At 45.7% G+C, this 52,989-nt stretch overlaps 1 protein-coding gene across 13 annotated transcripts; it reads right to left on the bottom strand.

The window, feature by feature from the left end:
- Positions 1-738: 738 nt before the first annotated feature.
- On the bottom strand, positions 739-50,283 carry LOC124043169 (SH3 domain-binding protein 5-like). 13 transcript variants are annotated; one of them, XM_046361434.1, is made up of 11 exons: positions 49,871-50,283; positions 41,894-41,956; positions 23,697-23,825; positions 9,511-9,675; positions 9,185-9,315; positions 8,467-8,509; positions 8,171-8,387; positions 4,914-5,210; positions 2,799-4,103; positions 2,286-2,536; positions 739-2,251 (listed from the first exon to the last, which is right to left on the bottom strand). In XM_046361434.1, the coding sequence occupies exons 1-9, from the start codon at positions 49,949-49,951 to the stop codon at positions 3,949-3,951; spliced, it is 1,281 nt and encodes a 426-aa protein (XP_046217390.1). In that variant the 5' UTR covers positions 49,952-50,283; the 3' UTR covers positions 739-2,251; positions 2,286-2,536; positions 2,799-3,948. The 13 variants fall into 13 exon arrangements, with proteins under 13 accessions (XP_046217390.1, XP_046217391.1, XP_046217396.1 ...); XM_046361435.1 differs by having other exon boundaries at positions 739-2,353; positions 2,401-2,502; XM_046361440.1 differs by having other exon boundaries at positions 2,401-2,502.
- Positions 50,284-52,989: the final 2,706 nt, after the last annotated feature.

Genomic DNA, 52,989 nt, shown 5'->3' with positions numbered 1-52,989 from the left:
CCTGACCTCAACCCCATTTGAGATGCTGTGGCATGACCTCAAGAGAGCAGTTCACACCAGACACCCCAAGAATATTGCTGAACTGAAATAGTTTTGTAAAGAGGAAAGGCCCAAAATTGCTACTGAAAACATTTGGTTGAGGTTATTGCTGCCAAAGGAGGGTCAACAAGTTATTAAATCCAAGGGTTCACATTTTTTTCCCACCCTGCACTGTGAATGTTTACACGGTGTGTTCAATAAAGACATGAAAGCGTATGATTGTTTGTGTGTTATTAGTTTAAGCAGATTGTTTGTCTATTGTGGTGACCTAGATGAAGATCAGATCACATTTTATGACCAATTTATGCAGAAATCCAGGTATTTCCAAAGGGTTCACATACTTTTCTCCCCACTGTATATACAGTACCAGCCAAAAGTTTGGACACACCTACTCATTCAAGGGTTTTCTTTATTTTAACTATTTTCTACATAGTATAAAAATAGTGATGACATCAAAACTACGAAATAACACATATGGAATCATGTAGGAACCTAAATAGTGTTAAACAAATCAAAATATATTTTATATTTGAGATTCTTTAAAGTAGCCACCATTTGCCTTGATGACAGCTTTGCAAACTCTTGGCATTTTCTCAACCAGCTTCACCTGGAATGATTTTACAACAGTCTTGAAGGAGTTCACACATATGCTGAGCACTTGTTGGCTGCTTTTCCTTCACTCTGCGGTCCAACTCATCCCAAAGTTTTTATGTCTTCACTATTATTCTACAATGTAGAAAATAGTACAAATAAAGAAAAACCCTTGAATGAGTAGGTGTGTCCAAACTTCTGACCGGTTCTGTATATATATATAACAACATTTACAGAACATTAACCATGTGTGTTCTCTTGTTTTGTTCTGCTCTGTAGTTTCGACCCAATGATTGTCTGACAAACAAAGAACGTTGCGTGCTGAAGGCCCAGGCATGGATCGAAGCTGGCGAGGCATTCAATAACGTCATCTCCACGGAATAATCAACCGTGGCCCTTGAGCAATTTCCTCAAAATTGCTACAGAACAAAAGGAAGAAGATCAAGCAAGCCGAGTCCCAAGCATCCCCTCAAACTCCATTTGTGGGGGGAGGCAATTTCTCGACAGGGACCAGGCCCATATTTACATTTACATTTACATTTAAGTAATTTAGCAGACGCTCTTATCCAGAGCGACTTACAAATTGGTGCATTCACCTTATGACATCCAGTGGAACAGTCACTTTACAATAGTGCATCTAAATCTTAAAGGGGGGGGGGTGAGAGGGATTACTTATCCTATCCTATTTGATTTTTGATGGTAGGTTTAGCTATTTACAAAGCAAATAGTTACATCAAATATTGTAGCCTACACCTCACAAACTGCAATGTGTTCCACAATAATTCACTGTTGCCTCCTCATCGTGGCTCGAGAGTTCTTTGAGGAAGAAATCATCAAGAGATGTACTGGACCCAATATCAGAGACAGTGGTGTAAAAGTAAGTAAGTAAAAATACTTTAACGTTCTAAGTCGTTTTATTGTACTTTCACAATTTATATTTTTGCCAACTTTTACTTCTACTTCACTACATTCCTAAAGAAAATAATGTACTTTTTACTACCTGATACCCAAAAGTACAGGAAAATGGTCCAATTCACACTTATCAAGAGAACGTCCCTTAAAATTTGCTCATTGATCCCTCCCTTCCTCTCCCCTGTAACTATTCCTCAGGTCGTTGCTGTAAATGAGAACGTGTTCTCAGTCAACTTACCTGGTAAAATAAGGGTTAATAAAAAAATAGCTCAGGACTTGGGAAACCTTTTTCCCTCCCGATCCTCACTGGACTCTCTTTCATTCAGTTTCTTCTTCTTCACATCAGCAAAGAAGGACTCTGTGTTTCAGAAACTCTATATAGAGGGGCTGTCCGCCTTTCACACCGTGGTAAATGAAGCCAGTTTGTCATTTAGAATTATTTCTATCTGTTTTTAGAGGGAGAGAAATCAAAATCAGCGCTCTAACTCCCCCTTGTGATAGTGTGGTGCAATGACAGAATGATGCAATTTACCACAATCTGCCACCGTCGACCACAAACGGTTCCGGCATAAACTTGAAACTTTTAATTGAGGAACCACACGTGCTGTGGGATCAGGGATCATAAGTCTAGGGTTCAGTGGTGTGATGTCACAGTGTGTCTGTCCTTCTGTTGTTCCCTCTGGGAAATCCTCTCTGAGACCACATTAACCTCTGTCTCACATCCCCACTGAGACCACATTAACCTCTGTCTCACATCCCCACTGAGACCACATTAACCTCTGTCTCACATCCCCTCTGAGACCACATTAACCTCTGTCTCACATCCCCTCTGGGGAATCCCTCTGAGACCACATTAACCTCTGTCTCACATCCTCACTGAGACCACATTAACCTCTGTCTCACATCCCCTCTGAGACCACATTAACCTCTGTCTCACATCCCCACTGAGACCACATTAACCTCTGCCTCACATCCTCTCTGAGACCACATTAACCTCTGCCTCACATCCTCTCTGAGACCACATTAACCTCTGCCTCACATCCTCTCTGAGACCACATTAACTTCTGCCTCACATCCCCTCTGGGGAATCCTCACTGAGACCACATTAACTTCTGTCTCATATCCCCTCTGGGGAATCCTCACTGAGACCACAACTAACCTCTGGCTCACATCCCCTCTGGGGAATCCTCACTGAGACCACATTAACTTCTGTCTCATATCCCCTCTGGGGAATCCTCACTGAGACCACAACTAACCTCTGCCTCACATCCCCTCTGGGGAATCCCCTCTGAGACCACATTAACCTCTGTCTCACATCCCCTCTGAGACCACATTAACCTCTGCCTCACATCCCCTCTGAGACCACATTAACCTCTGTCTCACATCCTCTCTGAGACCACATTAACTTCTGTCTCATATCCCCTCTGGGGAATCCTCACTGAGACCACATTAACCTCTGTCTCACATCCCCTCTGGGGAACCCTCACTGAGACCACATTAACCTCTGTCTCACATCCCCTCTGGGGAATCCCCTCTGAGACCACATTAACCTCTGTCTCACATCCCCACTGAGACCACATTAACCTCTGTCTCACATCCTCTCTGAGACCACATTAACTTCTGTCTCATATCCCCTCTGGGGAATCCTCACTGAGACCACATTAACCTCTGTCTCACATCCCCTCTGGGGAATCCTCACTGAGACCACATTAACCTCTGTCTCACATCCCCTCTGGGGAATCCCCTCTGAGACCACATTAACCTCTTTCTCACATCCCCACTGAGACCACAAGTCAACAGTCAACATCTCTCTCCAGGGTTATTCCAACAATTACCAATAGTGGAAACTCCCTTCCATTGTTTTGAAGTCCATGACAGGATGTGTGGAAGTGCACCATTTGTGACAGGATGCAGCCATAGCAATGCCTCTTTCACACCCTTCCTTCGAATCTTTTAAGGAGTTGACCATCGACTGGGCTGGCTATGCTCCCCCACAATCCCCAGGTATCCATCATGTTGACTTCCCCTTCCAGATTCCTCCCCATCAGTTCTGGACAAGATCCAAAATGGCACCCTGTTTCCACCAGTGGAGGCTGATGGGAGGAGCTATAGGAGGACGGGCTCATTGTAATGGAACGGTATCAAACATGAAAACCACATGTTTGACTCTGTTCCATTCATTCCATTCCAGCCATTACAATGAGCCCGTCCTCCTATAGCTCCTCCCATCAGCCTCCACTGATTTCCACTATTCTTTATTTCCTATGTATGGAATAGGGGCTGATTTCAGATTTCCCTCTGGGGTGAACATAAACACTTAAGTCCATAGAAAGCCTCATAGTTCAGAGTTCAGGTTTAAAGGTCATGAGTCAATGATACGATGTGAGAGGTGAAGTCTTCTGTCCGTTATTCACTGTTGGCCAGGAGGATGATGGGAGCGGGGCTAGAGGTCGTCTTAGGGTCACCTTTGGGGTCATCCTTCCCGGGATGCAGTGGGTGTGTTATGGTCAGGGTCAGCTTACCCAGACCCGACTTCTGCTCTGCTCCCTCTGCTCTGTCCCCTGCGCACGCACACACACACACACACACACACACACACACACACACACACACACACACACACACACACACACACACACACACACACACACACACACACACACACACACACACACACACACACACACACACACACACACACACACACACACACACACACACACGAAGCAGGGTAAAGGGTGAATAAGCTTGTTTTCTAAAATGCAATCCTTTAACTACACTGAACAAAAATATAAACGCAACATGTAAAGTGTTGGTCCCATGTTTCATAACCTGAAATAAAATATCCTATACATTTTCCATAAGCACAAAAAGCTTATTTCTCTCCAAGTTTTGTGATTAAATGTGTTTACATCCCTGTTAGTGAGCATTTCTCCTTTGCCAAGATAATCTATCCACCTGACAGGTGTGGCATATTAAGAAGCTGATTAAACAGAATTATCATTACACAGGTGCACCTTGTGCTGGGGACAATAAAACGGCACTCTAAAATGTGCAGTTTTGTCACACAACACAATGCCACAGATGCCTCAAGTTTTGAGGGAGCGTGCAATTGGCATGCTGAGTACAGGAATGTCCACCAGGGCTGTTGTCAGATAATTTAATGTTAATCTATCTACCATAAGTATATTGAGCATGTTTGGGATGCTCTGTGTCGAATTGTACGACAGCGTGTTCCAGTTCCTACCAATATAGTAAAATCTTTGAAATTGTTGCATTTTGTGTTTATATTTTTGTTCAGTAAAGTAACCCAACAATCCAAACAATAATCACATTTGTAGACAGTCACTGGAACACAGACACACACAGACCTCTCTCTTGGTCGCAGTCTGGGTCTGGGGAGGAGGCCCCACTGCACTGGGAACGGGGGCCGAGGTGAGTACAGTCATGCCCTGAACCACACCTCGACTCTGGGCTTAGCCAGCCGCCAGGACTGGGTCCCTCCATGGTACTGGGACAGGACGAGGAGAGGAGAGAGAGGGCAGAGGGGGTGAAGAAGGAGGAGGAGGGATGATGGGAGGAGGAGGTCATGTCGAGGGGAGCGGAAGTGGAGTGTGATTCTGTCTCTTCCTCTGATCCTCCTTCTTCATCAAACGTCACAGACACCACTGGAAAACACACACAGATACACACATTAAAACACACACAGATACTCACATTAAAACACACACAGATATACACATTAAAACACACACAGATACACACATTAAAACACACACAGATATACACATTAAAACACACACAGATACACACATTAAAACACAAACAGATACACACATTAAAACACACACAGATACACACATTAAAACACACACAGATACACACATTAAAACACACACAGATATACACATTAAAACACACACAGATATACACATTAAAACACACACACATTAAAACACACGCAGATATACACATTAAAACACACACACATTAAAACACACACAGATATACACATTAAAACACACACACATTAAAACACACACAGATATACACATTAAAACACACACACATTAAAACACACACAGATATACACATTAAAACACACACAGATATACACATTAAAACACACACAGATACACACATTAAAACACACACAGATACACACATTAAAACACACACAGATACACACATTAAAACACACACAGATACACACATTAAAACACACACAGATATACACATTAAAACACACACAGATACACACATTAAAACACACACAGATACACACATTAAAACACACACAGACACACACATTAAAACACACACAGATATACACATTAAAACACACACAGATACACACATTAAAACACACACAGATACACACATTAAAACACACACAGATATACACATTAAAACACACACAGATATACACATAGATACACACATTAAAACACACACAGATACACACATTAAAACACACACATTAAAACACACACAGATACACACATTAAAACACACACAGATACACACATTAAAACACACACATTAAAACACACACAGATACACACATTAAAACACACACAGATACACACATTAAAACACACACATTAAAACACACACAGATATACACATTAAAACACACACACACATTAAAACACACACATACACACATTAAAACACACACATACACACACATTAAAACACACACAGATACACACATTAAAACACACACAGATACACACATTAAAACACACACAGATACACATATTAAAACACACACATTAAAACACACACAGATACACACATTAAAACACACACAGATACACACATTAAAACACACACATTAATACACACACAGATATACACATTAAAACACACACACACATTAAAACACACACATACACACATTAAAACACACACATACACACACATTAAAACACACACAGATACACACATTAAAACACACACAGATACACACATTAAAACACACACATTAAAACACACACAGATATACACATTAAAACACACACACATTAAAACACACACATACACACATTAAAACACACACATACACACACATTAAAACACACACAGATATACACATTAAAACACACACAGATATACACATTAAAACACACAAAGATACACACATTAAAACACACACAGATATACACATTAAAACACACACAGATATACACATTAAAACACACACAGATATACACATTAAAACACACACAGATACACACATTAAAACACACACAGATACACACATTAAAACACACACAGATACACACATTAAAACACACACATTAAAACACACACAGATACACACATTAAAACACACACAGATACACACATTAAAACACACACATTAAAACACACACAGATATACACATTAAAACACACACATACACACATTAAAACACACACATACACACATTAAAACACACACATACACACATTAAAACACACACATACACACACATTAAAACACACACAGATATACACATTAAAACACACACAGATATACACATTAAAACACACATAGATATACACATTAAAACACACTAAGATACACACATTAAAACACACACAGATATACACATTAAAACACACACAGATATACACATTAAAACACACACAGATATACACATTAAAACACACACAGATACACACATTAAAACACACACAGATATACACATTAAAACACACACAGATATACACATTAAAACACACAAAGATACACACATTAAAACACACACAGATATACACATTAAAACACACACAGATATACACATTAAAACACACACAGATATACACATTAAAACACACACAGATACACACATTAAAACACACACAGATACACACATTAAAACACACACATTAAAACACACACAGATACACACATTAAAACACACACAGATACACACATTAAAACACACACATTAAAACACACACAGATATACACATTAAAACACACACATACACACATTAAAACACACACATACACACATTAAAACACACACATACACACACATTAAAACACACACAGATATACACATTAAAACACACACAGATATACACATTAAAACACACAGATATACACATTAAAACACACACAGATACACACATTAAAACACACACAGATATACACATTAAAACACACACAGATATACACATTAAAACACACAGATATACACATTAAAAACACACAAAGATACACACATTAAAACACACACAGATATACACATTAAAACACACAAAGATACACACATTAAAACACACACAGATATACACATTAAAACACACACAGATACACACATTAAAACACACACAGATATACACATTAAAACACACACAGATATACACATTAAAACACACACAGATATACACATTAAAACACACACAGATATACACATTAAAACACACACAGATATACACATTAAAACACACACAGATATACACATTAAAACACACACAGATATACACATTAAAACACACACAGATATACACATTAAAACACACACAGATATACACATTAAAACACACACAGATATACACATTAAAACACCACAGATATACACATTAAAACGTGTGTTTGTGTGTGTACATATGTGTGTGTGTCACTCACTGGACAGTCCGTCTGACTCCATCTTGAAGTTGGTAATGTCCTCATGGCCTCCCTCGCCCTCGGCCCCCACGCCCCTCCCTCTGGTTCCCATGGTGATGGAGCGTCGCCGGGCGTGGATCTCCTCTGAGATGGTCTCTAGGTTGCGCAGCGCTGTGCGGTATTCTGCCTTGGCGACGGTCAGTTTCGCCTGATGCTCGTCTACGCAACGTTTTAGTTGCTGAGAGAGAGAAGAAAGTAGGGGTGTTACACGCACAAACAAGCTACTGTCTATTCGGAACAATGAGCACTGTACATACCTCCAGTTTTAGGTAGTATTTCGCCTTCAGTTCAAAATATGGCCTGTAGGTGGAGAGAGAGCGAGAGAGAGAGAGAGAGAGAGAGAGAGAGAGAGAGAGAGAGAGAGAGAGAGAGAGAGAGAGAGAGAGATTTGAGTCGGTAGTTCTGACATGGTGCTGTAGAGTTGTCATAGCAACCATGAACCACTGCACTTCCAAGAGCTGCTACATTCACACACACACACACACACACACACACACACACACACACACACACACACACACACACACACACACACACACACACACACACACACACACACACACACACACACACACACACACAGCGCCCAAACTCATATATATATATATATACTCACTCACTCACTCACTCACTCACTCACTCACACACTCACTCACTCACACACTCACTCACTACGCCCAAACTTACACACCACAGCACAGGCATACTCGGCTAACATCTGCAAGACATCACACACATCGAGCAACGAGAGGCCCGAGAGGGGTGGCTGAGCCAGGGTATCCATTCCTCTCTCTTCTCAGCAATCAGTTACAGGAAACAGGACCAAAACTCACACACAGCCTCACACACACACACACACACACACACACACACACACACACACACACACACACACACACACACACACACACACACACACACACACACACACACACACACACACACACACACACACACAGACACACACACACACACCTGGACTTGTTGATGGTGCGTTTGAGTTTCTTCTCGAGCTGTCTCATATGACTGATGCAGGCGTTGTAGTGGTTCGCCGTCTTTCTGTGCTCTAATTCGCTACGAGTCCTCGTCATCTCCGCCTCCATCACCTGCAACAGCCAATAAGGTGACAGAGTCAGTCTGTAGTGTATGTGCTTTGATCTAGTCCAACAAAATCAAGCTAATACTACTAATGATGTCTAATCAGCATCAGCACACACTGTGGCTTTCCAGGACCAAGATTTACCCAGCCTTGTAGTAAAGATAATGTTTTCACTTAGTCCTAAGTATAATTCCATCAGTACCCTGTTGGTGGCGTGGTTAAGCATCTCCTGCCAGGCTGAGTCAAACTGTCTGCTGTCCTCCTCCAGGAGTCTCTCCTCTGCTAGGGCGATGGTCTCTTTAGCCGCCCCCAGGATCTCCACCGCACGCTGGAACTCACCTGTCGCCTTCTGGGCCTCCAGCTGGGCCTGGGAAGAGAATGATTCACTGTCCTTTAATGAATACTTTCATGATTCAAGGGAAATTTGCTAACCAGCATCCCATTGACTGACCAGCATCCCATTGACTGACCAGCATCCCCAACTAGCCAAAATCTAAAACTGACCCTTACCTAACCTTAAAAGTGCACTATGCAGAAATCCCTCCACAATTTCCTGGTTTGCTCAAATTAGAATAGCTCGCCTAATTTCAGTTTATGTGACAAAATAAGCAATCATTGTGTAGAGAATTATTGTACCATCTAAACCGCTGTGAAATATTTTATCCATAACCACAACTTAATTAAGAACGAGAAACATAGAAATAGCACACATAGAACAGATCTACCACCTCTTAGACTGGCTTTCAACGCGAATGACATATCTATAACACACATTTCTATGTGAATTTGGTCGGGTCGCCCCAAAAAGTGACATATTGCAGCTTTTACCAAACCCTTGACCCTAACATTAATGTTAGCCACGTACCCTTCCTTTTTCTTGGGAGGAGGGGGTAAAGGAGAGATGGAGACAGGGAATTGGATGGAGGAGAGGTGGAAGATGAGGAAGGGGGATGAGGTGGGTGATGAGGAGGAGGGGGATGAGGTGGGTGAAAATGGGGGAGGAAGGGGGGAGGGGGAGGAAGGGGGAATGGGGGAGAAGGGGGAGGAAGGGGGAGGAGGTGGAGGAGGAGGAAAGGGGAGGAGGTGAAAATGGGGGAGGAAGGGGAGGAGGAGGAAGTGGGAGAAAAGAGAAGACAGTTCAAAGCGAGCAGCTTCACTATGCAGCTTCACTATGCGGCTGCTGAAATATGAATAGCTATATAGGCTTATACACACACACACATGCATACACACAAACACACTGAGCTGAGAAGCTTCTCGTGGTTGTTTAAATCCCTTTATCTCTCCCTGAATGCAAGACAGGATAGAGAGAGAGAGAGAGAGAGAGAGAGAGAGAGAGAGAGAGAGAGAGAGAGAGAGAGAGAGAGAGAGAGAGAGAGAGAGAGAGAGAGAGAGAGAGAGAGAGAGAGAGAGAGAGAGAGAGAGAAAGAGAGAGAAAGAGGAGAGAGAGAAAATGATGGATGGAGATAGAGAGAGAGAGAGAGAGAGAGAGAGAGAGAGAGAGAGAGAGAGAGAGAGAGAGAGAGAAAGAGAGAGAGAGAGAGAGAGAGAGAGAGAGAGAGAGAGAGAGAGAAAATGATGGATAGAGAGTGTGAGTAATTAAACTGATTATTCAACAAACAAATAGGATGCTCAAACTCAAAAACAAACTAATTTCCATCACAAAGACCTGTTTTCACCCCCCTTCATTTCTTTCTGTAATTTATTCCTCCCACTGTATTCTTCCATCAATCTCTTTGTGTCTGTATGTGTGTACATACTGTATACACTGAGTGGACAAAACATTAAGAACACCTTTCTAATATTGAGTTGCCCTCAGAACAGCCTCAGTTCGTCGGGGTCGTGGACTCTACAAGGTGTTGAAAGCGTTCCACAGGATGCTGGCCCATGTTGACTCCAATGCTTCCCACAGTTGTGTCAAGTTGGATGTCCTTCGAGTGGTGGACCATTCTTGACAGGGGAAACTCTCTCGAGAGTGAAAAACCCAGCAGCGTTGCAGTTCTTGACACATTCAAACCGGCGCGCTTACATCTTTTATCTTGCCCATTCACCCTCTGAATGACACACAATCCATGTCTCTATTGTCTCAAGGCTTAAACATCCTTCTTTAACCTGTCTCCTCCCCTTCATCTACACTGATGGAAGTGGATTTAACAAGTGACATCAATAAGGGGTCATCGACTGACCAGGTGAATCCCGGTGAAAGCTACGACATGGAAAGAGCAGGTGTTCCTAATATTGTGTACACTCAGTGTATGTGTGTTTCTGTCTGACAGCTGATGTGTTAAATAGCAGCACTGACTGCCCACCAGCCAGCTCCCTTTGTCCAGTACATAACAACAGCAAGCTTTCATAGTCCAGGGTGTAGGCAGGAGATATGAAGTGAGGGAATGAGATAGGCATTTTACCATGACTGTAACCAAGCCACCTACAACAAACACTGCCTCTATCAAACAGACAAGCAGTCTTTGTTGGTGTAGGCTGCAAATCCATTCTTAGTGGTGTCTCAATTGTCTTTGGGTGCTGACCGTCTCATATTCACTGTGTCATTCACATTCAATTGTCTGTTTCAGAGGCCCTGTTTATACCTGGTTCTAACATGTGTCCTTTGTACTGATCGTGCCCATATTTGTAGACAGGTGTAGATGATTAAAAGACACCCCACCTGACCGCCTCCGGAGGTAGTCAGGAACACATTGTGTCTGGATATTTTTTGTATTTTTGTATTTTTTTAACCTTTATTTAACCAGGCAAGTCAGTTAAGAACAAATTCTTATTTTCAATGACGGCCTGGGAACAGTGGGTTTAACTGCCTGTTCAGGGGCAGAACGACAGATTTGTACCTTGTCAGCTCAGGGGTTTGAACTCACAACCTTCCGGTTACTAGTCCAACGCTCTAACCACTAGGCTAGGTGTAGACGGATCTGGACGGTGAAACCATTTTATACATCCTGATTCAGTCCTCCAAAATCACTACTGACATTTAGCATCAACATGTGTCTTAATATAAATAAATAAATAAATATTATTTTTGAAAGAATATCTGTCAAATCATTTGCATACAGGGAGAGACCAGGAAATCTAGTCACAATTTGGACACGGTGAACTGATAAAAGACACATTTGAAAACTATCAAATCTGGGCACCAATCAGAATGTGGACAAGATCAGGACAAATGTTAGTGGCAGGTATAAACGAGGCCTTGAGCCACACGGTTTCAGACACCCATATAGGTTAGATCTAGACCCACTTCAATAGTCTGGTTCATACATCAACCCCCAGCAGGCTGAGGGCCCTAATGAAGTGTTCATACATCAACCCCCTGCAGGCTGAGGGCCCTAATGAAGTGTTCATACATCAACCCCCAGCAGGCTCAGGGCCCTAATGAAGTGTTCATACATCAACCCCCAGCAGGCTGAGGGCCCTAATGAATTGTTCATACATCAACCCCCTGCAGGCTGAGGGCCCTAATGAAATGTTCATACATCAACCCCCAGCAGGCTGAGGGCCCTAATGAAGTGTTCATACATACAGTATATACTATATGAGTGAGTGTTTAAGCAGTTCTATAGTGTGATAGCAGTTCTACAGTGTGTGAGTGCTAGGGTCTTTATCATAAATAGAGCTTTCAAAGGTCAGAGGTTATCCAAACAGATAGCTGAGGAGAGCCGTGAGAACACTTACTGCCTAAGGGGGAACCTCTAGTTCTCATCTCCAGCACTACCCAAACCCAGCCTCTCATCCCCATCCTCTATAGCCCAAACTCAGCCTCTCTCCCCATCCTCTATAGCCCAAACCCAGCCTCTCATCCCCATCCTCTGTAGCCCAAACCCAGCCTCTCATCCCCATCCTCTATAGCCCAAACCCAGCCTCTCATCCCCATCCTCTATAGCCCAAACCCAGCCTCTCATCCCCATCCTCTATAGCCCAAACCCAGCCTCTCATCCCCATCCTCTATAGCCCAAACTCAGCCTCTCATCCCCATCCTCTATAGCCCAAACCCAGCCTCTCATCCCCATCCTCTATAGCCCAAACTCAGCCTCTCATCCCCATCCTCTATAGCCCAAACCCAGCCTCTCATCCCCATTCTCTATAGCCCAAACCCAGCCTCTCATCCCCATCCTCTATAGCCCAAACCCAGCCTCTCATCCCCATTCTCTATAGCCCAAACCCAGCCTCTCATCCCCATCCTCTATAGCCCAAACCCAGCCTCTCATCCCCATCCTCTATAGCCCAAACCCAGTCTCTCATCCCCATCCTCTACAGCCCAAACCCAGTCTCTCATCCCCATCCTCTATAGCCCAAACCCATCCTCTCTCTCCCTGTCCTCTATAGCCCAAACCCAGCCTCTCTCTCCCTGTCCTCTACAGCCCAAACCCAGCCTCTCTCTCCCCGTCCTCTATAGCCCAAACCCAGACTCTCCCCCCCCGTCCTCTATAGCCCAAACCCAGACTCTCTCTCCCCGTCCTCTATAGCCCAAACCCAGACTCTCTCTCCCCGTCCTCTATAGCCCAAACCCAGACTCTCTCTCCCCGTCCTCTATAGCCCAAACCCAGACTCTCTCTCCCCGTCCTCTATAGCCCAAAGTGGAGGGAGGGAGTTATGGAAGTGGAGGAATGGAGGTTGGAGGGAGAGGGAAGTGGAGGGAGTGAGATGTGGAAGTGGAGGGATTGGAGGGTGGAGGGAGGAAGCTGTTTTTCTCCTCTCGTCCGTTGTAATCTCTTTGACAGACAAACAGAAGTTGACTCCTCTCGCTCTCTCTCTACCTTTCTCCATATCCTTCTTTTTCTCTCTCCCTGACACCTCCCTCTTCTCTCTCCTCTCTTCCTGACACCTCCCTCTTCTCTATCCTTCTCTCTCCCCGATTCCTCCTCTCTCTCATTCTCTCTCGCGGATTCCTCATCTTCTCTCTCTCTCCTCTCTCCCTGATTCCTCCCTCTTCTCTCTCCATGATTGCTCCTCTTCTCTCTCTCTCCTCTCTCCCAGATTCCTCATCTTCTCTCTCTCTCCTCTCTCCCTGATTCCTCCCTCTTCTCTCTCCTCTCTCCCTGATTCCTCATCTCTCGCTCTTCCCAATTCCTCCCTCTTCTCTCCCCTCTCTCCCTGATTCCTCCCTCTTCTCTCTCCTCTCTCCCTGATTCCTCATCTCTCGCTCTTCCCAATTCCTCCCTCTTCTCTCCCCTCTCTCCCTGACACCTCCCTCTTCTCTCTCCTCTCTTCCTGACACCTCCCTCTTCTCTATCCTTCTCTCTCCCCGATTCCTCCTCTCTCTCATTCTCTCTCGCGGATTCCTCATCTTCTCTCTCTCTCCTCTCTCCCTGATTCCTCCCTCTTCTCTCTCCATGATTGCTCCTCATCTCTCTCCTCTCTCCCAGATTCCTCATCTTCTCTCTCTCTCCTCTCTCCCTGATTCCTCCCTCTTCTCTCTCCTCTCTCCCTGATTCCTCATCTCTCGCTCTTCCCAATTCCTCCCTCTTCTCTCTCCTCTCTCCCTGATTCCTCATCTCTCGCTCTTCCCAATTCCTCCCTCTTCTCTCTCCTCTCTCCCTGATTCCTCATCTCTCGCTCTTCCCAATTCCTCCCTCTTCTCTCTCCTCTCTCCCTGATTCCTCATCTCTCGCTCTTCCCAATTCCTCCCTCTTCTCTCTCCTCTCTCCCTGATTCCTCCCTCTTCTCTCTCCTCTCTCCCTGATTCTTCCTCTCTCGCTCTTCCTGATTCCTCCTCCTCTCTCTCTCCCTGATTCCTCCCTCTTCTCTCTCCTCTCTCCCTGATTCCACCTCTCTCTCTCTTCCCAATTCCTCCCTCTTCTCTCCCCTCTCTTCCTGATTCCTCCTCTCTCACTCTTCCTGATTCCTCCCTCTTCTCTCCCCTCTCTTCCTGATTCCTCCTCCTCTCTCTCTCCCTGATTCCTCCCTCTTCTCTCCCCTCTCTCCCTGATTCCTCCCTCTTCTCTCTCTCCTCTCTCCCTGATTCTTCCTCTCTCGCTCTTCCTGATTCCTCCTCCTCTCTCTCTCCCTGATTCCTCCCTGATTCCTCCCTCTTCTCTCTCCTCTCTCCCTGATTCTTCCTCTCTCGCTCTTCCTGATTCCTCCTCCTCTCTCTCTCCCTGATTCCTCCCTCTTCTCTCCCCTCTCTCCCTGATTCCTCCCTCTTCTCTCTCCTCTCTCCCTGATTCCTCCTCTCTCGCTCTTCCTGATTCCTCCTCCTCTCTCTCTCCCTGATTCCTCCCTCTTCTCTCCCCTCTCTTCCTGATTCCTCATCTCTCACTCTCCCTGATTCCTCCCTCTTCTCTCTCCTCTCTTCCTGATTCCTCCTCCTCTCTCTCTCCCTGATTCCTCCTCCTCTCTCTCTCCCTGATTCCTCCTCCTCTCGCTCTTCCTGATTCCTCCTCCTCTCTCTCTCCCTGATTCCTCCCTCTTCTCTCCCCTCTCTCCCTGATTCCTCCCTCTTCTCTCTCCTCTCTCCCTGATTCCTCCTCTCTCGCTCTTCCTGATTCCTCCTCCTCTCTCTCTCCCTGATTCCTCCCTCTTCTCTCCCCTCTCTTCCTGATTCCTCATCTCTCACTCTCCCTGATTCCTCCCTCTTCTCTCTCCTCTCTTCCTGATTCCTCCTCCTCTCTCTCTCCCTGATTCCTCCTCCTCTCTCTCTTCCTGATTCCTCCTCCTCTCTCTCTCCCTGATTCCTTCTTCTCTCCCCTCTCTTCCTGATTCCTCATCTCTCTTCCCTGATTCCTCCCTCTTCTCTCCCCTCTCTTCCTGATTCCTCATCTCTCACTCTCCCTGATTCCTCCTCCTCTCTCTCTCCCTGATTCCTCCCTGATTCCTCCCTCTTCTCTCTCCTCTCTCCCTGATTCTTCCTCTCTCGCTCTTCCTGATTCCTCCTCCTCTCTCTCTCCCTGATTCCTCCCTCTTCTCTCCCCTCTCTCCCTGATTCCACCTCTCTCTCTTCCCCTCTCTCATGTGTGTGTGTGTAGTACAGCAAAAGGAAAACATTATTTCTCTGAACCACTGAAACCACTGACCAAATTTGACATCCATCTAAAATGGACACACACACACACACATATCTCCCAGCACAGGCACAGAAAGGCGTCAGGAATAACCGTCTCTCTTGCTCATACCGCAGGAAGTGTTTTGTGTGTGTGTGTGTGTGTGTGTGTGTGTGTGTGTGTGTGTGTGTGTGTGTGTGTGTGTGTGTGTGTGTGTGTGTGTGTGTGTGTGTGTGTGTGTGTGTGTGTGTGTGTGTGTGTGTGTGTGTGTGTGTGTGTGTGTGTGTGTTCGTACACTACCCCCGTACTATGTAAAATAGTGTAGAGTAGAGTAGGGTAGAGTAGAGTAGGGTAGAGTAGAGTAGGGTAAAGTAGAGTAGGGTAGAGTAGGGTAAAATAGGGTAGAGTAGGGTAGAGTAGGGTAAAATAGGGTAGAGTAGAGTTGGGTAGGGTAGAGTAGGGTAGGGTAGAGTGGGGTAGAGTAGAGTAGAGTAGAGTACGGTAGAGTAGAGTAGAGTAGGGTAGAGAAGAGTAGAGTGGAGTAGGGTAGAGTAGGGTAGAGTAGGGTAAAGTAGGGTAGAGTAGAGTAGAGTAGAGTAGAGTATGGTAGAGTAGAGTAGAGTAGGGTAGGAAGGGTAGAGTAGAGTAGGGTAGGGTAGAGAAGAGTAGAGTGGAGTAGGGTAGAGTAGGGTAGAGTAGAGTACGGTAGAGTAGAGTAGGGTGAGAAGGGTAGAGTAGAGTAGGGTAGAGTATGGTAGAGTAGAGTAGGGTAGAGTAGGGTAGAGTAGGGTAGAGTAGAGTAGAGTAGAGTAGAGTAGGGTAGGGTAGAGTAGAGTAGAGTAGAGTAGAGTAGAGTAGAGTAGAGTAGAGTAGAGTAGAGTAGAGTAGAGTAGAGTAGAGTAGGGTAGGGTAGAGTAGAGTAGGGTAGAGTAGGGTAGAGTAGGGTGGGGTAGGGTAGGTTAGGGTAGGGTAGGGTAGAGTAGGGTAGGGTAGGGTAGGGTAGAGTAGGGTAGGGTAGAGTAGGGTGGGGTAGGGTAGAGTAGGGTAGGGTAGAGTAGGGTAGAGTAGGGTAGGGTAGGGTAGGGTAGGGTAGAGTAGAGTAGAGTAGAGTAGAGTAGAGTAGAGTAGAGTAGGGTAGGGTAGAGTAGAGTAGGGTAGGGTAGGGTAGAGTAGGGTAGAGTAGGGTAGGGTAGGGTAGGGTAGAGTAGGGTAGGGTAGAGTATGTTTACTGTTCATTTTATTGTTTATTTCACTTTTGTTAATTATCTATTTCACTTGCTATGGCAAAGTTAACAAATGTTACCCATTTCAATAAAGCCCTTAAATGTAATTTAAATGTAATTGAGAAGGAGAGACAGATAGACAGCTTCCTGAGAAGAGCTATGGTCCTAAACCTCCCTCTCCTCTCCTCTTAGTCTCTGCATTGGAATGTCAGTGGAGAGACAGAGGGGGAGAGAGCGAGGGAGAGAGGGTCAGAGGGAGAGAAGGAGGGAGAGAGGGAGGGACAGAAAGCAGGCGGGACGGAGAGAGGGAGGGAGGGAGAGAAGGAGAGAGGGAGAGAGGGAGGGAGGGAGAGAGGGAGAGAAGGAGAGAGGGAGAGAGGGAGGGACAGAAAGCAGGCGGGACGGAGAGAGGGAGAGAGGGAGAGAAGGAGAGAAGGAGGGAGGGAGAGAGGGAGGGACAGAAAGCAGGCGGGACGGAGAGAGGGAGAGAGGGAGAGAAGGAGAGAAGGAGGGAGGGAGAGAGGGAGGGACAGAAAGCAGGCGGGACGGAGAGAGGGAGGGAGGGAGAGAGGGAGGGAGGGAGGGAGGGAGGGAGGGACAGAAAGCAGGCGGGAGAGAGAGAGGGGGGAGAGAGGATAAGTAGTAGATAAATAGCTTTTGGATCAGGCTCTAGAAATGAGGTCACATATGAAAAATGTAAAAATCAGACATGAATCATAAGTAAACAATAGAAGGGTTAGCTAGATAGGACTGCTAGCTAGATAGGACTGCTAGATAGATAGGACTGCTAGATAGATAGGGACTGCTAGCTAGATAGGGACTGCTAGCTAGATAGGGGCTGTTAGCTAGATAGGACTGCTAGCTAGATAGAACTGCTAGCTAGATAGGAGCTGTTAGCTAGATAGGACTGCTAGCTAGCTAGATATGAGCTGCTAGCTAGATAGGACTGCTAGATAGATAGGGACTGCTAGCTAGATAGGGACTGCTAGCTAGATATGAGCTGCTAGCTAGATAGGGACTGCTAGCTAGATATGAGCTGCTAGCTAGATATGAGCTGCTAGCTAGATAGGACTGCTAGCTAGATAGGGACTGCTAGCTAGATATGAGCTGCTAGCTAGATAGGGACTGTTAGCTAGATAGGGACTGCTAGCTAGATAGGGGCTGTTAGCTAGATAGGGGCTGTTAGGTAGATAGGACTGCTAGCTAGATAGAACTGCTAGCTAGATAGGAGCTGTTAGCTAGATAGGAGCTGTTAGCTAGATTTTTATATTTTTTTATATTTTTTATTTATTTCACCTTTATTTAACCAGGTAGGCTAGTTGAGAACAAGTTCTCATTTGCAACTGCGACCTGGCCAAGATAAAGCATAGCAGTGTGAACAGACAACACAGAGTTACACATGGAATAAACAATAAACAAGTCAATAACACAGTAGAAAAAAATGGGCAGTCTATATACAATGTGTGCAAAAGGCATGAGGAGGTAGGCGAATAATACAGTTTTGCAGATTAACACTGGAGTGATAAATGATCAGATGGTCATGTACAGGTAGAGATATTGGTGTGCAAAAGAGCAGAAAAATAAATAAATAAAAACAGTATAAAAAACAGTATGGGAATGAGGTAGGTGAAAATGGGTGGGCTATTTTCCTATAGACTATGTACAGCTGCAGCGATCGGTTAGCTGCTCAGATAGCTGATGTTTGAAGTTGGTGAGGGAGATAAAAGTCTCCAACTTCAGCGATTTTTGCAATTCGTTCCAGTCACAGGCAGCAGAGTACTCGAACGAAAGGCGGCCAAATGATGTGTTGGCTTTAGGGATGATCAGTGAGATACACCTGCTGGAGCGCGTGCTACGGATGAACTGAGATAAGGCGGAGCTTTACCTAGCATGGACTTGTAGATGACCTGGAGCCAGTGGGTCTGGCGACGAATATGTAGTGAGGGCCAGCCGACTAGAGCATACAAGTCGCAGTGGTGGGTGGTATAAGGTGCTTTAGTGACAAAACGGATGGCACTGTGATAGACTGCATCCAGTTTGCTGAGTAGAGTGTTGGAAGCCATTTTGTAGATGACATCGCCGAAGTCGAGGATCGGTAGGATAGTCAGTTTTACTAGGGTAAGCTTGGCAGCGTGAGTGAAGGAGGCTTTGTTGCGGAATAGAAAGCTGACTCTTGATTTGATTTTCGATTGGAGATGTTTGATGTGGGTCTGGAAGGAGAGTTTGCAGTCTAGCCAGACACCTAGGTACTTATAGATGTCCACATATTCAAGGTCGGAACCATCCAGGGTGGTGATGCTAGTCGGGCATGCGGGTGCAGGCAGCGATCGGTTGAAAAGCATGCATTTGGTTTTACTCGCGTTTAAGAGCAGTTGGAGGCCACGGAAGGAGTGCTGTATGGCATTGAAGCTCGTTTGGAGGTTAGATAGCACAGTGTCCAATGACGGGCCGAAAGTATATAGAATGGTGTCGTCTGTGTAGAGGTGGATCAGGGAATCGCCCGCAGCAAGAGCAACATCATTGATATACACAGAGAAAAGAGTCGGCCCGAGAATTGAACCCTGTGGCACCCCCATAGAGACTGCCAGAGGACCGGACAGCATGCCCTCCGATTTGACACACTGAACTCTGTCTGCAAAGTAATTGGTGAACCAGGCAAGGCAGTCATCCGAAAAACCGAGGCTGTTGAGTCTGCCGATAAGAATATGGTGATTGACAGAGTCGAAAGCCTTGGCGAGGTCGATGAAGACGGCTGCACAGTACTGTCTTTTATCAATGGCGGTTATGATATCGTTTAGTACCTTGAGTGTGGCTGAGGTGCACCCGTGACCGGCTCGGAAACCAGATTGCACAGCGGAGAAGGTACGGTGGGATTCGAGATGGTCAGTGACCTGTTTGTTGACTTGGCTTTCGAAGACCTTAGATAGGCAGGGCATGATGGATATAGGTCTGTAGCAGTTTGGGTCCAGGGTGTCTCCCCCTTTGAAGAGGGGGATGACTGCGGCAGCTTTCCAATCCTTGGGGATCTCAGACGATATGAAAGAGAGGTTGAACAGGCTGGTAATAGGGGTTGCGACAATGGCGGCAGATAGTTTCAGAAATAGCGGGTCCAGATTGTCAAGCCCAGCTGATTTGTACGGGTCCAGGTTTTGCAGCTCTTTCAGAACATCTGCTATCTGGATTTGGGTAAAGGAGAACCTGGAGAGGCTTGGGTGAGGAGCTACGGGGGGGCGGAGCTGTTGGCCGAGGTTGGAGTAGCCAGGCGGAAGGCATGGCCAGCCGTTGAGAAGTGCTTATTGAAGTTTTCGATAATCATGGATTTATCGGTGGAGACCGTGTTTCCTAGCCTCAGTGCAGTGGGCAGCTGGGAGGAGGTGCTCTTGTTCTCCATGGACTTCACAGTGTCCCAGAACTTTTTGGAGTTGGAGCTACAGGATGCAAACTTCTGCCTGAAGAAGCTGGCCTTAGCTTTCCTGACTGACTGCGTGTATTGGTTCCTGACTTCCTTGAACAGTTGCATATCACGGGGGCTATTCGATGCTATTGCAGTCCGCCACAGGATGTTTTTGTGCTGGTCGAGGGCAGTCAGGTCTGGAGTGAACCAAGGGCTGTATCTGTTCTTGGTTCTGCATTTTTGAACGGAGCATGCTTATCTAGAATGGTGAGGAAGTTACTTTTAAAGAATGACCATGCATCCTCAACTGACGGGATGAGGTCAATGTCCTTCCAGGATACCCGGGCCAGGTCGATTAGAAAGGCCTGCTCACAGAAGTGTTTTAGGGAGCGTTTGACAGTGATGAGGGGTGGTCGTTTGACTGCGGCTCCGTGGCGGATACAGGCGATGAGGCAGTGATCGCTGAGATCCTGGTTGAAGACAGCAGAGGTATATTTGGAGGGCCAGTTGGTCAGGATGACGTCTATGAGGGTGCCCTTGTTTACAGAGTTAGGGTTGTACCTGGTGGGTTCCTTGATGATTTGAGTGAGATTGAGGGCATCTAGCTTAGATTGTAGGACTGCCGGGGTGTTAAGCATATCCCAGTTTAGGTCACCTAACAGAACGAACTCTGAAGCTAGATGGGGGGCGATCAATTCACAAATGGTGTCCAGGGCACAGCTGGGAGCTGAGGGGGGTCGGTAGCAGGCGGCAACAGTGAGAGACTTGTTTCTGGAGAGAGTAATTTTCAAAATTAGTAGTTCAAACTGTTTGGGTATGGACCTGGAAAGTATGACATTACTTTGCAGGCTATCTCTGCAGTAGACTGCGACTCCGCCCCCTTTGGCAGTTCTATCTTGACGGAAGATGTTAGGACTGATAGGACTGCTAGCTAGCTAGATATGAGCTGCTAGATAGATAGAACTGCTAGCTAGGACTGCTAGCTAGATAGGACTGCTACTTAGATAGGACTGCTAGCTAGATAGGAGCTGCTAGCTAGATAGGACTGCTAGCTAGATAGGACTGCTAGCTAGATAGGAGCTGCTAGATAGATAGGACTGCTAGCTAGATAGGACTGCTAGCTAGGACTGCTACCTAGATATGAGCTGCTAGCTAGCTAGGACTGCTAGCTAGATATGAGCTGCTAGCTAGATAGGACTGCTAGCTAGATAGGACTGCTACCTAGATAGGACTGCTAACTAGATAGGAGCTGCTAGCTAGATAGGACAGGGCTCACTGCCCCTATATACTGTAGACTGGCCAGCTATGTAGACACAGTGGACCTAGGACACTCAGTCTCTGTCCGCTTGTACCCTTTCCCATCAAAGCGTAGACAGGTCAGCTCATATTATTTTGTTGGCAGACACACACGCTAGTCATTTGTTGAATGACTGAAATGATGCTCTCTCATAGGCTGTTGCCAGGGTTGATGGACCAAGCCCCCTTGGGTGTCTGTGAATAGCTGCTAGGAGCCAATCAGAGCAGCTGTAGGAGGTGGGCAGGGGCAGGGGGCGGCAGAGGACACATGCCAGATTAGAGAGGTTAAATAAAGGAGGGATTAAACACCTGAGACTCATCTCTTTATCTACCCTACTCACAAGCAGCTGACAGGAAGGGACCGAGGGACTGTGTGTGTGTGTGTGTGTGTGTGTGTGTGTGTGTGTGTGTGTGTGTGTGTGTGTGTGTGTGTGTGTGTGTGTGTGTGTGTGTGTGTGTGTGTGTGTGTGTGTGTGTGTGTGTGTGTGTGTGTGTGTGTGTGTGTGTGTGTGTGTGTGTGTGTGATTTAGAGAGTGGGAGTGTGACAGAGTTATAAATAGATGCATGATGAAATACACATCTTAGAATCAACTGTTAATATTCTCCAATGACATTTAATGAACTACAGGACACAATACAAACCCTCCAACCCAAAAAGGCCTGTGGGGTTGATGGTATCCCACATGAAATGATAAAATATACAGACCACAAATTCCAATTGGCTGTACTAAAACTCCTTAACATCATCCTCAGCTCTGATATCTTCCCCGAGCAGGGATTAAACACCTGACACACTCATCTCTCTATCTACCCTACTCACAACTAGCTGACAGAGAAACTGTGTGTGTGTGTTTGTGTGTGTGTGTGTGTGTGTGTGTGTGTGTGTGTGTGTGTGTGTGTGTGTGTGTGTGTGTGTGTGTGTGTGTGTGTGTGTGTGTGTGTGTGTGTGTGTGTGTGTGTGTGTGTGTGTGTGTGTGTGTGTGTGTGTGTGTGTGTGTGTGTGTGTAGCAGTGTGTGATCAGTCTGATTTAGAGGTGGTGTGACAGAGTTATAAATAGAATCAATGTGACTTCTCCTCTGGCTTTAAAGTCCTTGAGTGTGTGTGTTCTCTTTAAAATGTTCCTCTCATGTAGCCTGTATAACCCCGGCCTGCCCAAAAGGGTTCTTTGGCCGTCCCCACAGGAGACCCCTTTTTGGTTCCAGGTAGAACTCTCTGCGAAAAGGGTTCTACATGGAACTCAAAAGGGTTCTACCTGTGTGTGTGTGTGTGTGTGTGTGTGTGTGTGTGTGTGTGTGTGTGTGTGTGTGTGTGTGTGTGTGTGTGTGTGTGTGTGTGTGTGTGTGTGTGTGTGTGTGTGTGTGTGTGTGTGTGTGTGTGTGTGTGTGTGTGTGTGTGTGTGTGTGTGTGTGTGTGTGTGTGTGTGTGTGTGTGTGTGTGTGTGTGTGTATGTGTGTGTGTGTGTGTAGTGTGTGTGTGTGTGTGTACCTGTCTGGCCACTCTCCTGGCCTCCCAGTAAGGTTTGGAGTCTTCTACAGCTCTGCCGATCCTCTTCACCTGCTCATCCAGCTTCACCGTGGCTTCCACCAGCACCGCGCGGAACCTCTGACGACAGTCCTACAGCCAGCCAGACAGCCAGCCAGCCAGCCAGCCAGCCAGCCAGCCAGCCAGCCAGCCAGCCAGACAGACAGACAGACAGACAGACAGACAGACAGACAGACAGACAGACAGACAGACAGACAGACAGACAGACAGACAGACAGACAGACACACACACACACACACACACACAAGTTAGTAAAACACCAACAAATCTCCAGGAACCTTATATGTGTCACATTCTATCCTGTTCTATTGTCACCATGACAACAGACAGAGTGTTCATCTATACACAGTGTCATGTTATATTGTCACCGTGACAACAGACAGGGTGTTATTCAGAGAGTATTGACACTGTATGAGTGTCCATGTAGCCATGTCTGTGCTGTTTTGTTTAGGAAGGTGTTTTCTCCTCTACATCCTGAGAACTGAGATAGTCAGGCTTTTTCCTCAAAAGAGCTGTGTCAATCTCAATACAACACTAACTCACTTAACCTAGCATGGTAACTTTACATGAATCTGATTCACATAGTTGGCACACAAGCATAAACACCACCAGTCTGCAGACAGGAACATTACCCCTCTATGCTGTTACATATTCGTGGAAATATTCCAGGGAGAATCCCTTCTCTCGGTCCCTGCGTCACAATGTCTAAAATTAGGGGCTGAGAAATGTCTCTCTCCCTGTCAAAGAGGAGTGTGTGTGTGTGTGTGGTGCCAACTATGTGAATCAGATTCATGTAAAGTTACCATGCTTACCACATGTCCCTGATTGTGATGGACAGTCCCACATTCCTGTAGGCTACTAATCTGTTCCTCGAAATAATCCCGTTGTTCCGCATTTGGGTATCTTAAATGTGGTCACCCTAGATTTAAGGGCTGTAACACCTGCATTTTGTCCCCAGAAAGGGAGGGGGTAGGAAGAGAGGAGGAAAAATGGAGGGGAAAAGAGAGGGGGAGAGATGGAGGGGGAAAGAGAGGGGGAGAGGTGGAGGGGAAAAGAGAGGGGGAGAGATGGAGGGAAAAGAGAGGGGGAGAGGTGGAGGGGAAAAGAGATTGGGAGAGGTGGAGGGGAAAAGAGAGGGGAGAGATGGAGGGGAAAAGAGAGGGGGAGACATGGATGGAGGGGAAAAGAGATGGAGGGGGAAATGGAGGGGGGGAGAGATGGAGGGGGAAAGAAAGATGGAGGGGGGAGAGATGGAGGGGGGAAAGATGGAGGGGGAAAGAGATGGAGGGGGAAAATGGAGGGAAAGGGGGAGAGATGGAGGGGGACATGGAGGGGGAAAGAGGGGAGGGGGAGACATGGAGGGGGAAAGGAGGGGGAGACATGGAGGGGGAAAGAGATGGAGGGGGAAAGATGGAGGGGAAAGAGGGGGAGAGATGGGAAAGAGATGGAGGGGGAAAGATGGAGGGAAAGGAGGGGGAGACATGGAGGGGAAAAAGATGGAGGGGGAAAGATGGAGGGGGAAAATGGAGAGAGAGGGGGGAGAGATGGAGGGGAAAGAGAGGGGGAGACATGAGATGGAGGGGGGAGATGGAGATGGAGATGGGGGAGAGATGGAGACATGGGGAAAGGGGAGACATGGAGGGAAAAGAGATGGAGGGGAGAGATGGAGGGGAAAGAGAGGGGGAGAGATGGAGGGGAAGGGGAGACATGGAGGGGAGACATGATGGGGGAAAGGGGAGGGGGAGACATGGAGGGGGAAGAGGGGGAGATGGAGGGGAAAGAGAGGGGGAAAGAGATGGGGAGAGATGGAGGGGAAAGAGAGGGGGAGACATGGAGGGAAGAGAGGGGGAGATGGAGGGGGGAAGAGATGGAGGGGAAAGATGGAGGGGGGGAGAGATGGAGGGGAAAAGAGGGGGAGACATGGAGGGAGAGAGAGGGGGAGAGATGGATGGGGGAAAGAGAGGGGGAGAGATGGAGGGGAAAGAGAGGGGGAGACATGGAGGGAGAGAGAAGAGAGGGGGAGAGAAGGAGGGCAAAAGAGAGGGCGAGAGAAGAGAGGAGAGAGAAGGGAGCATTGAGGGGAAACTAGCTTCCTGTGACATCATCACACTTCCTCAATAGTTTCTGCGGTTTCATGTTTCAATCAGGTTTCAAGTTTTTTTTAATGTCACATGCACAAGTACAGTGAAATGCCTTTCTTGCAAACTCTAACCCCAACAATACAATAATGAATAACAATGTAACACAAAAATAATAACACACAGGGGCAGGGTAGCCTAGTGGTTAGAGCGTTGGACTAGTAACTGGAAGGTTGCAAGTTCAAACCCCCGAGCTGACAAGGTACAAATCTGTCGTTCTGCCCCTGAACAGGCAGTTAACCCACTGTTCCTAGGCCGTCATTGAAAATAAGAATTTGTTCTTAACTGACTTGCCTGGGTAAATAAAGGTTAAATAAAGGTTAAATAAAGGTTAAATAAAGGTTAAATAAAAAACAACAAGAGGACCATGATAAAGTCATCATACTCTATACAGGGTCAATCAGGTCCAGTGTCATATTGACAATGCACAGGGATACTGGAGTGATGGTGGTAGATATGTAGAGGGGTAAGAGGACAGGGATACTGGAGTGATGGTGGTAGATATGTAGAGGGGTAAGAGGACAGGGATACTGGAGTGATGGAGGTAGATATGTAGAGGGGTAAGGGGACAGGGATACTGGAGTGATGGAGGTAGATATGTAGAGGTGACAGGGATACTGGAGTGATGGAGGTAGATATGTATAGGGGACAGGGATACTGGAGTGATGGAGGTAGATATGTAGAGGGGGGACAGGGATACTGGAGTGATGGAGGTAGATATGTAGAGGTGTAAGGTGACAGGGATACTGGAGTGATGGAGGTAGATATGTAGAGGTGACAGGGATACTGGAGTGATGGAGCTAGATATGTAGAGGGGTAAGGTGACAGGGATACTGGAGTGATGGATGTAGATATGTAGAGGGGTAAGGGGACAGGGATACTGAAGTGATGGAGGTAGATATGTAGAGGGGACAGGGATACTGGAGTGATACTGGAGTGATGGAGGTAGATATGTAGAGGGGTAAGAGGACAGGGATACTGGAGTGATGGAGGTAGATATGTAGAGGGGACAGGGATACTGGAGTGAGGGAGGTAGATATGTAGAGGGGACAGGGATACTGGAGTGATGGAGGTAGATATGTAGAGGGGACAGGGATACTGGAGTGATGGAGGTAGATATGTAGAGGGGTAAGGTGACAGGGATACTGGAGTGAGGGAGGTAGATATGTAGAGGGGTAAGGTGACAGGGATACTGGAGTGAGGGAGGTAGATATGTATAGGGGACAGGGATACTGGAGTGAGGGAGGTAGATATGTATAGGGGTAAGGTGACAGGGATACTGGAGTGAGGGAGGTAGATATGTAGAGGGGACAGGGATACTGGAGTGAGGGAGGTAGATATGTAGAGGGGTAAGGGGACAGGGATACTGGAGTGATGGAGGTAGATATGTAGAGGGGTAAGGGGACAGGGATACTGGAGTGAGGGAGGTAGATATGTAGAGGGGTAAGGGGACAGGGATACTGGAGTGATGGAGGTAGATATGTAGAGGGATAAGGGGACAGGGATACTGGAGTGAGGGAGGTAGATATGTATAGGGGACAGGGATACTGGAGTGAGGGAGGTAGATATGTATAGGTGACAGGGATACTGGAGTGAGGGAGGTAGATATGTATAGGTGACAGGGATACTGGAGTGATGGAGGTAGATATGTAGAGGGGTAAGGTGACAGGGATACTGGAGTGATGGAGGTAGATATGTAGAGGGGTAAGGTGACAGGGATACTGGAGTGATGGAGGTAGATATGTATAGTGGGAGTGATAGAGGTAGAGGGGTAAGGGGACAGGGATACTGGAGTGATAGAGGTAGAGGGGTAAGGGGACAGGGATACTGGAGTGATAGAGGTAGAGGGGTAAGGTGACAGGGATACTGGAGTGATGGAGGTAGAGGGGTAAGGGGACAGGGATACTGGAGTGATGGAGGTAGATATGTAGAGGGGTAAGGGGACAGGGATACTGGAGTGATGGAGGTAGATATGTAGAGGGGTAAGAGGACAGGGATACTGGAGTGATGGAGGTAGATATGTAGAGGGGTAAGGGGACAGGGATACTGGAGTGATGGAGGTAGATATGTAGAGGGGTAAGGGGACAGGGATACTGGAGTGATGGAGGTAGATATGTAGAGGGGTAAGAGGACAGGGATACTGGAGTGAGGGAGGTAGATATGTATAGGTGACAGGGATACTGGAGTGATGGAGGTAGATATGTAGAGGGGTAAGGTGACAGGGATACTGGAGTGATGGTGGTAGATATGTAGAGGGGTAAGGGGACAGGGATACTGGAGTGATGGAGGTAGATATGTAGAGGGGTAAGAGGACAGGGATACTGGAGTGAGGGAGGTAGATATGTATAGGTGACAGGGATACTGGAGTGATGGAGGTAGATATGTATAGGGGTAAGGGGACAGGGATACTGGAGTGAGGGAGGTAGATATGTAGAGGGGTAAGAGGACAGGGATACTGGAGTGATGGAGGTAGATATGTAGAGGGGTAAGAGGACAGGGATACTGGAGTGATGGAGGTAGATATGTATAGGTGACAGGGATACTGGAGTGATGGAGGTAGATATGTATAGGGGTAAGGTGACAGGGATACTGGAGTGATGGAGGTAGATATGTATAGGGGTAAGGTGACAGGGATACTGGAGTGATGGAGGTAGATATGTAGAGGGGTAAGAGGACAGGGATACTGGAGTGATGGAGGTAGATATGTATAGTGGGAGTGATGGAGGTAGATATGTATAGTGGGAGTGATGGAGGTAGATATGTAAGGTGACTAGGCATCAGGATATATGATAAACAGAGTAGCAGTATATGATGATTTTATGTGAGTGGGTGTGTGTGTGCAGTGTCAATGTGTGTGTGTTGAGCGAATGATGGAGTGAGTGTTTGTATGTGTGTTGGAGTATCAGTGTGCAGAGTGTGTAGGGCCCTGTGAGTGTGAAGGGCCCTGTGAGTGTGTAGGGCCCTGTGAGTGTGTAGGGCCCTGTGAGTGTGTAGGACCCTGTGAGTGTGTAGGACCCTGTGAGTGTGAATAGAGACGGTGCAAAAATACAAAGGTCAACCCCAGATAGCCCATGTAGCCATTTTGTTAGCTATTTAGTTCTATTTTTTTAAGCTATTTTGTTCTATTTTGTTAGCTATTTAGTTCTATTTAGTTAGCTATTTTGTTAGCTATTTAGTTAGCTATTTTGTTAGCTATTTAGTTCTATTTAGTTAGCTATTTTGTTAGCTATTTAGTTCTATTTAGTTAGCTATTTTGTTAGCTATTTAGTTCTATTTAGTTAGCTATTTTGTTAGCTATTTAGTTCTATTTAGTTAGCTATTTTGTTGGCTATTTAGTTAGCTATTTAGTTAGATATTTTGTTAGCTATTTTGTTAGCTATTTAGTTCTATTTAGTTAGCTATTTTGTTAGCTATTTAGTTAGCTATTTTGTTAGCTATTTAGTTCTATTTTTTTAAGCTATTTTGTTCTATTTTGTTAGCTATTTAGTTCTATTTAGTTAGCTATTTAGTTAGCTATTTTGTTAGCTATTTAGTTAGCTATTTAGTTAGCTATTTTGTTAGATATTTTGTTAGCTATTTTGTTAGCTATTTAGTTCTATTTAGTTAGCTATTTTGTTAGCTATTTAGTTAGCTATTTAGTTCTATTTTTTTAAGCTATTTTGTTCTATTTTGTTAGCTATTTAGTTCTATTTAGTTAGCTATTTAGTTAGCTATTTTGTTAGCTATTTAGTTAGCTATTTAGTTAGCTATTTTGTTAGATATTTTGTTAGCTATTTTGTTAGCTATTTAGTTAGCTATTTAGCAGTCTCATGACATGGGGATAGAAGCTGTTCAGGAGCCTGTTTTGGTGTCAGACTTGATGCACCGTCACCGCTTGCCGTGCGGAAGCAGAGAAAACAATCTATGCGTTGGTTGGTTGGAGTCTTTAATGATTTTCTTGGTCTTCCTTTCACACCTCCTGATATAGAGAGGTCCTAGATGGCAAGGAACTCTTCCCCGGGGAAGTACTGGGCTGTCCGCACCACACTCTGTAGCGCCATGCTATCGAGAGCGGTGCTATTCCCATGCCATACTGACTGTGTTGCAGCCAGTCAAGATGCTCTCAGTCGTACAGCTGTAGAACGTTTTTGAAGATTTGAAGGGCCCATGCCAAACCTTTTCAACCTCCTGAGGGGGAAAATGTGCTGTTGGGCCTTCTTCACAACTACGCTCGTTTGTGTAGACCATTTTAAGTTCTTAGTGATTTGGACACAGAGGAACTCTCGACCCGCTCCACCGCAGCCCCGTCGATGAGGATGGGGACGTGCTCGGACCTCTGTTTCCTGTAGTCCACAATCAGCTCCTTGGTCTTACTGACGTTGAGGGAGAGGTTGTTGTCCTGGCACCACACTGTCAGGTCATTAACCTCCTCCCTATAGGCTGTCTCATCGTTGTCAATGATCAGGCCTTACCACCGTAGTGTCGTCAGCAAACTTAATGATGGCGTTGGAATCGAGGCCTGGCCACGCAGTCTTGGGTGATGTCGTGGAAGATTCAGAATTTGTTGGTAACATATTTAAGATGTTTTATATTCATCAAATGTGTGTAAGTTACTTCTCATCAGAATGGTATTTTTGTATAATACTGTGGCGGGGTTGCAGTTATCTGTTCTATGTCAAGACTAAGTTGCATGGGCCACAGAGAGGGGAGAGGTCAAAGTGTCATCATGTGTAAACATATATTTTACTCCCTACCTTTCCCAGTGGGGAAAGGAGGGTTGCAGTGTCTGGAATCATTCTATGCTCCCTCTAATGTTGTTTCTATCTTAACCTATAGCCTCATTCTCCTCTCTGTGAGCTTGTCCAGGATTGTTTGTATTTAGGGTTGGTTGTATCTAAATGACAATTTGATATATGCCTGTTGATATGGAGGATTGGTTTATGGTTCTGGGGTTTGAGAAAGGAGACAAAGCTGAACGATGTATTATGTATATGCTGTCTGACTATGTGTGTTCTTTGCTATTAAAGGATCTCAGTTGCATTGTAAGGGGGCTCTCAGAGAATTCATGGAGAGACACTGAATTGATCTGAGAATCACAGGGTTGTGATAGAGCTCATATAATTAAAGATGGACTTTTATAACTAACTCTGACTTGTGTGTGTGGTTTGCTCCCATGATTTGGTAAATAGAGGAAATTTCCACGACAGTGAACAGGGAGTACAGGAGGGGACTAAACGCGCACCCCTGTGGGACCCCCGTGTTGAGGGTCAGCGTGGCAAGGTGATGTTGCCTACCCTCACCACCTGGGGTCGGCTCATCAGGAAGTGCAGGATCCAGTTTCAGAGGGAGGGGTTCAGTCCCATGATCCTAAGCTTGGTGACGAGCTTGGAGGGGACAACGGTGTTGAACTCTGAGCTGTAGTCAATGAACAGCATTCTCACATAGGTGTTCCTCATATCTAGGTGGGTGAGGGCAGTGTGGAGAACAATTGAGATCGCATCGTCTATGGATCTCTTGGGGGCGGTATGCAAGTTGGAGTGGGTCTGGGATGATGAAGTTGATGTGTGCCATAACCAGCCTCTCAGAACACTTCATGGATGACGGAGATATGAGGTATCTGTGACATTCACTGAGGAGCAATGTTTACAATAAACATGCTGATAGTTTGTCTCTCTGGAAAAGAACACCTGTTAAATCAGTGATCTGAAACATGTTTAACCCAATACTGACCGATGAACTCCTGATGTTGAAACGTAGCTTCCTGAAGTTGTTCTTGTGTTCCACCAAGCCAATGTCTCGAACCACAGTCCCTGACCCCTGGTCCCTGGTCCCTGGCCCCTGACCCCTGGTCCCTGTCCCCTGTCCCCTGTCCCCTGACCCCTGGCCCCTGGCCCCTGGCCCCTGACCCAGTCTTAAAACAGGACCCAACAATACTGTGCTTCCTAACAGTAATCCAAATGTCTTTCTAATAGCTGCTGCTCAGAGAGCGAGAGTAGACCTAGGGTTTAAAGGTCAGACAGCAAGACAGAGAGAGAGAGTAGACCTAGGGTTTAATGGTCAGACAACAAGACAGAGAGAGAGAGTAGACCTAGGGTTTAATGGTCAGACGGCAAGACAGAGAGAGAGAGTAGACCTAGGGTTTAATGGTTTAGGGTTTAATGGTCAGACAACAAGACAGAGAGAGAGAGTAGACCTAGGGTTTAATGGTCAGACAACAAGACAGAGAGAGAGAGTAGACCTAGGGTTTAATGGTCAGACAACAAGACAGAGAGAGAGAGTAGACCTAGGGTTTAATGGTCAGACAACAAGACAGAGAGAGAGAGTAGACCTAGGGTTTAATGGTCAGACAACAAGACAGAGAGAGAGAGTAGACCTAGGGTTTAATGGTCAGACAACAAGACAGAGAGAGAGAGTAGACCTAGGGTTTAATGGTCAGACAACAAGACAGAGAGAGAGAGTAGACCAAGACAGAGAGAGAGAGTAGACCTAGGGTTTAATGGTCAGACAACAAGACAGAGAGAGAGAGTAGACCTAGGGTTTAATGGTCAGACGGCAAGACAGAGAGAGAGAGTAGACCTAGGGTTTAATGGTCAGACAACAAGACAGAGAGAGAGAGAGAGAGTAGACCTAGGGTTTAATGGTCAGACAACAAGACAGAGAGAGAGAGAGAGAGTAGACCTAGGGTTTAAAGGTCAGACGGCAAGACAGAGAGAGTGAGAGAGAGTAGACCTAGGGTTTAATGGTCAGACGGCAAGACAGAGAGAGAGAGAGAGAGTAGACCTAGGGTTTAATGGTCAGACAACAAGACAGAGAGAGAGAGTAGACCTAGGGTTTAATGGTCAGACAACAAGACAGAGAGAGAGAGTAGACCTAGGGTTTAATGGTCAGACGGCAAGACAGAGAGAGAGAGTAGACCTAGGGTTTAATGGTCAGACAACAAGACAGAGAGAGAGAGAGAGAGTAGACCTAGGGTTTAAAGGTCAGACGGCAAGACAGAGAGAGAGAGAGAGAGTAGACCTAGGGTTTAATGGTCAGACAACAAGACAGAGAGAGAGAGTAGACCTAGGGTTTAATGGTCAGACAACAAGACAGAGAGAGAGAGTAGACCTAGGGTTTAATGGTCAGACAACAAGACAGAGAGAGAGAGTAGACCTAGGGTTTAATGGTCAGACGGCAAGACAGAGAGAGAGAGTAGACCTAGGGTTTAAAGGTCAGACAACAAGACAGAGAGTGAGAGTAGACCTAGGGTTTAATGGTCAGACGGCAAGACAGAGAGAGAGAGTAGACCTAGGGTTTAATGGTCAGACAACAAGACAGAGAGAGAGAGTAGACCTAGGGTTTAATGGTCAGACGGCAAGACAGAGAGAGAGAGTAGACCTAGGGTTTAATGGTCAGACAACAAGACAGAGAGAGAGAGAGAGAGAGAGTAGACCTAGGGTTTAATGGTCAGACAACAAGACAGAGAGAGAGAGAGAGAGTAGACCTAGGGTTTAAAGGTCAGACGGCAAGACAGAGAGAGAGAGAGAGAGTAGACCTAGGGTTTAATGGTCAGACGGCAAGACAGAGAGAGAGAGAGAGTAGACCTAGGGTTTAATGGTCAGACGGCAAGACAGAGAGAGAGAGTAGACCTAGGGTTTAATGGTCAGACAACAAGACAGAGAGTGAGAGTAGACCTAGGGTTTAATGGTCAGACAACAAGACAGAGAGAGAGAGTAGACCTAGGGTTTAATGGTCAGACAACAAGACAGAGAGAGAGAGTAGACCTAGGGTTTAATGGTCAGACGGCAAGACAGAGAGAGAGAGTAGACCTAGGGTTTAATGGTCAGACAACAAGACAGAGAGAGAGAGAGAGAGTAGACCTAGGGTTTAAAGGTCAGACGGCAAGACAGAGAGAGAGAGAGAGAGAGAGAGAGTAGACCTAGGGTTTAATGGTCAGACAACAAGACAGAGAGAGAGAGTAGACCTAGGGTTTAATGGTCAGACAACAAGACAGAGAGAGAGAGTAGACCTAGGGTTTAATGGTCAGACAACAAGACAGAGAGAGAGAGTAGACCTAGGGTTTAATGGTCAGACGGCAAGACAGAGAGAGAGAGTAGACCTAGGGTTTAATGGTCAGACAACAAGAGAGAGAGAGAGAGTAGACCTAGGGTTTAATGGTCAGACAACAAGACAGAGAGAGAGAGAGAGAGAGTAGACCTAGGGTTTAATGGTCAGACAACAAGACAGAGAGAGAGAGTAGACCTAGGGTTTAATGGTCAGACAACAAGACAGAGAGAGATAGAGAGTAGACCTAGGGTTTAATGGTCAGACAACAAGACAGAGAGAGAGAGTAGACCTAGGGTTTAATGGTCAGACAACAAGACAGAGAGAGAGAGAGAGAGTAGACCTAGGGTTTAAAGGTCAGACAACAAGACAGAGAGAGAGAGTAGACCTAGGGTTTAATGGTCAGACAACAAGACAGAGAGAGAGAGTAGACCTAGGGTTTATTGGTCAGACGGCAAGACAGAGAGAGAGAGAGAGAGTAGACCTAGGGTTTAATGGTCAGACAACAAGACAGAGAGAGAGAGTAGACCTAGGGTTTAAAGGTCAGACGGCAAGACAGAGAGAGAGAGAGAGAGTAGACCTAGGGTTTAATGGTCAGACAACAAGACAGAGAGAGAGAGAGAGTAGACCTAGGGTTTAATGGTCAGACAACAAGACAGAGAGAGAGAGAGAGAGAGAGTAGACCTAGGGATTAATGGTCAGACAACAAGACAGAGAGTGAGAGTAGACCTAGGGTTTAATGGTCAGACAACAAGACAGAGAGTGAGAGTAGACCTAGGGTTTAATGGTCAGACAACAAGACAGAGAGAGAGAGTAGACCTAGGGTTTAAAGGTCAGACGGCAAGACAGAGAGAGAGAGAGAGAGTAGACCTAGGGTTTAATGGTCAGACAACAAGACAGAGAGAGAGAGTAGACCTAGGGTTTAATGGTCAGACAACAAGACAGAGAGAGAGAGTAGACCTAGGGTTTAATGGTCAGACAACAAGACAGAGAGAGAGAGAGAGTAGACCTAGGGTTTAATGGTCAGACAACAAGACAGAGAGAGAGAGAGAGAGAGAGAGTAGACCTAGGGATTAATGGTCAGATGGCAAGACAGAGAGAGAGAGTAGGCCTAGGGTTTAAAGGTCAGACGGCAAGACAGAGAGAGAGAGAGAGAGAGAGAGAGAGAGAGAGAGAGAGAGAGAGAGAGAGAGAGAGAGAGAGAGGCCACACAGGCCCGTCTACCCTACAGGGGGATCTAGGGGGTCTCAGAGAGTCACCTTTTGTTTATAACGTAAACAACTTGACATACTTCGCATACCTCCCTTTCAGCCATTCTCTTTCTCTGAATTAGCTTCCTGGAAATATACAACAACATAATATATGTGTATAATACAGGTATTACATGTGTATGTCTATAACAAGATGTTCTTCCTGAAATACAAGGAATATGCTGACGTTTCCCCCAAGTACTCAATCTTTTCAGTAAACTGGCTCTCTTCTTCTCCCTCTCTCCCTCTCCCCCTTCTCTCTCTCCCTCTTCCCTCTCTCACCCTCTCCCCCTTCCCTCTCTCCCTCTCTCCCCCTACCCTCTCTCCCTCTTCCCTCTCTCCCTCTCTCCCCCTACCCTCTCTCCCTCTCTCTCCCCCTACCCTCTCTCCCTCTTCCCTCTCTCCCTCTCTCCCCCTTCCCTCTCCCTCCTTCCCTCTCTCTAGCATATTTCAAATCAAATCCAATTTTATCTGGTCACATGCACAAGCCCTTAACCAACAATGCAGTTTTAAGAAAAATATGTGTTAAGTAAAAAATAAGAAATTAAAGCAACAAATAATTAGAGCAGCCGTAAATAACAATAGCGAGGCTATAAACAGGGGGTACCGGGACAGAGTCAATATGCGGGGGCACCGGTTAGTCGAGGTAATTGAGGTAATATGTACATGTAGGTAGAGTTAAAGTGACTATGCGTAGATGATAACAACAGAGAGTAGCAGCAGTGTAAAAGGGGGGGGTGCAACACAAATAGTCTGGGTAGCCATTTGATTAGCTGTTCAGGACTCTTATGGCTTTGGGGGTAGGAGCTGTTGAGAAGACTTCTGGACCTAGACTTGGCTATTCTAGACTCTTTCCAACGAAACCCAGAAGAGGAGAGGAGGTGGTTTAGAGGAGGAAAAGAGCGTATTTGTAATGTAACCCAGAAGAGGAGGTGGTTTAGAGGAGGAAAAGAGCGTATTTGTAATGTAACCCAGAAGAGGAGGTGGTTTAGAGGAGGAAAAGAGCGTATTTGTAATGTAACCCAGAAGAGAAGAGGAGGTGGTTTAGAGGGGGAAAAGAGCGTATTTGTAATGTAACCCAGAAGAGAAGAGGAGGTGGTTTAGAGGAGGAAAAGAGCGTATTTGTCATGTTTTGTCTTATATTGTCTTGTCATTTTGCTTTTCCTTCTGTTCGTTTTCCCCCTGCTGGTCTTTTTAGGTTCGTTCCCCTTTTTCTCTCTCCCTCTCTCTCTCTCTTCTCTCTATCGTTCCGTTCCTGCTCCCAGCTGTTCCTATTCCCCTAATCAATCATTTAGTCTTCCCACACCTGTTCCCTATCTTTTCCCCTGATTAGAGTCCCTATTTCTCCCCCTGTTTTCGGTGTCTGTCCTGTCGGATCCTTGTATATTGTTCACCGTGCTGTGTCTTTGTATCGCCCTGTCGTGTCGTGTTTCCCTCAGATGCTGCGTGGTGAGCAGGTGTCTGAGTCTGCTACGGTCAAGTGCCTTCCCGAGGCAACCTGCAGTTTATTATCGAGTCTCCAGTCTGTTCTCGTGATTACGAGTGGAATTGTTCCTTATGCTTTATTTACCGCTCCAAATTGTCTAGGAGTATTGAAGATTTACTTTACTGGATTAAAGACTCTGTTTTCGCCAAGTCGTTTTTTGGGTCCTCATTCACCTGCATAACAGAAGGATCCGACCAAAGAATGGACCCAGCGACTACAGACGCTCGTAACACTGCCGTCGAGATCCAAGGAGCCATGCTCGGCAGACACGAGCAGGAATTGTCTGCTGCTCGCCATGCCGTGGAGAACCTGGCCGCTCAGCGTCTCGTGCCACCTGTTACTTCCTGGTCTGCCGAGCCTCCGGAACCTAGGGTTAATAACCCACCTTGCTACTCCGGGCAGCCCACGGAGTGCCGCTCCTTTCTCACCCAGTGTGATATTGTGTTCTCTCTCCAACCCAACACATACTCTAGAGAGAGAGCTCGGGTTGCTTACGTCATTTCACTCCTTACTGGCCGGGCTCGAGAGTGGGGCACAGCTATCTGGGAGGCAAGGGCTGATTGCTCTAACAATTACCAGAACTTTAAAGAGGAGATGATTCGGGTTTTTGACCGTTCAGTTTTTGGTAGGGAGGCTTCTAGGGCCCTGGCTTCCCTATGCCAAGGTGATCGATCCATAACGGATTACTCTATTGAGTTTCGCACTCTTGCTGCCTCTAGTGACTGGAACGAGCCGGCGCTGCTCGCTCGTTTTCTGGAGGGACTCCACGCAGTGGTTAAAGATGAGATTCTCTCCCGGGAGGTTCCTTCCAGTGTGGACTCTTTGATTGCTCTCGCCATCCGCATAGAACGACGGGTAGATCTTCGTCACCAGGCTCGTGGAAGAGAGCTCGCGTCAACGGTGTTTCCCTGCTCCGCATCGCAACCATCTCCCTCCTCTGGCTCAGAGACTGAGCCCATGCAGCTGGGAGGTATTCGCATCTCGACTAAGGAGAGGGAACGGAGGATCACCAACCGCCTGTGCCTCTATTGCGGTCTTGCTGGACATTTTGTCAATTCATGTCCAGTAAAAGCCAGAGCTCATCAGTAAGCGGAGGGCTACTGGTGAGCGCTACTACTCAGGTCTCTCCATCTAGATCCTGTACTACTATGTCGGTCCATCTACGCTGGACCGGTTCGGGTGCTACATGCAGTGCCTTGATAGACTCTGGGGCTGAGGGTTGTTTCATGGACGAAGCATGGGCTCGGAAACATGACATTCCTTTCAGAGAGTTAGACAAGCCTACGCCCATGTTCGCCTTAGATGGTAGTCATCTTCCCAGTATCAGATTTGAGACACTACCTTTAACCCTCACAGTATCTGGTAACCACAGTGAGACTATTTCTTTTTTGATTTTTCGTTCACCTTTTACACCTGTCGTTTTGGGTCATCCCTGGCTAGTATGTCATAATCCTTCTATTAATTGGTCTAGTAATTCTATCCTATCCTGGAACGTTTCTTGTCATGTGAAGTGTTTAATGTCTGCCATCCCTCCCGTTTCTTCTGTCCCCACTTCTCAGGAGGAACCTGGCGATTTGACAGGAGTGCCGGAGGAATATCATGATCTGCGCACGGTCTTCAGTCGGTCCCGAGCCAACTCCCTTCCTCCTCACCGGTCGTATGATTGTAGTATTGATCTCCTTCCGGGGACCACTCCTCCTCGGGGTAGACTATACTCTCTGTCGGCTCCCGAACGTAAGGCTCTCGAGGATTATTTGTCTGTGTCTCTTGACGCCGGTACCATAGTGCCTTCTTCCTCTCCGGCCGGGCGCGGGGTTTTTTTTTGTTAAGAAGAAGGACGGTACTCTGCGCCCCTGCGTGGATTATCGAGGGCTGAATGACATAACGGTTAAGAATCGTTATCCGCTTCCCCTTATGTCATCAGCCTTCGAGATTCTGCAGGGAGCCAGGTGCTTTACGAAGTTGGACCTTCGTAACGCTTACCATCTCGTGCGCATCAGAGAGGGGGACGAGTGGAAAACGGCGTTTAACACTCCGTTAGGGCATTTTGAGTACCGGGTTCTGCCGTTTGGTCTCGCCAATGCGCCAGCTGTTTTTCAGGCATTAGTTAATGATGTTCTGAGAGACATGCTGAACATCTTTGTTTTTGTCTACCTTGACGATATCCTGATTTTTTCACCGTCACTCGAGATTCATGTTCAGCACGTTCGACGTGTTCTCCAGCGCCTTTTAGAGAATTGTCTCTACGTGAAGGCTGAGAAGTGCTCTTTTCATGTCTCCTCCGTTACTTTTCTCGGTTCCGTTATTTCCGCTGAAGGCATTCAGATGGATTCCGCTAAGGTCCAAGCTGTCAGTGATTGGCCCGTTCCAAGGTCACGTGTCGAGTTGCAGCGCGTTCTAGGTTTCGCTAATTTCTATCGGCGTTTCATTCGTAATTTCGGTCAAGTTGCTGCCCCTCTCACAGCTCTTACTTCTGTCAAGACGTGTTTTAAGTGGTCCGGTTCCGCCCAGGGAGCTTTTGATCTTCTAAAAGAACGTTTTACGTCCGCTCCTATCCTCGTTACTCCTGACGTCACTAGACAATTCATTGTCGAGGTTGACGCTTCAGAGGTAGGCGTGGGAGCCATTCTATCCCAGCGCTTCCAGTCTGACGATAAGGTTCATCCTTGCGCTTATTTTTCTCATCGCCTGTCGCCATCTGAACGCAACTATGATGTGGGTAACCGCGAACTGCTCGCCATCCGCTTAGCCCTAGGCGAATGGCGACAGTGGTTGGAGGGGGCGACCGTTCCTTTTGTCGTTTGGACAGACCATAAGAACCTTGAGTACATCCGTTCTGCCAAACGACTTAATGCTCGTCAAGCTCGTTGGGCGTTGTTTTTCGCTCGTTTCGAGTTTGTGATTTCTTACCATCCGGGTAGCAAGAACACCAAGCCTGATGCCTTATCCCGTCTTTTTAGTTCTTCTGTGGCTTCTACTGATCCCGAGGGGATTCTTCCTTATGGGCGTGTTGTCGGGTTGACAGTCTGGGGAATTGAAAGACAGGTTAAGCAAGCACTCACGCACACTGCGTCGCCGCGCGCTTGTCCTAGTAACCTTCTTTTCGTCCCTGTTTCCACTCGTCTGGCTGTTCTTCAGTGGGCTCACTCTGCCAAGTTAGCTGGTCATCCCGGTGTTCGAGGCACTCTTGCTTCTATTCGCCAGCGTTTTTGGTGGCCGACTCAGGAGCGTGACACGCGCCGTTTCGTGGCTGCTTGTTCGGACTGCGCGCAGACTAAGTCAGGTAACTCTCCTCCTGCCGGTCGTCTCAGACCGCTCCCCATTCCTTCTCGACCATGGTCTCACATCGCCCTAGACTTCATTACCGGTCTGCCTTTGTCTGCGGGGAAGACTGTGATTCTTACGGTTGTCGATAGGTTCTCTAAGGCGGCACATTTCATTCCCCTCGCTAAACTTCCTTCCGCTAAGGAGACGGCACAAATCATCATCGAGAATGTGTTCAGAATTCATGGCCTCCCGTTAGACGCCGTTTCAGACAGAGGTCCGCAATTCACGTCACAGTTTTGGAGGGAGTTCTGTCGTTTGATTGGTGCGTCCGTCAGTCTCTCTTCCGGGTTTCATCCCCAGTCTAACGGTCAAGCAGAGAGGGCCAATCAGACGATTGGTCGCATACTACGCAGCCTTTCTTTCAGAAACCCTGCGTCTTGGGCAGAACAGCTCCCTGGACAGAATACGCTCACAACTCGCTTCCTTCGTCTGCTACCGGGTTATCTCCGTTTCAGAGTAGTCTGGGTTACCAGCCTCCTCTGTTCTCATCCCAGCTTGCCGAGTCCAGCGTTCCCTCCGCTCAAGCGTTTGTCCAACGTTGTGAGCGCACCTGGAGGAGGGTGAGGTCTGCACTTTGCCGTTACAGGGCACAGACTGTGAGAGCCGCCAATAAACGTAGGATTAAGAGTCCTAGGTATTGTTGCGGCCAGAGAGTGTGGCTTTCCACTCGCAACCTTCCTCTTACGACAGCTTCTCGTAAGTTGACTCCGCGGTTCATTGGTCCGTTCCGTGTCTCCCAGGTCGTCAATCCTGTCGCTGTGCGACTGCTTCTTCCGCGACATCTTCGTCGCGTCCATCCTGTCTTCCATGTCTTCTGTGTCAAGCCCTTTCTTCGCACCCCGTTCGTCTTTCCCCCCCCTCCCGTCCTTGTCGAGAGCGCACCTATTTACAAGGTACGTAGGATCATGGACATGCGTTCTCGGGGACGGGGTCACCAATACTTAGTGGATTGGGAGGGTTACGGTCCTGAGGAGAGGAGTTGGGTTCCGTCTCGGGACGTGCTGGACCGTTCACTGATTGATGATTTCCTCCGTTGCCGCCAGGATTCCTCCTCGAGTGCGCCAGGAGGCGCTCGGTGAGTGGGGGGTACTGTCATGTTTTGTCTTATATTGTCTTGTCATTTTGCTTTTCCTTCTGTTCGTTTTCCCCTGCTGGTCTTTTTAGGTTCGTTCCCTTTTTCTCTCTCCCTCTCTCTCTCTCTTCTCTCTATCGTTCCGTTCCTGCTCCCAGCTGTTCCTATTCCCCTAATCAATCATTTAGTCTTCCCACACCTGTTCCCTATCTTTTCCCCTGATTAGAGTCCCTATTTCTCCCCCTGTTTTCCGTGTCTGTCCTGTCGGATCCTTGTATATTGTTCACCGTGCTGTGTCTTTGTATCGCCCTGTCGTGTCGTGTTTCCCTCAGATGCTGCGTGGTGAGCAGGTGTTTGAGTCTGCTACGGTCAAGTGCCTTCCCGAGGCAACCTGCAGTTTATTATCGAGTCTCCAGTCTGTTCTCGTGATTACGAGTGGAATTGTTCCTTATGCTTTATTTACCGCTCCGAATTGTCTAGGAGTATTGAAGATTTACTTTACTGGATTAAAGACTCTGTTTTCGCCAAGTCGCTTTTGGGTCCTCATTCACCTGCATAACAGTATTTGTAATGTAACCCAGAAGAGAAGGTGGTTTAGAGGGGGAAAAGAGCGTATTTGTAATGTAACCCAGAAGAGGAGGTGGTTTAGAGGAGGAAAAGAGTGTATTTGTAAGGTAACCCAGAAGAGGAGATGGTTTAGAGGGGGAAAAGAAGATGTCAGATTTGGGATTGGCTGCTATTTGATTGGAATGAAAGGCTTTGGGCCAGTAACAGAAAGGGTCACTGGTTGGAATATCCAAGAAAGTGACAAGTCTGTTCTTGTCACAAACGCACACAGACCCACCTCCAGCTCTGTCTCCCAGCGGTTGATGTCCTCTGTGGACTGGTTCAACTTGTCCAACTCCCCCTGTTTACACACAACACACAGGAGACAGGGAGGAGGGAAGGAGGCAAGGATAGGAGAGAGAAAAATGAAGAGGAAGGAAAAGAGAGAGGATAGAGAGCAAAAAGAAAGTGTTGTAGAATTACATGAAATGTGTTTAGAAAAGGCCAAAATACTCCTGTGCTGAGAAAGGACAAGCAAAGTATCTGATCTAGCCTATATAGGTATCTGATCTAGCCTATATAGGTATCTGATCTAGCCTATAACCTAGGTATCTACGCCACTATGTACTGCATTGAACATTCCATTTTGTGAATAGTGATTGTTATATTGTTGTTTTAAATTACGACTATCCCAATCTAATCATCGCATTAGGAATAGTAGGCTATCTTACACACAGTACCAGTCAAAAGTTTGGACATACCTACTCATTCAAGGGTTTTTCTTTATTTTTTAAAACTATTTTCTACCTTGTAGAAAAATACTGAAGACATCAAAACTATGAAATAACACATATGGAATCATGTAATAACCCCCCCCCCCCCAAAAAAAGTGTTAAACAAATCAAAATATATTTTATATGTGTGATACTTCAAAGTAGCCACCCTGTGCCTTGATCACAGCTTTGCACATTCTTGGCATTCTCTCAACCAGCTTCATGAGGTAGTCACCTGGGAATGCATTTCAATTAACAGGTGTGCCTTGTTAAAAGTTAATTTGTGGAATTTCTTTCCTTCTTAATGCGTTTGAACCAATCAGTTGTGTTGTGACAAGGTAGGGGTGGTATACAGAAGTGCCCTATTTGGTAAAAGACCAGGTCCATATTATGACAAGAACAGCTCAAATAAGCAAAGAGAAACGACAGTCTATCAGTACTTTAAGACATGAAGGTCAGTCAATTCTGAAAATTTCAAGACATTTTTAAGTTTCTTCAAGTGCAGTCACAATAAACCATCAAGCGCTATGATGAAACTGTCTCTCATGAGGACCGCCACAGGAATGGAAGACCCAGAATTACCTCTACTGTAGAGGATAAGTTCATTAGAGTTAACTGCACCTCAGAGTGCAGCCCAAATAAATGCTTCACCGAGTTCAAGTAACAGTGTAACTAACGCCTGTCGTCGGGCAGAGTAACAAAATGAAAGCGACCAGTTCTGTCAGGTAACAGAGACTAAACAGAAAATAACTACCCACAAAACACAGGTGGGAAAAAGCTGCCTAAGTGTGATCCCCAATCAGAGACAACGATAGACAGCTGCCTCTGATTGGGAAACATACTCGGCCAAAACAAAGAAATAGACAACATAGAATGCCCAACCCAAATCACACCTTGACCTAACCAAATAGAGAAATAAAACGGCTCTCTAAGGTCAGGGCGTGACAAACAGACACATCTCAACATCAACTGTTCAGAGGAGACTGGGTGAATCAGGCCTTCATGGTTGATTTGCTGAAAAGAAACGGGGAAAAGATGACCAGCTGGCTAAATGGGGAAAAGATGACCAGGAGCTGGATAAATGGGGAAAAGATGACCAGCTGGCTAAATGGGGAAAAGATGACCAGGAGCTGGATAAATGGGGAAAAGATGACCAGGAGCTGGATAAATGGGGAAAAGATGACCAGGAGATGGATAAATGGGGAAAAGATGACCAGCTGGCTAAATGGGGAATAGATGACCAGCTGGCTAAATGGGGAAAAGATGACCAGGAGCTGGATAAATGGGGAAAAGATGACCAGCTGGCTAAATGGGGAAAAGATGACCAGCTGGCTAAATGGGGAAAAGATGACCAGCTGGCTAAATGGGGAAAAGATGACCAGCTGGCTAAATGGGGAAAAGATGACCAGCTGGCTAAATGGGGAAAAGATGACCAGGAGCTGGATAAATGGGGAAAAGATGACCAGGAGATGGATAAATGGGGAAAAGATGACCAGCTGGCTAAATGGGGAATAGATGACCAGCTGGCTAAATGGGGAAAAGATGACCAGGAGCTGGATAAATGGGGAAAAGATGACCAGCTGGCTAAATGGGGAAAAGATGACCAGCTGGCTAAATGGGGAAAAGATGACCAGCTGGCTAAATGGGGAAAAGATGACCAGCTGGCTAAATGGGGGGAAAAGATGACCAGGAGCTGGATAAATGGGGAAAAGATGACCAGGAGATGGATAAATGGGGAAAAGATGACCAGGAGATGGATAAATGGGGAAAAGATGACCAGGAGATGGATAAATGGGGAAAAGATGACCAGGAGCTGGATAAATGGGGAAAAGATGACCAGCTGGCTAAATGGGGAAAAGATGACCAGCTGGCTAAATGGGGAAAAGATGACCAGCTGGCTAAATGGGGAAAAGATGACCAGCTGGCTAAATGGGGAAAAGATGACCAGCTGGCTAAATGGGGAAAAGATGACCAGCTGGCTAAATGGGGAAAAGATGACCAGGAGCTGGATAAATGGGGAATAGATGACCAGCTGGCTAAATGGGGAAAAGATGACCAGGAGATGGATAAATGGGGAATAGATGACCAGCTGGCTAAATGGGGAAAAGATGACCAGGAGCTGGATAAATGGAGAAAAGATGACCAGGAGCTGGATAAATGGGGAATAGATGACCAGCTGGCTAAATGGGGAAAAGATGACCAGGAGATGGATAAATGGAGAAAAGATGACCAGCTGGATAAATGGGGAAAAGATGACCAGCTGGCTAAATGGGGAAAAGATGACCAGGAGATGGATAAATGGGGAATAGATGACCAGGAGATGGATAAATGGAGAAAAGATGACCAGCTGGATAAATGGGGAAAAGATGACCAGCTGGCTAAATGGGGAAAAGATGACCAGGAGATGGATAAATGGGGAATAGATGACCAGGAGATGGATAAATGGGGAAAAGATGACCAGGAGATGGATAAATGGGGAATAGATGACCAGGAGCTGGATAAATGGGGAAAAGATGACCAGCTGGCTAAATGGGGAAAAGATGACCAGGAGATGGATAAATGGGGAATAGATGACCAGCTGGCTAAATGGGGAAAAGATGACCAGGAGATGGATAAATGGGGAATAGATGACCAGCTGGCTAAATGGGGAATAGATGACCAGGAGCTGGATAAATGGAGAAAAGATGACCAGCTGGATAAATGGGGAAAAGATGACCAGCTGGCTAAATGGGGAAAAGATGACCAGGAGATGGATAAATGGGGAAAAGATGACCAGCTGGATAAATGGGGAAAAGATGACCAGCTGGCTAAATGGGGAAAAGATGACCAGGAGATGGATAAATGGGGAATAGATGACCAGGAGATGGATAAATGGGGAAAAGATGACCAGGAGATGGCTAAATGGGGAAAATTACCAGCTGGCTTTCATAATCAATCAAAAACAACACTGTCTGTTGTTTTTGCTGTAAGCTCTTTTCTACAGAAGACTACAAAATAATAAATGAATGACTGGTAAAATATCAACGCCTTTCTGAAACACCATGAGGGTTGTCCTGAACACACAGAAAATATGATTAAGTGGAGAGAACTTAATCTGCGCCTACATCGGGGACAGACTCTTGACCAGATATTTTTTTTAAACTGCACTGTCGGTTAGGGGCTTGTCAGTAAGCATCACACTGAAAGGTGTATTCGGCACATGTGACTAATAACATTTGATTTGATTTGATACAAATGACAATTTTGTGGTCTGAAAGAAAGAGATGGTGGGATGTCCTTACACGTTTAATAAGTGTCACCCAGTCTCTGTCTGAAAGAAACCTAGCAATCAGGGGTTCATCAGACAAACTCTTCCAACCAGATAATGGAAACTTCCTAAAAGACGTTGAATTACGGGCAAAATGTAACCCAGTTATGCAAAATCATCTCAGCAAAAATAAAAAATGGAGAGACGCATGCTCATTACCTTGTTGAAGGGCACACAGAATGAGCTGATACAGATTGTGAGTGAAGATATTCTGGAAGCAATAGTGACTCAAGTAAGAGACTCCAAGTACTTCTCCATTATCTTGGACTGGACACCCGACATTAGTCACCAGGAGCAAATGTCTATTATTCTGAGAAGCGTGGCTTTAAAAAGAAAGCCAGAGATCAAGGAGCACTTCCTCGGGCTTTGTGAATGTTGAGGTTACAACAGGCCTGAATCTGTCCACTGTCATCTTAGATAAGCTGAACGAGCTGAAGATTCCGTTTGAAGATCGCAGAGGGCAAGCTTATGATAATGGGGTCGACATGAAGCTTATGATAATGGGGTCAACATGAAGGGCAAGCACCAAGGAGTACAAGCCAGACTGCTCCAAAAACATCCCAGAGCCGTGTTCATCCCATGTGGAGCACACACTCTAAACCTTGTGTTCATCCCATGTGGAGCACATACTCTAAACCTTGTGTTCATCCCATGTGGAGCAAATACTCTAAATCTTGTGTTCATCCCATGTGGAGCACACACTCTAAACCTTGTGTTCATCCCATGTGGAGCACATACTCTAAACCTTGTGTTCATCCCATGTGGAGCACACACTCTAAACCTTGTGTTCATCCCATGTGGAGCACACACTCTAAACCTTGTGTTCGTCCCATGTGGAGCACACACTCTAAACCTTGTGTTCGTCCCATGTGGAGCACATACTCTAAACCTTGTGTTCATCCCATGTGGAGCACACACTCTAAACCTTGTGTTCATCCCATGTGGAGCACACACTCTAAACCTTGTGTTCATCCCATGTGGAGCACATGCTCTAAACCTTGTGTTCATCCCATGTGGAGCACATACTCTAAACCTTGTGTTCATCCCATGTGGAGCACATACTCTAAACCTTGTGTTCATCCCATGTGGAGCACATACTCTAAACCTTGTGTTCATCCCATTTGGAGCACATACTCTAAACCTTGTCATGCAGATGCTGCCAAATCTTCAAAAGATGCAGTTGCCAACACTCTTCACCTTCTTTTCAGCTGGCACACAAAGATGGAGTGTTTTGAAGAAACACGTGAACATAACTGTGAAGTCATGGAGTGACACAAGATGGGAGAGTAGGCTTCAAAGTGTTCATGCAATCAGATATCTGTCACGCCCAGACCTTAGAGATATTTTTTATTCTCTACTTTGGTTAGGTCAGGGTGTGACTAGGGTGGGCAATCTATGTGTTCTATTTCTTTTTTGGCCAGGTATGGTTCCCAATCAGAGTCTATCGTTGTCTCTGATTGGGGATCATACTTAGGCAGCCTGTTTTTCACCTGAGTTTGTGGGATGTTGTTTTTGCATAGTAGCTGTATAGCCCTGCAGAACTTTATGTTCGGTTTTGTATTTTTAATTATTTTTTTTGTGTTCATTTGAAATAAATGTAAGAAGTTCGCCAACCATGCTGCACGTTGGTCTAATTCATCTCTAAACGATCGTAACAGTATCAGGCTTCTGAGGTTCGGGAGGTATTACTGGACGCCAGACAGACGATCAACGATCCTGTGGCCAAAGTGGAGGCACAAGCACTTGCAGAGGAAGTTGGATCCTACCGCTACTTGATTTGCTGTGTCGTATAGTGTGAGATACTGGCAATGTCAAACAAGGTGAACATGCTCCTCCAATCCGCCTCAATGCAGTTGGATATCATAGTGGATTTAATCTCAAATGCAAAGGCCTCCCTCACTACATACTGGGAAACTGGATTCTCTGAGGCCCAGAGAGCAGCCAAAAGCATTTGTGAAGAAATGAATGTGAAGGCTGTTCTGAAAGAGAAGAGACTGAGTCGTTTTGAGCTATGAGGCTCCTGATGAACCACTGACTGATGCACTGAAAAACCTTCAAGTCAACTACTTCAACATTGTGGTCGACTCTGCTGTGACATCCATGGATGAGAGATTTGAAACACTCAACCAGGTGAAAACCAAATATGGAGCGCTGCCTCTCAAATGTCCAGTGAATCTTTTAAAGGCTCACTGCATAGAAGTTGAAAACACTCAACCTTCAGAGATGACTGTGACATCAGTGGAATGGATCTGGCACACGAGATTCAAAATTTAACTGATCAGCCATCAGATCAGATGACTGCATTTGAGCTGCTTCCATTTCTCTGTGAGAACAACCTGGAGAAACTCTATCCTAACCTTTGGATAGCCCTAAGAATTGCAGTCATCCTACCAGTAACAGTAGCATCAGCAGAGAGGAGATTTTCCAAATGAAAGCTCATCGAAAGCTATCTGAGGTCTTCCATGTCACAGGAACGTTTGAGTGGTCTGGCCATCGGGAGCATAAATCATGAACGTTTGAGTGGTCTGGCCATCGGGAACATAAATCATGAACGTTTGAGTGGTCTGGCCATCGGGAGCATAAATCATGAACGTTTGAGTGGTCTGGCCATCGGGAGCATAAATCATGAACATTATAGTGGTCTGGCCATCGGGAGCATAAATCATGAACGTTATAGTGGTCTGGCCATCGGGAGCATAAATCATGAACGTTATAGTGGTCTGGCCATCGGGAGCATAAATCATGAACGTTTGAGTGGTCTGGCCATCGGGAGCATAAATCATGAACGTTTGAGTGGTCTGGCCATCGGGAGCATAAATCATGAACGTTTGAGTGGTCTGGCCATCGGGAGCATAAATCATAAACGCTTGAGTGGTCTGGCCATCGGGAGCATAAATCATGAACGTTTGAGTGGTCTGGCCATCGGGAGCATAAATAATGAATGTTTGAGTGGTCTGGCCATCGGGAGCATAAATCATGACCGTGGGGAAACACATGTCCTACGATGACATCATTGTGGTGATTTTTGCCTCAAGAAAGTACAGAAGGGGAATATGTTGATGGTAAGATTTGAATTCAAATGTTTACACACTTAGTAACATTTAAGATTGTATGGCAGAAGTGCATTGTGTAAATGACTGTTTAACTATGTGACAGAGTTTCTCAATTTTTTTCCAGATAGACTGGTAGCCATGCTGATGCTGGAAATGCCCAGGCTGTAGAGGGAACCAAAGTGAATCACACAGTTGTAGCGGTTTTATTTTACTATTTTGAGACGTATAGCTGCAGTCATGGCCTTTGGGTTTATGTTTACATTGTATAGACAAAGATAATTGTCTAATATTGTGAGGACTGGACTAATTACCAGGCAGCAGAGCCAAAGCTCTGTTTTATATTTTATTATTTTCTACATTTTATATTTTCTTATTTATGTTAATATTCACTTATATTAAGATTCTATAGAAAATAATATATTCAATAAGTATTGTTTGTTTATACCTCATTCTGTTCTGTATAGGTCTACTTATTCTTAGACCGACAGACGGTCACTGTTTTAAAGGAGGGAGGCTTGTAGTGGAAGCACTAGGGTATCAGGTGTGACCGTGTGGCAATGGCAAATGGTTTACATTGCTCACGGGTCAGGTAGGAGGGCCCCTTAGGAGAATTTTGCTTAGGGCCCCAGAGAGGTCACGACCGGCTCTGGTAGGAACTCCTTCAAGATTGTTGGAAAAGCATTCCACGTGAAGCTGGTTGAGAGAATGCCAAGAGTGTGCAAAGCTGTCATCAACACAAAGGATGCCTACTTTAAAGAATCTAAAATATAAACTACATTTTGATTTGTTTAACACTTTTTTTGTTGTTGGTTACTACATGATTCCATATGTGTTATTTTGTAGTCGTGATGTCTTCACTATTTCACAATGTAGAAAATATAAAGAAACCCTTGAATGAGTAGGTGTGTCCAAACTTTTGACTGGTAATGTACTTGCTTTATTATAATGGTGCGTTTTTTTGGGTGAAAATCAGCTTTCCCAAACTTGAAACCCAATGCGCAGAATATGTTAAAAGGTGATATGGCAAACCTTTACTAAGTCTAGTCTTTTTTTAAGACCACAGAGATCATATATGAAATGAAAAGGGATTATATATGTTTGGGTGTCTTTCTAAAATGATAACTGTCGGCTAATTACTGTACCTGGATCCGGGGGTCAACCACTTCGTCCTCGGGAGATTCACACTCTTCCACTGGCTTGATTCCCTTCTCTAACTTCTCCATTTTGTGGGGGTTCTCAGAACCAGGGTCCTCCGTTAAACACAAAACAAGACCCCCACCGAGATGATACTTTAGCGGCTAGTTGAGTTCAGGCGGTCCGTCGCCTCTTTCTTCACAGGGAGAAGATTCGAGTGTATTCCGTTATAATAGAATAAACACACAGCAGGCTCGCAAACACACGAATATACTACAGACGTCCGGGATAGACAGAAAACGGCAGGAAAGCGTGTCTGTTTGTAGCTCACCACTGAAATGAATCCCAACAGGCGGTTTTGCTGAAAGCAACCTTCCGGACAGAGACAGCGACCGGGAGAGTGAGTGAGTGAGTTTAATGAGAGGAGAGAGCGCGAAACAGCTGTGGAATGAGAGCTCGGATAAAACGAGAGTTGGGTTTAGTGCGTCCTCTGCTGACTACCAAGATGCATGCAGATGTTGTAGTGCGAAGTGACCCAGAGAGCACGGATTTGTTGTGTTGTGTTATCATACAGGAGTAATGAACAAAAGACCTCAAGCTAAACATCTAATGTATATACAAGTTGAGAATAAACCAGCTATCTACTAACGTTTATGTAAGCAGCTTGTTAGCATTTTGTTACAGAAGAACAACAGAATAGATGTTAGTTGTCCGTCAATGAAGTGACATTATTTTCTGTGTTTACTGATGAAACACCATCTGCAAGCCTGCTGAAAAACACGCTGCCGTGGGATGGATGTCGGTGGTGGACGGACACAGTGTGGGTAACGGGTCACTTTATGAGTGCGTGTCCTACGTAACAACTCATTGGAGTGTTGTCACATTAATTGATGAGGTGTCACAGTTGGCTCATGCCAAACATACACACACACACGCGCGCACGCACGAACACATAGGCAATACACATTTCATGAGGGGTCACAGCATTCTCTGAACTGTATGGATGACACTGACAAAGGCTGTGACGTGTATATCTACTCACCCCTGAATGAAATAAATAAATACTAAAAAGAAACCTACAATCTCCAATTTTGAAATTCTATAAAATGTTGGTCGACGCACCTGTTCCCGAACGCATTGGGCACAATAACCCCATGGTTTAATTTAAGTCAAGACTAAGTTCATTCCACTTAAATTAATCAACTTTTTTTGGTAAATGGCTTCCTGGCAAATTGCTTAACTTCAGATGAATTTGTTCTAGACTAGGGAGTCGCAGAGTAAGGTAATGTGAGGACTAACCATTTCATCTTTGTGAAGCCAAATTAGATGAACTATGTGTATTTCGTACTGACCTGAGGATGCTTTTAAAAAACAGGGATGGGAGACTAATACAAACGCATTGATTGGAATTGGAGCAAATAACCTGAACCAAACAATGGACGGAGGTCAAAGAAAACATTCAAAGAATTTTAATGACTGAAAAAAAAACTCTTGAAGCGATTTGTGTCAAAACACCTAAACAAGAAAAAATAATGCCTTTGTTACCTGGCGACAGTCAGCACAGGACACAAACTCTTTTGAGGTTGTTTATTATGTCGAAGCTTAAATAAAAAATTATAATATAGGAGAAAAATCCCTGCAAGGTGAAGTCCCCATAAAGTAACATTCAGTCTAAACCACCATCAAGTGAAATGCATATGTTAGTAAAGTGTATAAAAACAATATAATTACAATACGTACAAAGTGAAATGCATAAAGGGTTGTTTTTGTAGTGGCTCTGCTTTAAATATACTGTCCACGTGATACCCAGTCAGGCCTGGGCAACTCCAGTCCTCGGGGCCTGATTGGTACCACACTTTTCCCCATCCCTAGCAAACACACCTGATTTAAACTAATTGCATTCAAAACTGAAGATCATGATTAGTTTATTATTGGAGTCAGGTGTGTTAGCTTGGGCTTGGGGCCAAAGTGTGACACCAATCAGGCCCCCGAGAACTGGAGTTGCCCAGGCCTACATGGAACACTAGATCCTTATCTCACCCATACAGCAGCTCCAAATGATGTTATCATCGACTCCACATGGAACACTACATCTTAGCAGTTTCAAATTATGTTATCATCAACCCCTGAGAGCACTGGTATTCATCTAGCAAGAAGCTAACATCCTCATGTCAATCAATCTAAAGTAAAGTTGGACTCATGATGAATGTCAACAGCTCTCCAGTGTAATTGCTTGCTCTTACTCTTACACACTGAGCATGCACTATCCCATAACCGTTTGCATACATTATTTCTGGCTCTTTTAAAGGGACAGTGCCATCTAGTGGATATAAAGGAATACAGCTACGTGCTTTTACCACCTGGCTACACCTGGACTAGAGTTTGTAATGAATTCAACTCAAATTAAAAAAGTAAACAAAAGGACCCTACAACAACTTCCAGTAAGATACTGCATTTATTGTTACAAATCCGAGTCACTTTGAAATGTTTGTTTTCTTGTTGTAACACAACACAGTGGGGCCTAAATGTCTTTGTGTGACAGAAATATAACACAAACAATATCCTACATAATTACTAATATCATTTCTTTATTGTCTTGACATTCTAAGGTCCTGTGGAAAAACATAAAAATGAACTTAAAGAAGACAAAGGCTCTTGCTTTTGTGGGCAGTCTTTCAAGGCTGGTGGCGGACCCCCAGTAAGACCAGAGACGGATGAGCTGGGGGACTTTTTGACCGAGATCATTGATAGCCAAGCAACCCCTGGAAGGTATCGCCGACGACGAACATTTGGACAGTTCAGACAGGGGACCGTTCATACCTTCATTTGGTAGGACACATTCAGTCAACATGTGCCATCCCCGGACTGCAGGGAATATGTCATGTAGCCAGTCATCTCTTGCACTCCCATGTCATGTAGCCAGTCATCTCTTACACTCCCATGTCATGTTTCCAGTCATCTCTTACACTCCCATGTCATGTTGCCAGTCATCTCTTGCACTCCCATGTCATGTTGCCAGTCATCTCTTGCACTCCCATGTCATGTTTCCAGTCATCTCTTACACTCCCATGTCATGTTGCCAGTCATCTCTTGCACTCCCATGTCATGTTGCCAGTCATCTCTTGCA

This window comes from Oncorhynchus gorbuscha, linkage group LG09 (assembly GCF_021184085.1).
Source record: "Oncorhynchus gorbuscha isolate QuinsamMale2020 ecotype Even-year linkage group LG09, OgorEven_v1.0, whole genome shotgun sequence".
Taxonomy (NCBI): Eukaryota; Metazoa; Chordata; class Actinopteri; order Salmoniformes; family Salmonidae; genus Oncorhynchus; species Oncorhynchus gorbuscha.
The sequence above is the reverse complement of the archived record's forward strand: the minus strand, read 5'-3'. Positions and strand labels throughout refer to the sequence as shown.

Excerpts from the sequence above, each read along its gene's own strand:
- LOC124043169 (XM_046361428.1), bottom strand. The coding sequence starts at position 49,951 with ATGGAGAAGTTAGAGAAGGGAATCAAGCCAGTGGAAGAGTGTGAATCT. Across the intron at positions 41,957-49,870 it reads TGGTTGACCCCCGGATCCAG|GGGGAGTTGGACAAGTTGAA; the intron begins GTACAGTAATTA and ends GTGTGTAAACAG. Across the intron at positions 9,676-23,696 it reads CCAGGAGAGTGGCCAGACAG|GCCCAGCTGGAGGCCCAGAA; the intron begins GTACACACACAC and ends TTCTCTTCCCAG.